Below are 71,359 nucleotides of genomic sequence, written 5' to 3' on the forward strand. Positions count from 1 at the left end.
TTTTTTTGTAATCGTAGATAATAATTACGTATTTTGTTTGTAGTATTTGCCAAGAGGAAGGTTGGATCTGTACCCAGCAGCCTTGCTCAGGTAATTTATTATATTTCAAGCTTTAAGTTACAATAAAAAACACTAGCAATAAAAGCAATATATATAGATAGACAAAGATAGACAAATTATATATAACAATGGCCTTTGATCTTATAATCCTGCAGATCCTTGTTTGTCATCACCTTGCACTAACGATGGTGTTTGTGTGCGGTATGACGACACTTACGAATGCCTTTGCAAAACAGGCTACACTGGACCAAGTTGTGAACTTCAGGGTAAAATATTAATTTTTTTAAACGTTAACACACTATAAGTAAATTAAGAACCAGATATGAACATATAGTTGTACATTACATTATATTAACTCGGTTCTTCGTGAGTGGTTTGCTTTGTAATACACGATTTATAGACAATGCAGTATTTCAGTCAAAAAAAAAATCTACAATGACAAACCAACAACGACAAACCAACAACGAAAAAAAATAGAGAAACAAAAGTAAAAACGTTACTACAAGAGTAGTTTAGTGACCATCAACTCAGCAGAAAAAATAGTTGATATTTTGCGTCTAATAATGTATTCATACAGGAAGCGATATGAACATTCATGTGGTTTTTTTCGTTATAATGTGCAACTTCATTGTCTTTTAAAATAGGATCGTGTTTAGACGGAGAATTGGTAGTTGACGTGTATTGTAATGGGGATTGCGAATGTGTAAATGGTACAGTGTCGTGTGAACCATTCTCAGGATGTCCATCTTTATCATGTGATACCGAGGTGGTTGTGCCCGGTGACTGCTGTCCAACTTGCTGTAAGTTAACTCTTTTTTCTAGTTTGCTCGGCTTAAATAGGCCTGGTCTTTGGGCATACTGCTTAATATGGAGAAAAACAAACAACAAAAGGCATCGAAGTGTTATAAGATCTGTCTACACTATCAAAAAATGTATATGTATGATGTGCCCAAATATGGTAGTGATATGACGTCATCATGTCCATATATGGGCACATCACATTTGTTTGATAATGTACATATACTGCAGTGCAGACAATATACATTTCGTTTCACACTATTACAGGGCCTGAACCAAAAGAAGGGTTCTGTCCCGGAAGTAGCTTCACATCAATTGGGAGCTGTGAGAATACATGTCATGATGATTCAAGTTGCGATGGGATTCAAAAGTGCTGCTTCAACGGCTGCGGGTTATCGTGTGCGGATCCGCAACCAGGTATTTACAGATGTAACAATATATATAACAGTTTGACCTGAATGATTTTATGATCAATAGACAGACTTAATTAATGATGCTATTTCTCGATTATTATTTCTTTTTTAAAATGTTCACTACAGAGGAATCGGGAACATGTAAATTGTCCCCGTGTAAAAATGGCGGGACATGCTTGGACATAATGTCAGTAATTGCCGTCTGCCGATGTTTACCTGGGTTTAGAGGCGACTATTGCGAAATAACAGGTAAATATTAAAGTATTATTTTGTTCTTTTCTAAAAGGGGACCACGGATAGATAGCTAAATCCCAGTATTTCCGTTTTCCTAGTAACTAAACACAGCAGCTTATTAATCGATAAGTAGTCGGTGATTAACCCATATATATAAAATAAAGGTACTATACCGGAATTAGTTAGTAAACTCACATTTCCTTTCATTAATCTACTTTCTAGTTTCCTTTCAAACACCTTAATATGACAGTCCCATATGTTTTGTGACACACAAATATCACTTAAATTTCAAAACAATTGTACGACAAAACTTAAACTTTCCGCCTTCATTTATAACCTATAGTCTTCAGCTCTGTCACCACTATTAAAGATTATGTGACACAAAGAGTGATGTGCCCATATATGGACACGATGATGTCATATCACTACCATATTTGGGCACATCACACTTTTTTTTGTCAAACTAGTTTGATAATTATTCTAATTGTTTAACAGATGGAAAAGGTTGTGTTGTTAATGGTACAGTTTACAGAGACACTGAGTTAGTTGACTTTGAATGTTTAAGTTGGTAAGTAAGATCTTCGTCTAATATCATTTGTAGTGGGTCAATTTAGCAAATTCTTTAAATAGAATTATGTTTGCATTTAAGAATCTCGAAGTACACACACAAAAACAATTACATTTCGTCATATGATTAATACTATAATACGCGATACTAAAATATCGCAGATAATGGATAGCACAAACAACTTTTTTTCGGTTATTTTATCTGTATTTGTTTTTTTTAGTCTTTGTAATGATGGTATACTAGAATGCACCGACAAATGTGGTAAATATAACGACAAGTTTTTGTTTATTTTTTACAATTCGAAATTAAATTTTTTTCAATACATGTTTTTCTATATAATGCGTATGTGGTAAGAACCATTGCTTTATCTTCAATACAAACTTCTCAAACTACTGGTATCCTGCAGTTATTTTATGAAAAAACAGCCCTCTCTTTTCTATATTGTACAGGATTATTTACATTTGAATATTTGCATATCTAACACAGGTGACAAACCAGGAGAATGTCCAACTGTAATAGAAGACTTCAACAACACAACTTGCGCAGTGGATCAAGATTGTACAGGGCAGCGAAAATGCTGCAATCAAACGTGTACTCTGCCTAATTATGGTGAGATTTCACTTTAAATACATCTAAATCATCTCTAGAATGACAGAATACTATCAGGCTTTAGCGATACCTAATTTACCTATGTTCCACTCGCCGGTAGATTACGATAGTTTTTTTGGGAGTTGTACGAAAAGGTGTGCTGTACATAAGGTGTTACAGTACTTCGTTTGTTTGTTTGTTTGTTTGTTTGTTTGTTTGTTTGTTTGTTTGTTTGTTTGTTTGTTTGTATATGCGACTACAATTTTTAAGTTATCATTCTGTAAATATGTATATACTTACAGAACATGCCTATAGAAAATCGGCTTATTAATAAATTCACAAAAAAAAGAAGAAAAAGTTTATTCTTTTAACATGGCCGACATATCAACATGCGCCTTCTGTAGAAATAGTTTGCCAAGTACTTCACTCAGTTTCTGAGTGCTTCCATTTTGAAATGTTAACGCTAATCTATTTCATTTTCATAAAGACTCTTTAGCGTGTACTCATGATGGAAGAATTTTACAACGTGGAGACTCGTATCACGAACGTTGCAACTCGTGGTAAGATATATTCACAATTACTGTAGGCCTACGTGTCTGAAATCTCGATTTCGTTCTGAGTGTGTAGGATGAGAGTGTAGCGATATATTATTTAAAATGAAAAATCAATAGCTATAGCCTTTAGAAATAGATCAAAGAGTAAAAACATTACATATTATTTTCAATCTATTTTTCAGTACATGTAATAGAGGAATTTTAGAATGCAGTCGTCTTTGTCGTAAGTTGTTTGCTATACTTAATATGAAACGCCAAACTATGGAACGCAATACTCGCATAAACAAGCCAAGAGTAAACGAAGTAATTTAGTATAGGCTACATTTGATGAAGACAAGTGGAAAAGGTTATGAGTATTACTTGACGGTACATTTATCCTTAATTAATTTTATAGCTGTTAAAAAAGGAGGTTCGTGTCCTATAAAGTCTTCGGAAACTTTGCATCTGGATTGTAAGCCTAAGTGTCGCGATGACATAGATTGTAATGGAATCGAAAAATGTTGCGGAGATGGTTGTAACGGCGAATGTATGACACCAATTGAAGGTATAATATGTAGAAAAACTACTATTTTAATAATCACTGTTGTAATCAGCAGCACCATTATCACTGTCAATGTCATCCATTTATTGTTGCTTTCTTAGCGAATTCAACATCTTATTGTTTCTTTAATAACCAATGGTACGCGGACAACGACATGTTTTCGTCTGGCTGTCAAAGATGTCAGTGTTTAAATGGATCCGTTCTGTGTCGAGCACCAATCTGTCCACAGCTGCCTTGCTCAGACCCAATACAGTCGAACGGTGCATGTTGTCCTAAATGCCGTAAGTAGTAACTGACATTAACTAAGACAACCGCCACTTTCTTACTCGTGCTTCAGATTAAGTTCTATCGGAGAGTGAATAGTTATTCAAATGTTCACACTTAAACAAAAATTTACATACAAACTTCCTCAGATTGCAGAAAAGTCTACAATAGCAAACTTTAGTTCGGAAAAAACTTAGATTTTGTAAACAAACATTCGGTAAGGTTTTCTAGACTAGACTTTACGATTGAATAAGACATTAACGACTGTCGAAAGTAAGAGGAGATGAATTCAGTGAATTTATCCAACTATCTTAATGACGACAGGTAATTAAATCATGTATTTCAGTCTTAACAAGATTTCTATATACCGTATGATACATGATACATAAATGATTATGTATACTAATTTACATCACAGCTTCCCTGTGTATCGATGATCCTTGTTTAAATAGCGGGATTTGCTCTGAAGTTGCTGACGAGTATGTTTACAATTGTACCTGCGTTGGCGGGTACTCTGGAACGAACTGTGAAGATCCACGTAAGCAAACTTTTTTTGTGTAACCCTTTAATTTGTAATTATTGAAGACTATGAATAAAGTGGTGTCATATGTGATATAAATAAACAGTATGGAAGAAGGTTTATTGACGGTACACACGTGCCTCTACCTAGGTAATAGATGTAATAGAAATATTCATATTTTCGACAGCATCAAACTGTTCTGAGGCAATCTGTTTAAATGGCGGTGTTTGTGTAGAACCGGATTACGACTATAGCAGCAGTGAGCCTCAATGGACATGCCGATGTCCCACTGGATTTGGCGGAGAAATATGTGAAATACAAGGTAAAATAGCTAGTAAATTATTGCATATCATTGAAAACTAATCTTAAAGAAATAGTGCGGCAGATCAGCAGTAATTACTTTTTTAATATATATTTTATCATTATTACTGTTTTTTCAAGATGAACTTTGTAACATGAACAGATGTCAAAATGGAGGAACATGTTATAAAGTATTCGACACGATAACGACATGCGCATGCGTAGATGGGTTTACAGGGCCTTCATGTGAACAACGTAAGTTTATTACATTTTTGTTCTGTTGAAATTGACAAACTGACGACCAACTCAAAAGTTTACTCGAGGATATTAAACATCGATATTTTAAATGAAGGAAAGAACTTTTTATTATTGTTTTTTATTTAAATAACAGAAAATATCTGCCGTAGTCAACCGTGTTTTAATGGTGGAACGTGCATATCTATTTTAAATGCATATTACGAATGCAAATGCCAAGATGATTTCATGGGAGAATATTGTGAGATGAACAGTAAGTTCTTGCTTTTAGATTGAGAAATGGCGAACAGACAATACAATTATTTTATTAACTTCATATCAAACCGTTGGAGCGGTAATTTTTCTTATATTTATACATAGTACAGAAATGGTTATACATTTGCAAAATTTCTGTTATATCTACTTCCATTCCATTGTCTATATTACTCTATTATGAAATAATTCATAATTCTCTTGATTAAAAATGTTTTTTTTAGCTCATAAAAATTGTTCGACTGTGATTTGTGAGAATAACGGTACATGCATAGAAGTTGACTCAGCCAAGGGATGGCAGTGCCAATGCTCTCCATCTTATGTCGGAGAATTCTGCGAGGAAGAAATCGGTAAAAGTTGTGAAAGTGGAAACAATCAAGTGTTTTTAGTGATGATTATAACGATTATGATGATAATAAGTTTAATATTGTGATTGGGCATGATAATGAAAATATGACTTTCTTTCAGAAAATTCTGATTGTTCGACTGTTGTTTGCCAAAATGGCGGTGAATGTATTGAAGTAGACAGTGTCGGTGATCCCGGTTCCTCATGGTACTGCCGCTGCTCTACTGGAACCAGTGGAAATCTATGTGAAATTCAAGGTAATTATAATGACTGCTATAAATTCATCTTCCTAAGAATATAAAATTGCAGATTATCCATGTGTTTCTGGTTATGGCCTTTGTCTTCATCCATTTCTTATTATTTTGAAGCTGAGCTTTGTGACGTAAACAGGTGCCAAAATGGGGGTACGTGTTATTTGGTGAATGGTCAAACTTCAGTGACAACCTGCGCATGCACAGGGGGCTATAGTGGTTCTTCTTGTGATCAATGTGAGTATTGCTATCCAATTTTGTTTCCAATTTAATTCACATCAGATATAATCGCATATTACAATGACAGCAAAGATGGCTAAAGACCATGCACAGATTTGAATTAGAAATATACAAATATAAATTAAAAGAATTAAACTTTTCTTCACTTTTTATTATCTTTATTTATATTATTCAAATTTATATTATTATAAAACAGTGGATATTTGCCTTAGTGAACCCTGTCAAAATGGAGGGACTTGCACTCCAGTGTTTAACATTTTTTACTCATGCGGTTGTCAAGATGGTTTTAGTGGTGTTAATTGTGAAATTGATGGTACGTATTAATTGATTATTTTTAGACAGATATGTTGTCTATGACTTTGCATATATAGGCCTAAGCAAAAATAAACTATTGTTATTAGCATCAGATGTATTAACTTCTTCTTCTTCTTTTAGAAGGACCAGCTAGTTGTTCAGATGTTGTTTGTCAAAATGGTGGTGAATGTATAGAAGCAACTTTCAATTCACCGTTGTATTGTCAATGCACACCCGAATTCACTGGCGAATTATGCGAAGAACGAGGTACTACCGAAGACGTTTTCCAATACACATTTTTGATTGGTTGCCCATAACGTCTCTACATTATCCCAATTAGACGTTTTCCAATACACATTTCTGATTGGTTGCCCATAACGTCTCTACATTATCCCAATTAGACGTTTTCCAATACACATTTCTGATTGGTTGCCCATAACGTCTCTACATTATCCCAATTAGACGTTTTCCAATACACATTTTTGATTGGTTGCCCATAACGTCTCTACATTATCCCAATTAGACGTTTTTCAATACACATTTCTGATTGGTTATATTATCACAAACATAGTCTACTCTTACAAACTTTACCAAATTCAGTTAGAGTTTGGAAACCACAGTGTAGACTTCTCTGTAAACCTGTTTTCTAAACTTTTAAACTAAATATAAACTAAGCAAACTTTTTTAAACATTTCTTGACAACCTTTTTAGTTTGCAAACATTTTGGTAAAGTTTTCCTAGTGTAGAAATCGAAATTATGTCTCATCAAAGTACTGTAAATAGCTATACACAATTCATTTTAAATGTCGGTGTAACACAATTAATTACACATGATTTTGTATTTTAAAGGTAATCTTTGTGACGTCAACAAATGTCAAAATGGTGGAACGTGCTATAAGATTAGCGAAACATGGACTACCTGCTCGTGTGTAGATGGCTTTACCGGACCATTTTGTGACCAACGTTCGTAATAAAAGATTCATTTTATATTACAATGCTTATTATATTACATACCGATGTTCTTCTTCCATTTCATTTTTTGTGTATATTTCGAAAATAAGGAACAAATCTTTTTTTATAAACAGAAAATATCTGTCTTAGTGAACCTTGTCAAAATGGTGGATCGTGTATTAATACTTTTAACCTTTTTTACTCGTGTAAATGTCAAGATGGATTCACCGGGATCAACTGTGAAGTTGGCGGTAAGTTCAGTTTCCATCTGATAAATCTCAATCAAATTCTAAGGTATCTGAATCAAATAACTGCCCTGTGTGAATCAGCTTCATTGAAAGCAAGTGATGTTTGGACATTTTGTAGGCCTAGCCCACTGTGTACGGACATCTCTTTTTTCATTTCTAAAAAAAAATTATAAACAAATAAATAAAATAAAATGAAACTTAAAGTTTGCGTATATCGGAGTAGCTGGAACTCGGTAGTCTATTATATGTTTTTCGTTTTAAGCAGAAGTTCCGATAGACTTGGATTGTTCCATCACGGAATGTCTAAATGGTGGAGAATGCATCAAACCAGATGACTCTGGATCACTTAGTTATCCAGATCTATGGTTCTGCCAATGTCCTGTTGGATTCCGCGGGAATTTCTGCGAAGAACAAGGTGAGCTATTGAGAGTTTTGTAAACGTAAGGAAAGCTCTGTCTACACTATCAAAGTTTATGTGGCTAAAAATGTCATGCGCTCATATATGGACATGATGATGTCATATCACTACCATATTTGGGCAATTCACTACCATTATTTGTGCACATCACAATTGTTTTTGTTAAACTAGTTTGATAGTGTAGTCAGATCTTTTGGCATTCGGATGTACTTTTTCTGTTTAATTAACAAAAGCATGACTTCAAGGCAATGTTATTATCTTTTTATATATTTTCAAGATGAACTTTGTGGCTTTAATAGATGTCAAAATGGCGGCACGTGCTATCTTACTGAAGTATCAGGTGTAACGACGTGCGCATGCGTAGAAGGATTCACTGGCCCTTCGTGTGAACAAAGTAAGTTATCTATCTATATCATTTAATTATTCATTAAAATTATTTCATGATTGTAATGAATTGTTTTATTCTTCATTTTAAAAGATCAAAAGAATTGTTCAATAGTTGGTTGTCTGAACAAAGGCTCTTGTATAATAGACGCAACAGATGATTGGAAGTGCGAATGCCCAAGTTACTTTAGTGGCGAATTCTGTGAAGAATACGGTAAATATTTAGTAGTAACAAATCTGCAAAAATAACACGTTATTAAAATATGATTGTGTTGATAAAGTACGCTATTTCGTTTATACAGAACCTTGCATTGGTCAACCTTGTGAAAATGGTGGCCGGTGCCGACCAATAGAAAACGGATATGAATGCAGTTGCCCCGCCGGAACATCTGGATTTCAGTGCGAAAACACCATTATAGGTAGGGCCTATATCAAATGTTGAATGAATCCGAATATTCGAAAAAGACCTTCTTCCTTGAAGATCTTTGTAACGTAGTGCATTACTGAACTTTTTATTCCGTAGATCCATGTTTCTTCTCTCCTTGTCTCAACGGCGGCCGTTGCTCTGCATTTAAAGGATTACCAGATTGTTCGTGTACAGAAGACTTCACTGGACGATTCTGTGAAATATCAAGTAAGGCAGATGTCACACTCTTATTTCAAATTAAAAGCTTAATAATTTATGTATATCTCGGGTCTATTAAGATGGTGGATATTTAAAAACTGATAATTTATATTTATAGTAAATGAAACGTGTCCAGATGAAGATCAACCCGTTTCTTGTTTGTTCGATCCCTGTCACGTGACCACCTGTCAAGCTTACCCCAACGCTAGATGCAAGTCAAACTACTGCGGAGGATGTAATGCAGAATTCTATGATGAGGATGGAAGTTTAGTGGATTGTTACCCAGAGTGCTTGGCCGGCGTATCTGTTAGATGTGTAATCAATTCGTGTGACGTCACCACTTGTTCTATAAACAATCCGTCTGCGTATTGCTACGACAACAAATGCGATACGAAATGTAAACCAGTGTTTGTGATAGGCAACAATGAGCTTGCAATGTGTAATTTGTGCTCAAACCCACTGCCATGTCCGATTGACCCGTGCAATGCTTGTACGTCGATTCCCAGAGGAGCAGAATGCCGTGTGGACACGTGTACAAGTTGCATAGCAGAACTTTACGATTCCGACGGAACAAAAATAGGAGAGTGTCCGGACACGATGCAACAATGTTCGCCAGGTCTTCCTTATGTTCCATGTTTACACGACCCTTGTCAGGGTATCGTATGTCCTGGTTACACAGAAGCAGTCTGTAAAGCAACCTACTGTGGAAAATGCAATTATGAGTTTGTCGATCCGGCTTCTGGTGATCGTGTAGAATGCAATGCGTGCCCTAATAATGAGCCCGTGTACCGGTGTGCATCAGACCCGTGTGCGACGGCCACGTGTTCTGCGCATCCTGATGCCGTCTGCCAAGTTATTCAGTGCGGATCTTGTTCTGCAGAGTTTCTATTGAGTTCGGGTGAAGTTGCGGACTGTACAGGTAACCTAGCTTAGTCTACAATAGCATAATTCTTCAACATTTTTGTTTGCAAACTCTTTCTTGAGGTGGAAAAACTAAAAACTAAACTACTACTAGATAACCGCAAACTGTTGTAGTTTAGGCCAGTTGATAAACTTCAACAAACTGCAAAAAGTTTCAGAAGTTAGGTCGTTCACTTTAGCTTGACCAACTAGAATAGTGTAGACAGGAATTATTTACAAACTTCTCCAAACTGGTAATCTCGAAGTTTGCAAAAGTTTGGTAAAGTTTGCTAGATCTTAACATTTGCATTTTTCGAAACATGAAATGAAGTTAATGTACTGTATATAATACTCTTCCTTAGATTATTGTAAAGAGAATAAGTGCAGATACGGTTCCAAATGCCACTCTATATCTGCTGGCTACTTCTGTGAATGTCCAGCCTTTAAACGTGGAGAGTTCTGTGAAGAAGATTTCTGTGAACGAAATGGACACACATATACAATTGGAGAAACTTTGGATTCTGATGACGAATGTAATAAATGGTACGTATTTACTTTTCGATAGAGTGGCAACCATGCTGTGTGTATGATTGCAGTTTTTGCTCATAAACTTTTGAACGCTGCTAATGTTTTAAATTAAAATCATGAAACCGACTATCTGCAATGTTTTTTTCTAGTATTTGTGGGAAAGAAGGTGCATGGAAGTGCACAGAAAAACGTTGTGGTGAGTAATATATTAGGCTAACCATTTGAGATATTATCATATTGTGTATGGAAACATGGAAGAGTCGCTCAACCATAAACATCTGACACTATTCTGTCGTTTTCTAGGTTCAACGTGTATAGATCGAGGTCAGACATATTATGCAGGTGATCAACGAGATTCTGAAGACGGTTGTAACACCTGGTAAATTATGTTAATATTATATTATTATATTTTGAATTATGCTAATAGTAATATAACCTTTTTGGTACAATCGTCTATCGATGAAACAGAATGACGGCAATATTTAGAAGGTTTCTGGTTAACATACCGTATATTCAGTAAAGTTTTAGAAGTTTTTAAGCCTACTTAGAGTACATAAACATTTATTTCTATAGTTTTTGTACCGAAGAAGGGGATTGGGGTTGTACAGAAATAGCTTGTAATGGTAATATACATTTATTATATTTTTAAATTTTAACTGCAACATGGCTTGTATAAAAGTGGTACAGCAAGTACTGACAATAAGAAGCCTGAATTTAAATGGTGGTCGTAATATAGTCGCATTCCAGTTCACATGTTAACTGCATTTAATACCGTATTAAATGTGTTATGTTTTTCTGTGATTTTATAGTATATGTTTATATATATATATATATATTTATAACATGCTTTGTTTTTTTTAAATTTCATTTTCGGCTGATCAAACTAGATATGTAAGTATATGATTTTTAAGCTATTAACTATTCAAATTTAGGCCTAAACTAAAAATATATAGAACAAACAAATAGAAGGAAAGATTACAAAATAAAAGGTTAACAATTATACAGCAATTCCACGTCGTCATCATAAACAGGTTTCTCATCTGCTAGTCCAAAATTTGTGTGTGTATGAATTCAAAAATTCAATTAAGACTAAGATGTAACGTATTAATCGATTAAAATGTAATCATTTTTTATTCGTTTTAGAACAATAGTTGAGTTGACATTTCACCTTGATTACAATTTTGCAAATATTGAAGATGATATCGAAACATTCAAACAGTAAGTAAACCTTAAATATAAAAAATCAAATAGAAAGAAATAAATACAATTAAAAATACGGAGACATTAATTAAATGAAATAACCATTAAATTATATTTTTCAGGAGCTTACGGCTGGACTTGGCTAAGCAACTATCTCTTCCAGTAACATCATTAAGAGATTTTCGGGTAGGTACCTTAACTTCGTACTTCGATCGTATTAGTTGAAACAAAGTTTTAGCTATCATGATTCAATTTAAGCTAATGCCGATGTCTCATATATATGTTATCTTGTAGCTATCGCCCGGTAGTATAGTCGTTGAATTCAAACTTGTTAGCAGTGACGAACTAGCGGAAACAGACGTGACACAGGTTGCTGCTGACATCGTGAAACAGGTTGGTTTTTATTGGTTGATTGAACTTGTTTATGCAAATGTTTATATTACAGGTAATACCTTATTGGTTGGTTTGACTTTTTATGCAAATTAGCTGTAATCAATACCGTATCTATTTATTTCACTATTGATTATTTTGATACCTTTTAGCTTGATAACGAATATATTTTCACATTTGACGGACAAGATATTATGGTTATTCCTGACACCGTGACCGTAATATCAGAACCTGAAGCAATCAAGAAAAACAATACGAATTTGGAACTTATTATTGGGGTTACTGCCGGGGCCGTTGGTCTCATTGCTGCTGTTATCATATTTTTAATTGTAAGTTTTTTTTTCTCTCAAAATAGTGGTTCTGTCTCGGGTTATCATAATTAGTATTTTACTTTTTCTTAAGATTTTATTTCGTGATATACATCAAAACTTCACACGATATAAAACATGTTGAAACTGATGATCTCTACACAAACCCACCCATTACTGCGCATGTTCTAACCGGCAAAACATGTATAATCATTACCGTATACTATTGATATATTTAGATTAGAAACAAAAGAAGAAAAGAGTGTAAGTTGCCTACTACATCTAAAAAGGTAAGTCTATAGTTTCCTTTTACTTGTGTTCCTTCAAGGCTGATTTTTCACTACGAAATTGTTCCGCAGGAGTCGCTTATACGCATGCGTAGAGAGGGATTTGGAAGATGGAAACATGAATACGCATTCATTCTTTGATTTCCATGTAAAGAGGATTCACCGCAGCACCAGTCTCCGGCAAATTTTTCAGGAAACTAACAAATAACACTATCAGATATACAAGCAATCAATTGTCTTTTATTAATAATGTAATCACTTTCATTCATGTTCACTCTATTGGTTTCAGACTTCTACGTATCCCAATGCCAATTTTGTACCTGATGCAGTAAACTGAGAAATCAAAGTTGGAGAACATATCCTAATACAGAGAAATTTGAGTGTAGACTGCTTTTTGTTGGAATGTGAAACATTTTATACTGTATACTACTTTGTGTGCTAATTTGTATATTGTGAATAATAATTGTGAATATTAATTATATAATAGTTATTACTATCTTATCGATTTTACTAACTTGTCGGTTATTACTAACTTGTTGGTTATTACTATCTTATCGATATTACTAACTTGTCGGTTATTAGGCCTACTAACTTGTTGGTTATTACTAACTTGTTGGTTATTACTAACTTGGTGGTTATTACTAACTTGGTGGTTATTACTAACTTGTTGGTTATTACTAACTTGTTGGTTATAACTAACTTGTTGGTTATAACTAACTTGTTGGTTATTACTAACTTGTTGGTTATTACTAACTTGTTGGTTATTACTAACTTGTCGGTTATTTCTAACTTGTCGGTTATTACTAACTTGTCGGTTATTACTAACTTGTCGGTTATTACTATCTTATCGATTTTACTAACTTGTCGGTTATTACTAACTTGTTGGTTATTACTATCTTATCGATTTTACTAACTTGTCGGTTATTAGGCCTACTAACTTGTTGGTTATTACTAACTTGTTGGTTATTACTAACTTGGTGGTTATTACTAACTTGGTGGTTATTACTAACTTGTTGGTTATTACTAACTTGTTGGTTATAACTAACTTGTTGGTTATAACTAACTTGTTGGTTATAACTAACTTGTTGGTTATTACTAACTTGTTGGTTATTACTAACTTGTCGGTTATTTCTAACTTGTCGGTTATTACTAACTTGTCGGTTATTACTAACTTGTCGGTTATTACTAACTTGTCGGTTATTACTAACTTGTCGGTTATTACTAACTTGTCGGTTATTACTAACTTGTCGGTTATTACTAACTTGTCGGTTATTACTAACTTGTCGGTTATTACTAACTTGTCGGTTATTACTAACTTGTCGGTTATTACTAACTTGTCGGTTATTACTAACTTGTCGGTTATTACTATCTTGTTGGTTATTACTAACTTGTCGGTATTACTAACTTGTCGGTTATTACTAACTTGTCGGTTATTACTAACTTGTTGGTTATTCGTTGTGGTTAACTTTTACTATTTAAAATAGTGCTGTAAATAGATCAACCGAAATATGAACGAATAGTAAAATAATATACATAATAATGAATATAGAATAATAAATGAATATAGAATAATAATGATAATAAATAATGAATTATATGTAAATTTATTTGGAAATATTGGTTATAAACAAATGCTAAATGGACGAGGTTTGCAGTATCAAATATAATACACTTAATAATACAGTACAGTAAACTTAATACATTATATATAATATAGTACACTATAGGTGCTGCATAGGCGCTGCATAGACAGGATCATGTATAAATATAAAACAGACACATTTCTTGTTTCTGCGTCAAAATAAAATATTTATTGTACGAGTACTTTCGACCATAGGTCATCATCAGGTACTATATATAGTACACTTATAGCCTTATGGTTAAATTATAATAATAAGTAGGTGGACAAACGCCAATATCAACAGAACGTTCATTATAATGGTAATTTTTTCTATTGTAACGATGACAGTTATTATTAAATTATATTTAGAAAACAAAATAAACGTGACGTTATAGTAGGCTACTTAATTGTAAAATCTCACCATGACTCGTTTTTCGAGTTTTTATCGAATTTTCCCGACGTTTCCCGACTTTCCTTTCTTAACTCAGGTTGTTTAATCTACTCATCTATACGGCCTTTTGTTTCTACCCAGTTTCAACAAAGGACAGTCGATCCAGTTATTTTCAGTTTTTGTTGTTCTTTTTTTAGTGTCATCGTGTATTTTTTTCTTTTTCTGTCTATCAAAATATCATTTTTTCAGTGTAATGCGTCCGTTTATGTTTTATGCTTAGGGACTGCAAAGACAAGCCACTTTGGCTTCTGTGTGTCTTGACATAAACAATGTAAACTGTTAATATTGAATAAATGTTATTGTTTATACTGTATAATAATTTATACCATAGAGATATTATATAATATCTCTATGTTTATACTAATATATGCATGTTTTGTACAGGTTGATGTACTTTTTTAAAGATGTATTATTTAATTATAAAGCATTTGCAATCTCATAACGAGACATTGCATGAAGAATAATCGCCATTTTTCCAGATACATTATCTTTAATACTGACTAATATTAGTCCATAAAATCGTCTGGTTTCCAACAATTTATATTTGTATATATAATAAGCCTACAACTGACCTTACGATAGTTTTACAGTGTGGATCACATTTTAATATATTCGTGGAATTATTATTAAAAGTACTAACGTAATTACAGTGTATAATTTGAAACAATTTATTGATAGACATTTGCGTTTGATATGACTTACTGAAATCTGCGGGTTGAAGGACTATTATGTACCATGGATGTTTACAAGCGATTCAAGTGCTTTGTTGTTTCAATACAATAAAGCCATTGATTCGTCGTTTGAAAAAATGAAGTCCTGTATCGGTCAATTGCTTCTTCTTGCCTTTCTTTTACTTTTGTATCTACTGTCCGGCACACTGGTCTTTTCTTTGCTGGAAAAACCGTACGAAATCGAAGTGATTGAAGATTTTAAAGTGTACGTTGATGAATTATATGCGTCCAATAGATGTATTAACCCAAACTCTCTACGCGAGTTATCTGCGATATTCGGTCGCGCTAACCAAGGGCTGTATACCACTATCGATATATCATCGGACAACAACACCTTTTTCTCTAGTTGGGAAGTACCCGATGCGTTATTCTTCAGTTTCTCTGCTATATCAACAATAGGTAAGTTTCAAAGTATGTTGCATTATGACTTTACTGACATTATGACTGAATTATTTCTACTCTACTTGTTTAAATATTAAATTAAATGTTTTAGTTTTTATATCACGGTCGTGTAACCATATTTGTTTTTTTAATTGAAATTACTTTTACTGCCAAGTATTTCAAACATGAACTACAGGCCTGAACGTCGTATTATAATTATTAATCTTTTTTAAAAGATTTATTTCGTAACAAAAGAAATGACAAAATGTATTGAAATTATTTTTACGTCATCATCAATGTATACGGAAATTCTCGTTCCATAATTTATTTAACCCGTTCTTCCATTTTTAGGCTATGGAAACATTGTCCCTCAGACGTCAGGAGGTCGATTATTTTGCATTTTTTACTCTATCTTGGGAATTCCAATCGTCATCGCTGTTGGTAGTTTTGCAGGCTACGGTATTACCACTCTACATCGGAAGTGTGCTTTTCGTCTTGTCGGTAAATTTAAACTTGAAAACAAAAGCATGATTATCTTTTGTAACTGTCTCATCGCTTCTGTAATTATTTTGATCGGTATAGTCCCACCATCAATGGGCTTCGCAAGTTTATACAAATTTGGAACGTTTGAGATGTTTTATTTTACATTTGTCACTATGTCAACTATCGGATTTGGTGATTTTGTTCCCGAAGCGGATCCATCTTGGGATTTTAGCTATAGATTGTTGTTGTGTGTGGCTATGATATCGTGGTGTACTTTGCTTATTGCCGCGTTTACGCTACTTTTCGGATTTGTTGCAGGTCCGCATTCAAATAGAAAAAAAACTCGGAAAAAAAAAGCGAAAAGTAGGTCTACAATTCAAACGATAGCAATAGCGACTGTCCATTCGCCTGTTGAAAGAAATACTGAAAGTTTATTTAATATATAAGACAGACCTGTAAGAAATGTCGTTGATAAATTGTATATACAGTATTTTTATAATAAAACAAAAAAACGTAGAATATGCTGTAGTTTTTGTATTTATAGTACTGTACATCACTTTCGTGATAATAATTATCATTGACAATTTACATACATACGGTACACTTAATCTATCGTAATACACTTTTAAGCCGTAAATTTGTTGGCGACACAATTTTAGACCCCATCGGGAAGTAGCAATGTGTTCTTTTCTGTGTTTGTTTTGTTTGTATAAAGATCCCAGGGAAGAAGTGGAAATAATGGCCTGTTTAGTTTTGGAAGCTCACATCCGCCGTGGTCCCTTTTCTGTTTTGTACAGATCCTATCGGGAAGTGGCAATATGCTCTTTGTTCTATTTTTAGCCTACGTCTTCTAACACGAGACCAGGAATGATAACCAGACACGAATAACACTACAATCCTTCCAGTATAAATGATAGGTGAGGTTAGTCCCGTGTTCTCTGAACGTAGGGGAATGAGCTGTTAGGAGCTCATTGCACTAAGCCTCGGCATTATGTGGTAGGGTGGCCAGTTCCTTTCCACGCCGCCTTTTTTCTCCCTAGTATTTTCAACTAGATACTCATTTATACTGCTGAGTGTACTGGAATTGAACCCGGGTCTTTGTATGACAGTCAAGTGTTCTAACCACTCGGCTATCCAACTCCAATAAAATGATAAAACAGTGCAAATTTTTACATAATTTTTAATATTCTATTTATCATTCAACGTTAGTGTCCACACTATCTTCATTTTCTTCTTTCTTGATATATTGCTCTCGCACTTCTAACAAACGACTGTTGCGTCTTGCTGCTTGTTTTTTATGCGATAGTTTCTTGAGGATAAACCTGGTTTGATCGTGTTGCTTCAGGCCTGTCTCCACTTGATTTCCAATCGTGTACATGTACACCGCATCGATAACACCCAAAGTGATGATTGAAAACGAAATATTGATTAACGTCATCAAAGAATGGCAGGCTAAATCGTTGTTTACACAACTACCCAGAAGCGGGAAATCTCCAAAACCAATTGTTGTAGCTGTAATAAAAACTGCGTATACTGATTCCAAGAAAGTCCAATCGTTGGTGATTTTGAAGTAAATAGCAGGTAGGAATATAATACCTAACAGCACTATTAGAAACATCCAAAATACGAAGATATATTTCATCACTGCAGGAAGTTCTGCTAGGTTAATCTTCTTTTTCCATTTTGATTTCCGGAATCTGTAGAGTCTTTTGACGGTGTTGGTGAAAGCTGCACTGCATTTCACAGTAATGGCCGTTAATAATGGAATTCCAACTATCCCGAATATGACGCAGCTTACTCTACCAGTAATGGTCTTTGGAGTATTATGACCATATCCTGCAGAAAATAAAATATTATTAGGCTTAGTGGTAGATCAGAATAGTTGAATACATGTATTATAATCAACCACGTCATTCTTTTCTAGATTTTACTTGAATGATACCTCTTGGTTTATTATGAAATTTAATCATTTGCAACAACGTTTCGTCAGCAATGAAACAGTAGTACAGAGCTAGTATTGTGGAAACACCCCCCCCCCCCTTTTTTTTTTTTTAATAAAGGTTCTTTTTGTGAAATATAATAGGCCTAATAGGAATTATTTCACGGCACTTCTTCTGCTTCTTCACTTCTGTCGAAAAGAAGGTGGATTTACTATGTTGTTAAAAAAGTTTATGTTTTCTAATAAATTAGAAGAGAGAAACTTTGAGTAACCTTTAGCTTAAGCAAGATGTTCAGAAAAGGGAGAAGGTCGTTGACAATGCATTTGTTCGTTGCAATTTTAAACATGAAGCTACTGAGTAGTACATACCTATTGTTGTTGGAATGGTACTAACAAACGATAGAGCGTTTGGAAAATCCCAAACTGACTCAATCGTTTCGTTGTAAATCACAGAAATGATTCCCTTTCCGCCTTGGTTATAAGCATCACTGACGTCTGAATGAATCTGCAAGACTTCTGCTAAGTCCAAGCAAGGATGCTTGTTCAAGAATATTTCGATGAGTAATTCGAATTCCTCGACAGAATTTTGTTCATTTTCATATTCTAACAACGGGAATACTATGGCTCCAAGCGCTAGATATAGCCAGAAGAATACAACCAGAGCCAGTATCTTCCATTTCACTTTCGTACAATCTGCGTAGCTTTGATCTGCGTCCATCTCTTCAGTAGGCGCCATCTTTTTGACGTTTATAGTTTTGAAGTTAAACCCCTATTTCCGTTTAATATGCGATTTATATTCTTGTTTTGAGAACAAACGTGATATAGGTACCAGTATAATTCATTACAATCACATAATGGTCAGCTTAACAATACACTGTTGTTCTCTAATTTATTTATAAATAATTTCATATTTAAATACCTAACGCTTAATGTTTTATGATATTCCGTGGTTTTCAATCAAAACCAATTTAACTAAAAAAGACATCCACGTAAATTAAACAGCTAATGTTATTATAACATTATTATGTGTTTTTTTTAATTAGGAAGTAAAAATAATATGGGAAAATATTTTCGTTGCCGATGACCTTGATGACATTATGCTTGCCGTGAGTTGAATATCAGCCCTGGGCCGGGATACTAATCTAGCATACAAGGATGGTACTACCATCTAATGGTTTACACAAGACATTTATATGAACATGTTTTAACTCTTAAAAGGTTTTTATTACAGTAAGCCAAAAACAAAACACATAACAAAACACACAAAAAAACAAAGTTATGAAATTAATTTCAAACGCGCATGTGTAAATCAAGGTGATTGTATTGATAATCAAAGTAAACATGGAACCACACGAATAATTTTGTTTGACGCGCGTGTTAAAACGGATGGTAAGGTTACGTGTTTTGTACGCGCGCGTTCAACCTCTGCTTTTTACGCGCGTGTAAACTTCGTGCCTCTAAAGTGGTGCCATTGATTAAATGACTTATCTACAACAATAGTAAATATTGCACATATTAGTTTAAACATACATAATTAATTAGGTCTACGCAATATAATGGGTAAAACAGTAAATTAATCGACAATGTCTAAATCTATTTACAATGGCATACTTTTAACTAATTTTTTTTTAAACTTGTGTTGCATAAAGGAAAACACTTTCCTATTTTTAACCCTAACATTAACAATTACGTTATACTATTAGTTTTGATTACTAAAACTGTAATACTACTCTACAAATGTTGTTAACACGAGGCATGTCACTTTCAGTATAACAAGAATTATGTGGACGTGTCATTAGGCATGCCCGGATCATATGTGTTTTACAATCAATTGTTGAAATGTATTGTTTCTATTGGTACGATACGTTTCAATAGACATTCTAACTGGCATCCACTGTATAGAAACAGGTTGACGTTCCAGTATGCAAATGTCAACATAATTCTGTAGTGACGTTGAATAGCCCACCTGGCGCGACAACCCGATCTGTAGACCTCTAGGCCTAACTCCATGCAAGAAAAGAAAACTTGCGTCGAATTAACAACGGATTATACATCACTCAGAAGTGTACAGGATATCACATTTACGGATTATACAAAGTAAGTAGAAGGCCTACATAATAAAATGTCACGTACTTTGCATCCTGTAAGTTTGTACTTGTTTTACAATAGGTATTCGTTGCCGACATGAAAATTACATGTTCACTCTCTATTTCCCTATCACTATTGGTAGGTGCAGTAAACATAATATAGTTAGTACATTTATAGTTAAGGCAGTTAGTCTATCTAGTATAGTATATTTAGAGTATATTTCGTTACCATTTTTCTAAATAAACTAATAAATAAGAACGGTAGTATTATCGGTATAATACAGTAATATAAATACAGTAAAAACAAGGAGAAGGTGGTGTGAGAGAAAAGGGGGTAGACGGGGGGGGGGGGGGCGATTGGTTATGGAATGGTGCGCGGCAGCAAAACAACAGGCTATGTAATTGGTGGTAACACACATATTTGTAACTTATAATAATTAAAATTGTAGTTTAAAAAAACACGTCAATTACTTCTAATGCTATAAATCTGCTATAAATATCTGTACATAACTTATCAACTAAGCGCTACAAAAATTATTAGCAAATTAAATATTCCTAACAAAAGTATAATACTGTAATAATGAATGTGCATTTTATAGATATTTATATCAATGAATATTAATGTATGTTAATGTAATAAAGATGTAAATAGGCACATAAACAATACATATTGATCAGATGCTTTCGTGGCAGTGTTACATATTTTTTTGGAGCTTTCGATTTCCAGTTACAGGACACTGAGCTTGCCAACATATGAATTCGTAACAGTCTGGCTGCGACAGTGTTACATATTTAAAGGCATGATGGAGCTTTCGATTTGCAGTTACAGGACACTGAGCTCGCCAACATAGGAATTCGTAACAGTCCTTTGATCTTATGTCTGGCTGCGACAAATGTCAACAGTACTGTACTATGTACAAATGTCAACAGTACTGTACAATGCACATATTATCTGTGTCGCAGTCAGAGATAAACACTTTGATCTCCAGAGCTCAGTATCCTTTTGTGAGATTGCCTTGGTTACACATGAGGACGCGTTTCCTCAAAACAGCTTTGGTGGATTCTAGGGTCCGGACAATACACATGCGTTTGTCGTACTCTAGGTCCTATATCGTCGCAAATTGGAAGCTCCCAATTATAGTAAACTTCATATTATACATTCATAACTTGAAACATAATACACTTTTGTCCGAAATGCTTTGAAAATTCATAAAACAGGTTCGTTAAGAATTGCAGTTAAACTAAAAATAAAAATGATTCTACTCAATGCAGCAAACTTATAAAAGTGACTTAAAAACACTGTTTGACATATTTCATTTAAACATTTGTGGTGTCTATTATAATAGATAAATAATTTTATTTAAAAATATAAATATTTTACAATTAAATAGGTCCATATTTTGTGGTAATGTAGTATTTCAACAAGATTGAGGGGACATATTTGGGACACAACAAAGTTTCCTCTTAATAGGGTGTTCTTTCAATTGAATAGGGGTTGGCCGTAATTTTAAAACATTGCTTGTTTCACATAAAAGGTGTCCTCTGAATAAGGGTGTCCTCTGAATAAGGGTGTCCCTTGACTAGGGGTGTCCCTTGACTAGGGGTGTCTTTTGAATAGGGGTGTCTTTTGAATAGGGGTGTCTTTTGAATAGGGGTGTTCCTTGAATTAGGGTGTCCCTTGAATTAGGGTGTCCCTTGAATTAGGGTGTCCCTTGAATAGGAGTGTTCCTTGAAAAGGGGTGTCATGAATAGAGGTGTTCTATTGTACACTCAATATAAATTACTGAAAATAGTGCTTAAAAGTATATTGTATTTTCATAAAATAATAACTTAGGTCGCTCTTCAACCCGGCGCACATCGGTGATGTTGCTGTCTTGTTGTAGCAGTATATGTACGAACCGACGAGCAAAATGAAAACAGTGCACAGGACAAATAGTACCATCATTAATGACGTCATGACAAAATCATCTAGTAATATAAAAAAAATTATATATATTATAGTTAGTACGTATTTAAACTGTGTTTTGTGGCATTGTTTACAGAAATGAAATATATATAGCAACCGTTGCTGCTTTGTACCCCATAGATTTTGGAGGCGTGCCTTTATAACTATGCCTTTTGTTTGTTAACATCTTTGATTGGCTGATTTGTTTTATTATGTAATTTTGTGACTTATATATGTTATCCTTTGTTACAATTCTCTTCACCTGATGATGGGCTATGCCCGAAACATGTCGCAAAAATAAATCTATATTGAGGCAGTTTTAACTTATTTGATCTTGATTTTTTTCTATATCCTGCCTATGCAGCTCTTTGATTGAAATATATATATATATAAACAAAGTTATTAGAGATATTTATTATAAATTTCATTAAAAATTGATATATATTATAGAATTAGTACAGTATATATAATACACTATATATTTAAATTATGTTTGTTGTCTAGCATTGTATACATGAACTATGTCTATCATATTGAGTAAAATTTATCAACAAAACTTAAAACAAAATTTTCTATGAAAAATTTCTTTGTAAAAAAGTTTTTTTAATGGGAAATGTGCATTTTAAAGTTAATATCTTTTTACCGTGGTCATCCTTGATCGGTGTAGGTTCATATTCCTCCTCAAACCGTACTTTTCTTATTCCTTTTTTCTTCCGTTCATCCGCTTTATCTTTACTATCGAAAGATGACCTAAAATCACAGACAGAACTTTCAGTGGTAAATCATTTTTCGATCTATGTCTTTATACGATTATTGATTGTGCATAGAGATAGGTCCTTGGACAAATTAAGTATTGGAAGACTTTATAAAAGCAGCGCCAACCCATAGAGGGCACAATAAAGTTGCAAAATATATCCAATATAGAAGGCGCTATTAAACATCTTTGGGATTTAATCAAAATGGGCCTAGTAAAGTGGAGTATAACTACTTAGAAACTCTTTGGGAGGTCTGCATAGAGACAGTAGATATTCTTTTATTATCTAACATAGTAAGTGACCAAAGCGGGTTAAGACAGTAGAACCGTAATTACACAGCCAAAACAACAGCAAGGCTTCGAGCCTCACTCACTCCATGGTTCTGGTATAAGAACAAGTCTTCTCGGATAAGGACTATAAACCATATAGGTCCAGTGTACATATCTAGCTCATGGGCACTTTAAAGAACCTAGTATATCTTTCAAGATGAGTAGGAGGTTACTCCGGTGTACTAGTACACTCACAGCCACTGATCATAACTGGACCCTCTGGGAGACCATTCTTAGACTGAAGGGGTCGCCGGTGTACTAACTCACAGCCACTGATCATTTTTATAGATTGATTGATATAGTTCTTATCTTGGCCCACTGGGAGGCCAGTCTTTGACTGAAGAGGTCACCAAGCATAAATAAATTATAACAAACCTTTTCTTTAGAGTAGCCTTAGGAGCAATTATATCTCCATCTCCACTTAGCCTAGGTAAGATAGTATGTACAGTTTCACTTGAGTCCTCCTCATTTTGACTACGTTCCATTGCCTCTGTATACAAATAAAAACAGATTTAAATATTGTATAATGCCTTCATTTTCCTTCATGTACAAACTACATACTTGGCTGTATTAAATTTTTTCTATAAACTGTAGTTTTTTTTCTATTCAGTAGGTGTGTCCTATATTTGATTTACATAGGGTTAGTGTATATCACTAGGCCCTAAAGTTAAATTTCATTCACACTTTTCAATCAGTTAAATCTATACTATATATTTGTCTTTAAATATTAATAACTCTTTAACCTTTTAGTTCATGTATTAATTCTTTATTGCACAATTTAGGCACAATATCAGCACACCTTTTCTCTTAAAATTGTTATCTGTATGCGTCATACTACTACTACTACTGTACCTGCGTACTGTTTTTTACCAACATCAGCATATATGATTGTAAATAAATCTAGAGCCTGTTTGGTTGTGGGATGCTCTTCACCATAAAGTGATCGGTACATTTTTGTTGCCTTAAAACAAAACAAATTGATAATTATTTATGTCAATGAATACAAAATAATATAATATTCAGAGTTTGGTTGTTGATTACAGGTGTAAATTTTATCAATCTCATTAATTTCTTGGTTATATTATATTTTAATTGTATTAGTTAGTACAGTATAACAAATGAATCGGTAACTCACTTTCCCGCAATAGTCCAATGCCAGATAAGGGCTGTTGAGTATAATAAAATATAAATAATTTTACATTAAAAATAATGAAAAGGTTCTAAGACATTAGGGCCATCCTAAAATATCTGTTACAATTTATTTTTCAGTAGTAGTAATGTTATAGCTTTGTAGAACGATTTCCCAAATAAATTCAACTTATATCTTGTGTAGTTCATTCATGATGATACAAGTATCTATCCCAGATTTATGTTCATTAGTATTTATACATACTTTCCCTCAGCTTTGCAAAGCCTTGCTAGCTTCTCAAACTGTGTTGCTTTCATTGCTTTCTGACTTGTTTCAGCTGTATCACTTGTAGTCCCGTCTTGTGCATTCTCTGTGAACAACAACAATGATAATTCATCAGTATGAAAATGCAAGCAAGTTTTTTACAGGCACTGCACGAATATGTTTCATTAAAGTCTCCAGTGGCGTAACATAGAGGCCCCTGGTTTAGGAACTCTAAGTGGCCCTCCAACGCTGGAGGTCTCGGGCGTTTTTAGCCTTTTTTCGACATATTATAATGCCTTTTTTTATAATGTTTTTTCCCATGGGCACTGCTCAGGGGCCCCATAAGCTCAAGTGCCCTTCTGGGTTTAGCCAGTGAGCGCTAATAGCCGTTAATACACCGCTGTTAGTCTCATTCATCATGCTCTTAACATTGGCGGCATGAGGATGAATGCAAGACCCACAAACACAAAACACTTACTAAACTGTAGGTGCAATTTCGCAGCATCTATAAGAGCTGTTTCATAGTACATCTTCTCCGCTTGAATAAAATGAACAGCTTTTTCATCTAAAAAAACTAATTGAAGGAAAGTATTTATTCTATTTTAAAACTAAATAATAAACAGGAATACGGTCCACAGATTTGCATAGGATGATCACAATTGGTATTGATGTAGCCACACAAGAATTCAAGATTAATTGATTACAAAAATGGAACAATCCACTGTGCCAACCACAGGGTTGTTAAAAAGTTGTCGGGTTGAAACCTAAACAACTGTACTGGTGGCTACAGTACTGCCCTGGTGGCTACAGTACTGCCCTGATGTTCAAGTTTATTGTTTCACACAATATACAGAACATTTGATAAATTGTGTGAGGAGGACATATTAAGCCACGGCTTTATGTTTTGGTGATGAATTAACCTTTATCGGTACACAAACTTTTTAAAGGATACATTCGTTTTTAGCAAAGTAAATCTGTGAAACTTGATGTAGGCACTGCGGCAGCTCTGGGTACGTGACCTGCTCTTGGATGCCGGTCAAACTCTGAAGGTACAGCTTTAATGCCTCCTCTGGTTTGCCTTCTTTTTCTAGATCTCTACCTTGCGTGAAAAGTTCCGATCTATCAACATCTGTTTTGGTTACAGTAATTTCCTCAACACCGGGTGACGAATCGGAATCTAGAAATTTAAACCACAACAATGTTAAATAACAATATTGTGTATTTCAAAATGATTACTGTATAATAGAGTGTAAAATTATTAGGTTACAGTACGTACCATCTGTTGGAGTAGTAGAATCATCTAGGTTTGTTATCTCATCGTCACCTGTCATGCTAGTACTAGTAGTATCTTCAGCACTTTGTAATTGTAAATCGTTGTGTGCAACATTATTCTCCTGTACCACGTCATGCTTGACTGAATTGTCTATTGTTTTATCACTTGACATATTGATTGCCTTTTATAGGTCCAGCTGTCAAAAATATAAAAAATCATTATTTTTTAAGATATTAATTATTATGCCTAAATGTACTTCAAAGAAAGTAATGTGCTCTATACTTTGATACTACGACTATGCTAACCTACCTAGCCACCCAGATATTTAGTCTGGACCTGGTCCTAGGCTAGGCCTGATTTGTTACCAATCACATTGTCACTACCCGACAGGCCTATTATACCTTACGCTGGTTAGCCTAGCCTAGCCTAGGCCTAGTTCTTTTATTTTTGGATCTGATCGACAACGACAGGCCTAGGATTTATACATTGTATAAATCATCCTACACGAGCTTACCTGATTTTAAATTTTTAACATATGATTAACAATATATTTTATTACGTATGTAGCAATTTTATAGGTGTTGGCACAAAGCATAAACTAAATAATTCTAGAAATATAATCAAATGTTTTCACCCCAAAAAATGACGCTTCGTTTGTTTGTTTACTCCTCTCGATCCATTACAATTTTAATAGCGCCCTCTATATTTTTCAGGTTTCTTTAGTACGGAACATGTGCAAATTTATGTGCTTATTCGTTTATATAGGCCTACAGTCAATTTAATGTTATAGCATAATTCATAATTGTATTATGTAATATCATTATCATGTTTAGTATTTTTGTAGAAGAATATAATTTGTCAAACCTGCAGTGCGGCTGAATAAGAGATAATATAAAATAAGCCACATCGCCCTCTCGTAAATTTGGCGCATGGGATTATTCCATTTTAATACAGGTGGTTACTATTTATATTATATATATTTTAAACTCAATACCGTGTCTTGTTGCTACTTAAAATAGATAGGTCCGAGATTTCCCTCCCCATTAAAAAAGTATTTTCTGTACCAACCCTTGCTATCATATTATTTATGATGAACAAATCTAGTTTAACGTCAAGTAGAATTTTGGCGTCGTAGTGACGGTGGGTGCCGTGGCGGCTTATTCTTGTGCTCAGTATGGCGCGCCCTTAAGGCTAAGTTACATGGTTTTAGTGTAGATGACAGACAGATAATAGAACAAATTAAAGCACTTGACGATTCAATTAAAATAACATGTTATGGAACTAAAATGAGTTTAAATTCATTCCACGATCGACCTTACATTTTAAATAAGTCAAAAGGAAGGCCGGTTTTTAAATATGTTTATATAATAATAATATTTTCAATATTTTGTAATACTGTAGTGGCCTGTCGATTTAACGACACCAAATACCCGAGGACGTAACACAACGCCGCGGAAACATTTGCGTAGCCAAAATGTTTAGTGTACCACCAATTTGAGAATTTGACGTAGTTTCCGGAACTATCAGAATATGTAAGAGTTCGGTATATATAGACCTATTCATACTGCTGCTGCTTAAACCTAGAGCATGTTTTGTTTACACTATTCATATTGTCAAGTATGTGATTGGACGACGTATGAATAGGCCTGCTTCACGGAGGCCTATTCATACGATCACCGAGTGGGCCAATAGACAATTAATAAAGCCAATAACATCATTGTTATAAGATTGATTAGCAGAGATTTACAAGGACAGCAAAATATCCCTGACAACATAACGGTTTAGTTGCTCGTCTTCTAAGGCGAATTCACAACAATTGATGACGTCACAAAGAAACTAATATTGATAGGGCCTTACAATCCACTTCATTAATAATACCCCTCCTTAATTCCATTATTTAAAAGACCTGATAATTGCATGTTTAACATGGTTATTAAAATGTATACATTAGACTGATGCCATTTTACACCACAGGAGCTCAAATCCAAAATCCTATAGTCATACAAGTAGGCCTAGCTTTTAAGCCGTATACAAAAATACAATTTCCTAATAGATTTCCAATATAGAAACGACATAAAAATTACACGCACTTATTACATTTTTTCATGTTAAAGATAATTAGCAAAAAACTATTATTTTATTTTCTCAATTTTGTTGTATTCATAATAATAATTGTGAACATCAAGGCTTAAGCCTCTCTCTACACTATCAAACTAGTTTGACAAAAAAAAGTGTGATGTGCCCAAATATGGTAGTGATATGATTAAATATGGTAGTGATATGGGCACACCGCTTTTTTTTCAAATAAAGTTTAAGATAGTGTAGTGTAGAGCTTTAGTCTAGAATGTCGCGGTTGTTACGAGCTGCCGGTGCACAATCTTCATATACTAACGGATAATTTACAAAATTTATATCAAATTAAAATTATGAATTTAATACTAAATGAAAGAAAACCTTAATTCATAAAGTTGATAACCATTGATGATGGCAATACAAGAATTCAAAAATATTAAATTGGTATTATATTTCCTAGTAGCATACACAATAATTGTGTAATTACATAATGTATATAATGCATCGAGCTAGTTGAGTAATAAAAATGCACATACTGCCTTTATTTAACCACTGGTAATTGTACCAATTTACCAGTAATGATATAGGTCTAGTGTAAACCGATATTAAATTCGTGATTCGGGATACTGCATTATAATACGGTAGCCGCCTTTATGGCAACGAATAGCACTATATCGCTTGCTCTACTTTCAATAAATTAACAACTATTATTTTGCAGGCGTAATTTCATTACGATACACAATGTCATGTTCGACTCTATTAGCTAAAGAAGCCTCGTGGTGGAGTTATCAAGGCAGGTGAGGTTATATTTTGTGAACGTATTGACCAACTATTGTACTATATCGATGTTTGTTTGATAATCAAATTATTTTAACACAGACGGCCTCTGAACAACTAGTATTAATGAGCACAGCCTATAACTGAAGCCAATATTAAATTCAAAAATCAACGCCGTTATTAGATTAGTTGCGAGTCTCTCATTAAGCTCAATAAAGAACCAACTTAATTTATCACGCGGGGTCTTGAAAAATCATAAAACATAGAACTGTATGAAATAGTGTGTTCATTTTAATGAACAATCTTTAATTAGGCCTAACAGTAGTTTGACGAAAATGAATTAGGCGTAAATAAAATAATTACGAAATTAAACAAACGTAATTGCTATTTCTACCCATAAAGGAATAACGTACAGGCCTAATGATATACGAAAATCCTGAAAACAAATTAAACATTTAAAATTTTGAAATTGTGTTGAGTTTTCTTATAATCATTTACAATATGCATGTTACAGTAGAAATAAACAAATTAATTTGGTTTTCAATTTGTTGTTATTTTGCTGTTTTATTATTATTAGCAGGTTTTTAAAGAGTTTAACCTTTTATTTTCTAAAAACAGGACAATATGTAAAACAGGTGCTACATCTTAAAAAAAACTGTATTTTAAATCAAAAATAGTAAAATTGGCTGCCAGCCAATGGATTTTTGGTTAAATGTAATGTTTATTTTGGTGTTTTTTTTTTAAAGTGAAAACATTTTTTTTTTCTACGAAAGTGATTAACTTTAGTAAAACTTCAAAAGTCTATTTTAATTAATCTTCATTTTTCATCTTTAAATAGAAATAAATTAAATAAAGTAGACCTGTCCATGGTTTTATATTCTTCGGGCAGGAGATAGTTTTATATTGCGGAGGTGTTCCTTCTCTGGGGGCGGTAGTAGGTCGTGGCAAATTGAAATCTCCTGTAATTAGACACTACTACCAAAGACCAGGGAAAAGTTAATTTAACTCTTCCCTGCAAAGACAGACGAACATTTGATTTTTACGAAGTCCTACCAGTGTATTATGAAGTCGCCACTAGAAATGTATAGTAATAACATGGAGGTATAGCTCCATGGTAATAATAAACAAAAGTAGCCTAAAACGTAGCAATTACGAATTAAATGTCAATTGATTCGACGGCGACAAAACATTATGATCACTGAAGCGTGAAGGTTAAAACTGTCATGTGACATACGTCAATCAAACGTCTGTCAATTGCCAATCACCTAATTTTGTTTGATAAAGATAAATGTAGCGTAAACGTTATGTCAAATTACACTTTCATAGGCCTAACGGTTAGAAGCCGATTCATCAACAGGCAGGCTAAACCACATTGCATGTTGAGAAGACGGGTAGGCCTAACTCCTCTGTGTATACTCTTTTTATCTCACCAGTTCCTGGGGAGTTATCTCCCAGTTCTATAACACAAACTTAAAAAATCATATATTTGGTACATTTTAAGATGTAATTCTAACCGCTGAGAATACAGTAGAAGAGAAACCCTCTCGACCCCAACATATCCCTTTAATAATATAGGTGCTCCCTGAATTGTTGGTCGTGTTAAATCACACATACGGTATATTTCCCCTCGTTTGTTTTGGGGTGTCGAAAGGAGTGGTTTCTTAATCTTTACCGGTAAATTAGGCTACCAACAAGTTTTTGTTCAAAATGCAAAACAAACAAAAAACCCAAAATGGATCAATGAGGAATCACAGTTAGGACAATTTTTTTAGACCAATTGTGTTGCAGTGATAGGCATGGGTTCGAGGTTATTATCTGTACCATACTAATTGCATCCTTAGGCAAGGTGCTTTACTCTCATTGCCTCGTCCTTCGGATGGGATGTAAAGCCGTTGGACGTTAAAGAACTTGGTACACTATTCGAAAAAAGTAGGGGATCGTCTCCCGGTGTGCTGATCTGGTAGGCGCTGCACTGCTGGCTGCCGTGGGTCCGTGGAGGGCCTAATCCGAATTTCCTCAGTTTCCAGTTAAGCTTGAGGACAAATATGAATACCTTTACCTTTACCTTTAAATAACTTCGTAGGCCCAAGGAAGAGCGTGTAATTTCACTCTTCCCTGGTAGGCTAAAAGACCTTTGATGAACATTGTTGTAGTTGACTTCTAGGCTTAAATATTGCCCATCAAATCTGTTGTTCATGATTCGTTTGTCTAGATTTGTTTAGAAATATCATATTACTTGACATGGTTGTATTCAAGACAACTCGATACATTTAACTAACGAACTAATTCAGTTAAATCTAATTACGACATGTCGCAAATGAAAGCACACATTTGTTTAACAGTGGGAGCTGTAGAGAGAGAATTAGGCCGCCGAAACATGGCTCTTGCAGGCAATAATTGATAATTCATATGGACACAAAGCCTTGTGCAAATAAACCTGCTTGTTCAGACTACTACTGGTCGTTGTTAATTAGCAGTATACACTAATCAGCCTCTAAAATAATTTAATTATGTAGCACTTTGAAGAATTGCATTTTGCTATACACTGAGCGAAAGCAATGATTTTGTGAAAGTATATTTTGAAAACTGGGTCTCTATACGGGTTATCGCAAATAGCTTGATATCGCGCGAGGAATGTCATTGCACAATGCATGGACGTGGGAAGGATTTGGGAGCAAAAAGTAAAGAAACAACAAATACCGTACGTACGCGTACCATCATCATCATCATGGTTTTCATCATCATCATCATCCTTTATCTTCATCTTCATCTTCATCTTTATCTTCATCTTTATCTTCATCTTTATCTTCATCTTTATCATTCTTCATCATCATCATCATCATCATCTTGATCATCATCATCATCATCGTCTTCATCATCATCTTTATCATCATCATCATCATCTTTATCATCATCATCCTTTATCTTCATCGTTATCATTCTTCATCTTCATCATTCTCATCATAATCTTCATCATCATCTTCTTCATCATCTTCGTCATCATCTTCTTCATCATCTTCATCCAGGGGTGGATCTAGGATATTGAAATAATCATCATTATCATCATCTTCATCATCATCTTCATCATCATCTTTATCATCTTCATCCTTTATCTTCATCATTATCACCATTACCACACAGCCACAATCATAACCTGTTTGATTAATTGAAATTGTTTATGGCATGCCGATCTATGTTATATATATATATATATTTTATCTGTATTTTATTGTTAACCGTTTTTGATGTTGTATTGTTTTATGTTTCAAACCTGTTAGTGGCGGTATTTATCGCTGTTGGTTTTGATTGAATAAAATAAAAAAATAAATAAAAAATAAACTACAAAAATTGATTAGGCCTAAAAGCGAGTCCTTACTGGGCATTGGTAGTCAAAACAAGAATGATAAATAACACAATTCTAAGCACTGATATACTGAATTCAGCTTGTTTAATGTGGTATAAAAACGAATAAAGATCTGTCTACACTATGAAACTAGTTTGATAAAAAAAAGTGTGATGTGCCCAGATATTGTAGTGATATGGCCAAATATGGTAGTGATATGGCCAAATATGATAGTGATGACATCATCATGTCCACATTATATTGGCACATCATATTTTTTTTTTGTCACATAAAGTTTGATAGTGTAAACAGAGCTTAATAATTGCACTGAAATAGTAGTTAAAATGCCCTCTACTACCACTAACATTGAATACAATACAACTTAATGTCAATAGTGTATTTTCATTTTAGTGGATAAGGTGTATAATCGCATACATTACTGAACAAAAATATGTTTGGCCTAGAAATGAATATTGTGAATAGAAAACGTGTAAATAAATATGGCGTTTAAAAAAATAGAATTAAAAGTTAGAAACGCTTTTTGTACGGTTTACTGCAAACAGGACCCATGTTATAGGCCTACTAGTTCATTAACATCGATTAATATTAAATTTATTTCAGTTTTATTGATTAATTAAAATCTCTAAATTCGGCCTATCAAGTGTTTAAAATACATTTTACCGATTCCTAATAATTATTATTGAATATGAATATAAAAAGTCTATTTTTTAATATCTTACGATACAACAGTTGAAATGCAACACATATTATATCATTTAAAGTCTATTTACATAAAATCTAAATTCAACTTGAAGAGTAATGAATTCTTAAATAGTATTTACAAACAAAGGAACACATAAACGTAAAGTTTTTAACAATTATTATTTGTGACGTCATCATCCGTATTTATGACGTCAATATTTTCATCTGATGTTATGTCATCCTTTTTCATCGGGTCTAATCTCTTTGATGGTTTGTCATGACTGCTGGTAAAGGTGTCCTTTGCTAGCCTGCATTCGCTAAGCACCTTAGCACTATGTTCTAATGCCTTGGCCCGTAGGGAGGCAATGCTGTGCGATCGTATCGCCTCCGTGTCGTCTCCACCACCGCTCGACGTTTTCGGTTCAATTTCCTTATAAAGTGGTTCCGATTTGGTACCTTCTTCGTCGCTCGCATTTTCACCAACTTCTACTGATTTTTTATGCATACCTTAAGAAAATAAGAAATAACGTACACATTTAATTTGGAATCCTACTGCATTTTATTATGTTACTTATGATCTTTAAGCCGATTTTCCACTAGGCGAATTTGTTCGCGCGAATCGAAAGCGCCAGCTTGTACGCATGTGTATTCATGTTTACATCTTCCACATCCTTCTCTACGCATGCGTATTAGCTGACGCCTTCGATTCGCGCGAACAAATTCGCCTAGTGGAAAATCGGCTTTACACACTACAAACTATTTCGAATGTTTTAAACATTATATGCATCTGTGACTGTTTTAACGACACTCACCAAGTAACCATGGAGCGCATGGTTCACCAGTCTTTTCGGATTTTAATATACTTTCTGGCAACGGTAGCGAATGGCGTACCATAGCGCCATACAGACCGTACTCGGCCATCACGCTGCTTCTACCCCACGTCTTTTCCTTCTTTCTCCATTTGGCACGTCTGTTCTGGAACCACACCTAGAAAATTGAAGTAAATTATTACATTTAATATTTAAATTAAATAATTCAGTAAATTGAAAGCAACGAAATTATTAAGTTTGTATCTAATATAAGGCCTAATGTTGCTTAAGTATACACTCAATGAACCTGAAAATACTAAAATGTATCATTTTTGTTGAAACACTGCGTATTTGTATTTCGATACTTAAAATCAATAATACAAAGTGCAACTTATATTAATGGAGAAGAGTACTAGTTGTGGAGAAAAATATTATACTATATAAAAGATAATTATCAAAAATAAGTACGATATGGAAACTTGTTATTTTGATTACCAAACTTATAAACACTTATTTCCGATAACAAATCGATAGTAATGATTAATTTGGTGGATTTAGTCACTTTTTATCATAAACCGACGAATTTATCTTTAAAACTGATGTTAATCTCATAAATTGCATTTGAACAAGCATTTACAAGAGGTATATTTTACTATAGTTCTACATGTTAGTATATCATAAAGTATTTGTATGGAAAGTGAACAGTGTGTTCTTCATGAGTTCATGTAAATGTGGAGCAAGCCGTTTAATCGCTACTCCACAAGTATTCTTACGCGGCTCGTAACGAACCATCGTCCATGACCTCATACGACACGCACGCTAGCTTGTTCTCCTTATTCTCTCTGTTCTTTTTTCCACATTACCCTTATTTTCACGTCTGTCAAAGTTCTTAACAAGATATTCCTAGCTGTTTAGTAGCTTAATTTTTACAAAATAACACAGAATTCGTTGATTCTGCAAGTCTACACAACATTTGAAGTGGTAAAGCGAAAACACTTCAAAGATATTATTTAATATTAAAGTAAACAAGATCAACGTGTCTGAAGATTTGTTAAGAAGACAACAAATTGTAAACAACGAACTGTTATCCGACAGGAAGGAGACGATTTGTAAAAAGAAACTGCTGTGTGATTGGTCCACTTTGGTTAATACGTAAAATCATCGAAATGCAATTGTTCCACTTTGGTTAGGTATGTAAAAGTATCGAAATGTGATTGGTCCACTTTATTTAGGTGAAAATATCGAAATGTGATTGGTCCACTTTACTTACGTAAAAATATCGAAATATGATTGGTCCACTTTATTTAGGTGAAAATATCGAAATGTGATTGGTTCACTTTATTTACGTGAAAATATCGAAATGTGATTGGTCCACTTTACTTACGTAAAAATATCGAAATATGATTGGTCCACTTTATTTACGTGGAAATATCGAAATGTGATTGGTCCACTTTATTTACGTGGAAATATCGAAATGTGATTGGTCCACTTTATTTAGGTAAAAGTATCGTAACTTTATTAGTCCATTTCAGCATGTCCACATTTACTGGAGAAATCGTTCTAGCGAAGTCATATTCAACGCAAACCATGCTTTAGTATTTAAAAAATCACTGGATTAAAAGTTATGGTTAATTATCAGCACCTGACATCACGAAAATAAAGATGTTTACATTTTCTATCAACAGTAACAATTGTTGTTCAACTCTACATTGTGTAATCGCCACAGGCTTGTTCCACAACAGCTGAAGTTGGAACGAATAATTGGAGAACACTGCTACTGGTACTCTACCAGAGTAATGTATATAGAATAATTATGTAGAAGAAAAATATATAGTAGACTATGAATAATGTGTATTTATTTTGAATATCTTTAAATATGATTTAAGTATGTTTTACATGAATATAAAAATTATTCTGAGTCTTGTTGCCGTAACATTTAATTCAGCAAAACAACTTGCATATTGTAAATGTTTAAGTTAAGGCTTCGCAAATTAATTCACTACACTGTTGATGTTTTATTGTAAGTAGTTATGTTGTTATAATTAAATATATTAATTACTTATATCTTAATCTTTTTCTTGCAAGAGACTCAATACGTTGTGATTTTTACCATTTGTCTCCTATCTTGTCGTAGTATACCATCCATCTACATACACCCATGTCTTTGTCCTCCCAATAATTATAATCAAATTAATTGGATAGAATCAGTATAAGGAGCTGATTTATGATGGTAACATTTTCATTATGGCTAAATTCGTAATTACATCTAATATCCGAATATACATGATTGTTCTGCATGCACGGCGCTTCAGGCGAGATAATTTACAAATCTTCTCACAGATTAAACTTGTAAATATAATCTATTTTTCTTGTGTTCTATCTCGCATTAGACATACTTTATATGAAATTACCCATCCTTTTAGTTGTATTAGTAGTCTTTAAATTATTCAAATGACGAGTTACGAGTAAAGATTAGATCTTGATAACATGCAAATCCGTTACAAAATGATCAGATACAACAAATCAAAATATTTCTCAATCAAGTTTATCGAAAACGTGTCATCTTGATAAAACTAGAATTTATGTAATAATTGATAGAATAAAAATGTGTTTAATCATCGAATGTGAATTATAGGATTTTGTTGTAAAGTTAATAAACTTGATTAGGTTTTAAGAGAGTCGTTGAACCGGATTGTGACTACTTTCTCTGACAAATGCCAATTTTTCAAAACTAACGACTTTAAATTAGTTATTTAAAGGAAATGTTTATGTTTCTACCAATACCAAAACACATCAGACTATAGTTTTATCTTTAAGTTTCTACCAATACCAAAACATATGAGACTATAGTTTTATCTTTAAGTTTCTACCAATACCAAAACATATGAGACTATAGTTTTATCTTTAAGTTTCTACCAATACCAAAACATATGAGACTATAGTTTTATCTTTAAGTTTCTACCAATACCAAAACATATGAGACTATAATTGTTATGATATTAAAGTTTATACCAATACCAAAATATATCAGACTGTAGTTATGATATTAAAGTTTTACCAATACCAAAACATTTAAGCATGATTACAATCTTGCCATATAAACAAATCTCTGCAGCGAACAGGACATTAGGAGTGAAGTCGAGGAAGATATTGGTGCGACTGCAGGAAATACCATGCTATATTTAAATGAGTTGAAAAATTGGTATAAAATAAACTAATTCTGCCATTTAGAAAGAAATAAAGTTTGTTTTGTATTATAGATCTTTTCCTGTTTGATTTGGTTTTTCACTAAACAAATGTTTTTTATTTCACAAAAAAAAATACTAAAAAACAAGGCAATACAAAAACGCTTGGAATTTTTCAACATCTTCATCTTCTCTGTTGATACAACATTTAGGCCTATAAGATTCTCGTATTTAGACTTTATTACGTAATTATTAACATTATTAATTATAATGGTAAGTATCTCATATCCTCACGAACGCCCTTCGCTATTCTATTCATTACAACAAGTGATAAATCTGCAATAATTGATAATGAAGTAATTATTTATCGTCGATGCTTATTTTGGTTTACAATGAGCCCTCGATTAAACTTTAATTAATTTAATCAATTAGCAAGGTTACCAAAAAATAACAACAATAACAAAAAGCCACTATTAAGAGATAGTAAGAAATTGAAAACAATTTAGGCCTATAACTAATTATCAGACAAGCATGTATTGACTATTGAAGGTAGGCTTTTTATGAAGACATTTGAGTTTAACTAGGCTTTGCAATTCATCAAAGCGACAATAGGACTTTGATAGATAGATAGATAGATTTTTTTTACATTGCACAAAAAAAGATGAATTCATATGCTCTTTATCTGTTTTGGATTTACCCACTGAGTGATTTAACTTGAAGGCAGACGAGTAGTTATTCCATAATTTCATACAATATAAGATTGCCTAAAGCCGTATTTTGATTTATTTACGATTAATTTTAAAATCTGTTCATGTTCTATTAATTAGAATAATGTTGCAATGGAATCATTAGGCCTTATTAACACTCATTCTAATGGATCAGATTATCGAAATATGCAATGATAATTCGTTCACGTCTAATGTGTGGTGTCTCGATACCAAATCCTGCTTCACTTAAAGAAAATTAGTTTTCTTGCCAAAAGCGATGTAATAAAAAATAATGATATAAATATCTTTGAAAACTAGCACAGGTTGGGCAATTCGTCATTGACAGCACGCGTACGATTAAAGACGCGCGTGTACGATTAAAGACGCGCGCGTACGATTACAAGCTATCAGTATTTGAACGCGCATTGCTTATTCACGGTTTGGCTGGTCACCCACCCACAATCGAGCATTTTCTATAGCTTACATCATCGTTTATAATCACAGACAGAAGTACATGTTTCGTGGCCTTTAGATTCTCTTTTATATGCTTTAACTGAACTGATTTTGAAAGTAAGATTAACAATCGCCCAAAGAGACGACGACAGAAATAAGAAGTGTTAATTTTACATATGATGTTACTTATTAAAGCACGAAGAAGCTTAACTTAAGCCGATTATATCTTATTTGCTTGCGTCTCCTGTGCAGTAATAATATTATGCCTTAGAAAAAACACTTGCTTCCCTCAATCTGGTAATTGTCTAATTTCTCATCAATGATGTGGCGTAAAGCCTTTTTTGAATTTTAAATAACTTTAATCATGAAATAAGGCAATATAAGCGGATTATTAGCAATTTCGTAAGAATAAACTACGAGAGGATATTAAATGGCAAACTTAGTGTAATACATATATAAAACATTTGTCAATTTAATTACTTAAATCAGGCTGTATAATTAAAGAAATGAAATGGAAATGTATTCATTGAAAATACACCATTAAGCCTCAACTCAGCGTCAATATTATAAAAGTATTATAAAATCGTTGGTTCTTACAGGTGTAAACATGTACAAAGTCACTGATTACACTGATAATGATTATAAAACCGAAGACAATAAAACAAGACTTAATTTGACCATGCGTACGTAAAATGTTTCGACTTCCCGCCATTCAAACTTTATGCAGATTCACATATCAAATAGTAGGCCTATTGTTATTGGACAGACACGAACTTACCCTCTGTCTAAAAAGTGTGATGTGCCCAAATACGGTAGTTATGTGCACAAATATGGTAGTGATAATAATGACATCATCATGTCTATATATGGGCACATCACATTTTTTATCACATAAAGTTTGATAGTGTAGACAGAGCTTTAGACTAATAGGAATGATGTGTAAATAAGAAATAGATTAAACAACTCCATCATTATGCCTAAACCCACCACCAAAAGCAAAGTACCATTTTGGCCTTATTAAGTAGAGAAAATCCTCCTAAATTATTAATACATTATATTTCCTTTCTTTTAAGCCACCTCAAGATTTTTTAATCGTAGCATGGTCAAAGATGTAACCATGTTTTGTATTTTAACCTAGGCCTACCTGAATTCTGTCTTCAGGGAGGTCTGTTTTAAGTGAGAGTACCTCTCGGGCGTAGATGTCCGGATAGTGGGCGTCTCCAAACGCTTTCTCAAGTTCATCAAGCTGGTAACTGGTAAAAATAGTTCTGTAGAAGAACGGATTATCGATATTTTATTCAATTCAATTCAATTCAACTTTTATTTCAGACAATTGTCCATATGGTATAATACATTACACAAAAAACAAGATGAAGGAGAGAGGACCAAATTGGTATATAATGCCTCTCTCCATTTGTAGTACATTTGAATCCATTAACAAATATTTTTATATACAAATTAACATTCTGTTTTCGCTTTTCATTATTCTTGTAAGAAATCGGTAAGTCGAAATCCTCAAATATTCATAAAATGATGGAATATTGTTTTCCACACACACATTCCTCGCACTAACAAATCTGGGTTGTCCCAACAACCTCCGGAAAGCATCATTATAACAAACTTTAATTCGGTTGATATCTTTTTTTAAATGATTAGACCATAAAGGAGAACAGTACATGTTAATACAATATGATCTGAACAAAAAACATTTGATTAATTTGGAGCAGTAGGAAAATTTACTACATAATATTAAATAACATATTAAACAGTGCACTATTTATAACTACTACAAGCTTTTAACATAGAGTACTAAGCATATTATCTTTATCGCTGTTGTAGCTTAAATTCTGTCAAGTTTAGTTTGAGCGACAGTGTATGAAATTTGAGTAAAGTATCTAAGGATGTACACACTTGGTAATTAAGTTTAGTGTTTTTAATTCTAGAATGACAGTTTGAAGAAGTTTCTAAACAAAATTAGGGTAATTACGTAGAAAATATTGAGCAACACTGGAACTTTGAATACAAACTAAACGTTCTAAAATAGAAAGTTCAACAATGTTATACAACTATATACATGAAAATCACAATATTTATAGTAAGTAGCCTTTAGCAGCAGACGGTTGATGACATAACGCCAATCAACATGAACGTAAGGCGCTACTGACTGAGTTTTTTCACATGGAATTTAAGGATCTGAACTAACCAGATTGCCTTCAGGCGAACAAAAAGCGTCAACTTTCTTGTAATCGCGTTGACAAGCATAAACTTTGATGTCCAAACCGGATATCATTAATCTGTCACTCTTTAATTTGTTCAGGTGGAGCATGCGGGCTTATAAAATATTATTTGGATTTCCTGCATGGATAATGAGAACATTAGTTTGGACACACTGACCGACTGACAGCAACGTACCTATGGCGTCTCTTTTTCCTTTTCTTTTTGTTTGTGGCGCTCATCGTTGAGGTTGGACTAACCACTCTCGTGTTTTCGTGTTCTTCATCAGTATCTAAAATTGAAGATTAATTATTTTATTAAGTTCAAACATAGCGACCCAAATCAGCAACCGGGTATTTAAATGTGTTATACAGTATACATATCAAACATGCTTAGCAAAAAATATTAGTTTTGGCTTAAGTCATATTAGTTATAAACAATTATAAATCCATTCCTTAAGATACAACAAATTGGTTTGATAATTAAAGCCTCGGTGCCTCTCACTTTAGTACTTTTTAACAATCTTGCCTGAGCAAAAGGTTTGATAAACGTACCAGCCCAGGCCATGTGAACACATTTCTCGAAATATGCCTACTTAAATCGGTATAAGATTAGTTAAAAGTTTTATGTTCAATTAGCAAAAACATAAAGTTATAGGATTTTTGGCACAAGATTTCCATCTTAGTTTTTAGAATCAGAAAGCTAGATATTTTTGATTGGCAATAACTTCCTAGGTTTGATTTAACCATGTACATAGACACTATTCTATATCCACTACTTATCCTCAAACAGTATTGTTTGATAGGGTCTAGCTTAAGGGGAAGCAGTCGTTCCAAATACACAGGTAACCACTAACATCTCCACGGGTAAATTATACATTCTCCGCACGAACTCTTCAATCTGGTCAACGTTTCATCGGCCTCCTGCCGGCTAAGTACAATGAACAGTGTACGATGGAGTGCAGGTTATTTTACGATGAAAAGAGGCGAGAAAACATAACAAGAGGAATCAGACCGTAATCTGATTGACTTAGTGTAATGATAAAAAGACAGTAAGGAGGGCACTTTGTGCCAAACAATGCCACTTAAATTATGCCATGGTTATTCCAAGACTCGTTCACTCAAAACATTCATGAGATTTCATTTTATTATGACACTTGATATTTTAGTAGCATAGTTGTAATACAGTCTACAGTCTACTTCGTACCGGTATATTACATAAAGGAAACAAACTATACAATATTTTTGAATAAATCATTGTATAAGTATTACGTAACATTCGTAATGTATAATGTCAAGGATTAAGTTAGTTCATATTATTTTTAAAAAAATATTGACCAGTTTGTTCAAAATTATTATTATCAAATATTTTTTTTTATATTATTATATTATTATTATTATTATTCATAGTGAAAATGTTGAACCTAGAAGTTGCTTTTTCCTTTTGAGTAACATGTTCGTATAACGACCTTTACATCTGGAAACATACCGGCTCAAGAAGGGCGGTTAGACATTCGCACTCTTTTCTTCCGTACTGTTTTCTAATATAGATTTTTAAACCTTTGCAGTTGAGCCTACATTAATTTTGGTCATGTTGATAACTCCTAATATTGTTTCGTAGTATAAGAATATTCTTTTGTTTAACAAACAACCATTCCACAACACATCTTTTATACCATTAGTATCTATTCTATCAATGATGATGTAGTAACTAAAAGCAGATTTTTTAACTTTTATAAAAATGACATATTTTCTTTGTCACGCTTTTAACCCGCGTTGCTGATATTATGCCCTTATCTACCATTCAATTACTTAGGCCATGCATTTATAAGTGATAACTTACATTAGGTAGTGATTATTTTATTAATATCTTTGTTATAATTAATTCATCATTTTTATTATGTATATATTTACATTTAAAACAACTTATAATGTAACTAACTAATCAAGAAGTTCTCCAATTAATACAAACAGGATAACAGAGTCATTAAAATGCATTCAATATAAATAATATTATTTGAAATTAATAGAGTTTTTTAATTTCTTTGTATGGTGTATTGTGGTAGCGTTCTGCACGACACACTCCAACACGCGCTGTGTGGAATTGGGGACTTGGGTCGTCTGGTGGCTGAGCTAATCTGACGAGAAGGTAAATATACCATCACACATTTGCTAAAATATCATTGCAGATAATTGAATTGATTTCGATCTACTACTCAACGCTACCGAACGCTACCGATCTGTTACCGAACCGTACTTGTATTACACGATTACGAGCCTTATGACGTGTGTTGTAACACAGATACTGTGGTCGAGTGAACCTATATACAGCAAGTTTCCCGACATATGTTGTCAATCTGTATGTAAAATGCATATCAGCCACAAAGTTAATGAGAAAGAATTTATTTAATGATAAATTGTAATATTTATTAATTAATTATTTATTCGTTTGATCAACAAACAATATAGGCCTATTTACTTAACGATCATATGTTGGCTAATTTTAACTTATTTTAATATATACGTTAAAACCAAGCATTTGTTTTTTTTTTCATTCTCCAAAAATTTAGGAGTGATATATTAAAAATAAATATTGATACTATTGATACATCATTGTAATTAATATAAACTGTCTTGTTGTTTCAGTTGTTTGGCTGATTTTATTTTTTAATTATTTCAACAATATTTAAATAAAAACAAAATAACGACGATTAGCTAAGCTTAACTGAAACATGTCAATGTTAAAAATTGTCGTTTTAAATTCCAAGTCGTTATTTTTAGCAATTTAATATAATTATGATTTATAAAGAAATGGTTTTCGAATAAATAAACGAACTAAATAATTTTGTTACACCATTGAAAAACAAACATTTTGTGATAGTACAGTTTTAATGGTCTTCATTTTAAACCGATTAGGCCTATATCAATATATGGGATATTACGACAGCACATAAGACGGGACTGACATAGGTCTCGAATTCATGTCTCCTCATATCCCAGTCCACCAACGTATCCTTCGTGTCATCGCTTTTCATTCATTGTATCAATAATTTGTACAAAATCGTCTTCTAAAAAAATTTAAATCTAAGACATTGTGTTGATTACAAAGTAGCTATCATAACCAGAGCAAGCCACTCACTGGCACGTATGACTAAGTCGCCGAGAATGCTATTTAGGCAGAAGTAGGCCTAACTATATCTCACGAGTAAGTTCGATACGCGGACGAAAGACAGTAGTGGCCGTTAAGTGACTACAATGATGACGCTAATACGATTTACTTTAAATTACAGGCTTCTCTTGCCCATCTGTACATCAGATTACAATGAAATATATTACAACTGAGTGCTTTACAGTTAATTAACGTTGATGGTTTCTAGCATTTTTTAAAGATTTTCGTAACAAGGAAAAGTTTAATGACCTGGTGTTAATCAGGGAAATGTTTTTGTATACTTCAGATTTTCAAGGTGGCTTCTATTCCTATAGGAATACATGCCATAGTATTAATAACAATAATTGCTTATTGATATCAACGTGTCGACGTTAAACGACGTACGGAATAATTAATTAGAACATCATTGTTAATTAATTTGTAACTAATATTTTGATTTAAGCTATATTAAATTTTGATTTAATATGTTTAATATTGTATCGACTCGATTTTTTTGTTCACTTTTTCTCTAGTAATATTGTTATCAGAGTAGTTACTCGAGCTCTCTCTGTACCTATATTTTTGGGTTTCGATTAACATAATCTTAAATGTCTATTTGTAAGATGTGTCAGAAATTCTTTAATTTTTACTAATTACCCGATACAGATATGATTTTATGGCGATACACTGTGCATAACATTCACTATGCCTCGAAACATAACATTATTTTGGAAAGTTAGATGTGGAGACGAGGGAGAAGTTCCGGCTGTCAGTGCACGGAGGAATTTAGATTGAAGTAGATTTGTATAAGTCTGACCATAAAATGAACTACTGTCCATTCTGCCACTCTTAGTATCCTTGTGTACATCATTGTGTTTGAATTGAATATACATTTGTGCTGTCAGTATTGTATTAAGTAAAATATGAATTGTAGGAAAAGCATAGTTGTCAATAAAGTAGAGTTGTTGAATAGTAGATTTTAAGAAGAGAGGATTCGATCATGTCACATACTTGTACATCAATCTTTATGATATCTAGTACTTTCAACAACTACTTGTAATATTTATGTCATTGTGCGTATATATCACAAATAGATGCACAATTTGACGTGTACAAATGTTGATGAAAATGAACGGATTGTGTATGCGCGCGTATACACCACGTCACTGATTTTTTAAAAAGAAACTTTAAACTATGGAGACTTTAACTATACGCTTATTCGTTTACCATAACATAATTGGTCTATTGCACTCGTTTGTATGACGGCTACCGTAAAAAAAACTTAGTAACATGCGGACAAGAACACAAATCTTGTTTCTTATTGTTTAAAGATATATTGTCCCACAAAAACATGAAAAATAAATATTAATAAAATCAGACTTTAAATAGGCCATTGCACAGTTTTAATAAAGTTATTCACAAAAAATAAATATAGATTTCACTTAGGCCTATAAAAAGACAAACGAAACGTTAATGTTAACCAAAAACCATTCTCTGACAGACAGTATTTTTTGCTTTTTTCAGGCAAATCATTTTTTTGGTCAAAGTGAATAACTATTAATAGAAAAAAAATATTTAGGGGAACAATATATCTTTAATTTATTGTTTAATTTTTTATCTTGTGAAGGCAATATAAAATATTAATATTTATTAAGTATTTTATAAGTACTACTGGTAATGAAAACTGTAGAAAATATTAGGAATATCCGAAAACCACCGGCATAATAATATGATCATTATTAACTTTTACGTAGGCTACTTATTTTTCCACATTGACGGGTTACGAAGTCCCTCAACTGTATCGCAGTTGGATTAGCAGGCAAATTAGCATTTCTCTGAGCAAATTACATGGAATAAATGAATTAATTTGATTTCAGGCTAACACTAAATTCAATCATCGGCTAATCATATTAAACATATGCCATTTTACACGATAATGAAGGAGAAACTGATAAACAAGAAGAATGGCAACCGGGATGACACATCATGAAATAATATTACACTGTGTGCGATTCTAAAACAAAATCACAGCGCGCATTTTTAAAGCCCTATTTGGTGGAAAAGGACGCAAATCTAAGATTGGTTATTATACAATGTGCTTAGTGCAATAGCCAAATTAATTTCGTGCTTTTTTTCCTCAAATTGTTGGGGAGAGGTCAACGAATGAATCGCACTAGAGATATATTTTCATACAATAAAATGGAAGTTTCGTTGATGGGTTATTCGTCCAAACGTAGGTTGCAAAGAAGCACATTCTGTATGTGTTTTCAATCCAAATTCGCAACAAACCAATCCTAATTTCAATATAATCTGATTGCATTTTTATCTATATGTATATAGGATTATTAATTCGTCCAAATGCTTAATTCATTTACACATTCAATAGTTTGTTAACCTTGTTATAGGCCTATAAAGTATTTGTTTTACATCACATCTCAAAATACATTCTAGTTTTACTTTTAGCTAGGATCCTGATCATAATTACTCATTCGTATATGAAATGTTGCAACATCCTCACAAATGAAAATGTGTTGTGGATAAATCCAACTTGTTCATTTTGTTCTTTAAGCTCGTATACTTTGTCATATCTTAACGAGTCTATAGTAATATTTGTCATTTTTATGTATGAAATAATGGTTTATTTTTCTAAGCTAGGCCTAGTAGGTCTACGTATCATAAGCGCTTGGAAGAAATATATCGTTACTGTATTATCTTTGACACAACTCCATCATTTCGTTCAAAACGATGATTATCAATTTTGATGATATATAGAAATAAATGTACATAATAAATAGTAATATAATTTTGTTTTGTTCTTACCAGATGTCCGTGATATAAGTTGTTCATGAGATGGTTGCCTTGCTTGCAATAAACCACTTTGAAAACCTAGCGCAAGAGAAGGAACATACGCAGGCTTTCCAAAATACATAGGCAGAGGAAAATCATGCGGAAAACCGAAAAACGTCGGCGATCTAAGCACAGGTGCCGGCCGAGGACTTTGCTTCTCCGTATCCCCTAGCCCCAAAAGTTCGTGAATCGCAAACGGACATCGCTGAGGTGTTGTCGGGCCGGAGCTACGTGAACTCGGCGACGAAAGTGAACTATTTGTCGAGGGTGATCTCGGATGCATTTTGTCCTGAAACAGAGTGTAAATCTCCCTTTGAAATCGTCCACACATCTGTCATTTGTTTATGTATATTCACATGCAGGTTTCCTAGTTTTATCGAGAATGTTTATTTCTTTTGAAACATGAAGAGCTGTGGAAATCTGTCGTTTAGACAGAGCCTTTTGGTTGTTGTCTGGTTTGAGGAGTTACCAAATTTAATTGCGTGGATGTTTCCCGAAAGTAACAAGATGAGCAGATTTTGTAACGGTGTAAGGTAATGTAGCAAGAAAAGGTAAACATAAATGAGTTAGTTATCCGCAAGTACTATCTAATTAGCTATTGTCTAATCAACATCGACCGCCCACTAATTGACATATCAATGCTAGCAAACGTCAATCAAATACAACGTTTACGAAAGTGGTATAGTAGACATAATATTTCATTCGCTTCGGCTGCTGATGAGTACTGTCCAATGCGCATGCTCATATGATGAGTAATTTGATTGGCTGATTTACTTTCAGATTTCACTATGCTAAATATAGGTAATACATGCTATTGGTCAATTGTTACTGATGGCGCGTGCTACTACGCATGCTCCTCTGAATTGTTACGTACTGATTGGTTGATCAAACTAAGGCGCGCTTAGTACTCGGAACACAAAACGAATGCTATTGGTGAACTATTGTGACATCATCTAATAATGTTTGCAAAACAAGCAATTTAGGTTATGGTTAAAAAATGAAACATTTTCATTTTAATTGCATTGATTAAGTGATTGTGAATTATGATCTAAATTACATTATGATATAAAAAAAACATGATTAAGCTAAGCAGTGGTTTTATATGAATATCAATAATTCATGAATAAAACATGAAGAAAATATTGACGCATTGTTATCATTGATGTTCAGTTCATTAAATTTATCCAAATTATACATTATTCGGTCCTCTAATCTACGAAATTATTGTGAGTTTGACATAATTTATAATTCAAAAATCTACAAAATAACTATTATTTGTCATATGACTATTGATTGCAAATTACAGCAACTGGGGTTTTTATTATATTCAATGCACTTTTGAAAATATGAAACTATTATCCCGAGCCCGTACAGTATATCCAATGCGGTTTATTTATTTGTATTCGTTGACCGTTTGTTGACACCGCTAACAGTATAGCAACACATCATTTTTAATGTCTACGTTATATACGGTACTGTACATACGTTATGAATGTATTGTTATGTGAATATGAAATGTAATTAACTATAACGTATATCAGTAGTGGTCTTTAATTGGAGTCCCTTTACTAAAGGACCAGCTATCTTCAAACTAAGGGTAATATAGTGACGATTTCTATCTACGAAATTCAACAGTAGGCACATGATGACGTCATTACCCTTATTCATGAGAATCAGCTCGAGATATAAATATGGAACCGTGGGTCAACACCACTTATCAACTTGCAGTTAAACGTTCCTCTTGTATCAACTGCAGCTCTGTCTACACTATCAAACTAGTTTGACAATAACAGTGTGGTGTGCCCAAATATGGTAGTGATATGCTTAAATATAGTAGTGATATGACATCATCATTTCTATATATGGGCACATCACATTTTGTTTGATAGTGTAGAAATAGAGCCTTACACGTTTCTCTATTTTATTTGTATCAAACAAGTTAAATGTAGAGGGCGGTTGAAGATCTGACACTAACAATTGTACTTGTCCAGATATCCTGCTCATAATGAACGGTCAACACTTTCTAGTAAATTGATAAAGTTTCTGCCAATGAGGACGCTTGTAACGGGTGACGTAAGTTTTTCCGAATTTCGTTTTGAAGACTCGACCATTTCTGAAAAAGTAAACGTATCCTGGAAGAAAAAATAGTTGATTCTAATTGTTATGTTAACGAACAACAAAGCACATTTAAATCAATATAAATCTCGAGTACACCAGCAGTGAAGTCAACTGATACTATGTATCCGTTAATGACGGCCATGTGTCTTCAGAAAAAGAAGGCTCCAAGAACAGTGATTATTGTATTCCTATGAATTAGATTAGAAGAACCAAATTTGCACAAAGTTGAAATAAATAAATTACCTTTCTGGTGATACGCAGCGTTAACATCTCTTGGTAGCTTCTTCCACATACTAGATATTTTCCTGGGATAGCCACTCTCAATTCTGTATGTCGACACATCTACCTTCCATACGTGTTTATTTTTAAACAGGTATAGGCCTTCTTCATCGGATTCAAAAACAGACAGAGCGGCATCCACTCCTTTAGGCATCTCTTTTTGTAGTGGCCTAGCCTCGAATATCGGGTACTGGTGCGGTCCTCTGTATACGTACAAATATCGCCCTACGGACAGATAGACAATTGTATGTATTAATTTTGTGCTCAATCGGAGGAACTTAAAAGAAACTCGGTATCGTATCTTTTACAAAAGGTACCTGTACTTGAATTAAAGCATAGACACAGCTATATATAGGCCTACCAATAAATGAAGGTAATCATAGGTTAAAGCATAGTGTATACCTTTCACAAAGATTAGGGCCCTGTCTGTATAACGTTCATACACAGCCTCGATGTCAGACGGGAGATTATACCAATACGAAGATGCTAATTCACCATCCTCGCTTGAAATCATTGTTCCGTCTTCCTTCATTCGCCAAATTCGATTGCCCTTCAAAATGTAAAGATATAGTACTTTGTACCTTTTTTCGGTCACACTCTAGAGTATGTCCGACGCGTCTTATATCGACGCGATCCATTTTGTCCTTTCTTAACCATCTTGTTATCTTTCTTTTTTATTTCTTCACACATTTTTGTTTGTGACGTCACAAATTGCGTTCGTAGTCTCGTATTTATACCATCGGTGTAATGTTCACTAGCTTATAGGCCTAGGTCATGTCGTCGATTGCCGCCACTGTCATCAATAGCTAACTAACACGCATGCGTTGCTCTTCCCGACATCATTTTTTGACAAGATCTATTTTCTAATCTATTGTCCTCGTCATCTTCGACGTATATCCGTTTTCAACACTCGTAGACCACCACGAGTTTAACCACCGTCCTCCTATTATCAGTAATCGTTTCCGCCGTCGTCGTTGTCGTTGTCAAAGACGTCATTTTATAATATAGTCCTCACTGTACGTTTCTAGAACGAACGGTTACCTTAAATATCATTATTTCCCCTCTGTACTGTGTAACGCCATCCAAAGACCAATCGCATTTGGTTGTCAGTCGGTTCTTGTTTGAATTTGAGTTTTTAGGCCTATTGATTAAAATATTTTTATTTTTCATATTATGTTTTTTATTCGTTGACTTTTGACTTTTGCTGACCGGTACTATCCTCCCAGTCTTAGCTCCTTCTGTTTTACGTCTTTTGTGTTTGCCTGGAAAAGAGAATAATTTAAATGTTAAGCTCTCTATACACTATCAAACTTTATGTGACAAAAAATGTGATGTGCCCATATATGGAATGTTGATATCATATCACTACATATCATATCTTTAGGCATATCACTGCCATATTTGGGCACATCACACCTTTTTTGTCGAACTAGTTTGATAGTGTATAGACAAAGCCTTACATTTATTATTGTTGGTCCTTAAGCTTAACTGGAAACTGAGGAAATTTGGATTAGGTCCACACCCGGACCCACGGCGGCCAGCAGTGCAGCACCTACCAAGCTAAAGAATGTATAGGCCTAAGAACACGGGGTCGGGAAATTCTATTTTGTTTTAACTCACCATATATGTGTTGAATTCCCTTGACGTCATCTTCCGATAATGTGTACCCATCTTTAAATTCTTGGTAATTTTCCCACATTAGTGACGTGGGCACTTTTGAATGGGCTAACCCAATCACGTGACCCATTTCATGAGCAGCAACTATAAATAGGTTCATTTTCTTCATCATACCTTTTTCGAAAAAAATTATACAATTACAAATAATAATACGGATCCCAATATAATATCCTAATACAGTAATGGTGTAGACTATGGGGCGCCATACGCAAAAAAAGTATCATGCTAAAATACAAAATTTTACAATAAATGCGATGTATATTGTCGCGCCCGGTAGCATACTTTCGTAGATACACAGACGTCACTCCTATTCAATAAGGTAGCGAAATATAAAAAATGAATAATTGTTTTGCATCGCTTACCTACGAAAATTAGCGCCCGATAATTTGTAAAAAAAAATCTCCGTTTAAATGAATGAATACGGGGCGCATTGTGTGGCATTAATATTTAGTTTTTTTTTTATTCAGAGGGCGCTATTACCTTTATTGGATTTCCATGTCCAATATTCGTCATCATCAAAGTGAATGTCCCCATTCAACTCTCCATAACCACCCATTAAGTGGTACGCATGTGCAAGAGTGCCTCGAGGCCCATCGAACTCAACCTTGTCTCCATGAGCACGTTTTTTGAAGTTGATATTAGTGTTCGCTAATTCATTTTTGCCAACTTCTCTGAAAACTAACGGAGAAACGTCGCTCCAAAGTTGAAATGCTTCTTTAAATAATTGTGGAATGTCTTGTCTACAGATATCTGTTTTACTAGGCCAGTTATCAATTCTGTAAACACAAACATAATTTTGTTTTAAATTAATAATTATAACATAATTTCAATCATTTCAAACAGTTTGTGTTGGCGACCAAGAAACCAAATGAACAATTTAAAAAATACTTCCGTCGTTCTGGTCCTCCTCCGTGCCCTGAACAATTCTACCTGTGTCTATTATGTGTTGAAACCTCACCAAACCTCTGTGTTAGATTAACAAATTATTAGGCCTATAAAATATCATTTAGTTAGTGTTTCTTTACTAATTCTAGAAGGAAAAAGTTTGTGTTGGCCGTCAAAAAAATCAAATGAACAATTTTAAAATACTGCCGGTATTCTGGTCCTACTGGCCCTAAACAATTCTACCTGTGTTTAAAATGTGTTGAAACATCATCAAACCGCTAGTGTTATCTCTCATCATCAAAAGGAAAGCACCATGCAGGTTAACGGCATTTTAGGAAACCATTGTAGTGAACTTAGTAATCTTCGTGTTAATAAAATTGATAATTTACAGAATTAGTCACTATACTCAGAAGGCTGCAATTGGCATTCATGTTGTGAAGAAGTTCACAACGTACTAGATGTGCCAATGGCTAGCACTATCATGAATGTTACCAATTAGACCTACGACCCAGATTTGTAATAGAACTCTGTCTCCCTTCTCTTCTATTCACACTTAAATTCTAATTTAATAATTAATAAACCATGTGGAGATTTTGTTTTTATCAGTGTTGCAGTACACCACGAGTTCTGAAAAGAACTGTTGAGTTTCTCAACGTTTCGATCTATATACCTTGATCGTCCTCAGGAGTGAGAATGCAGAAGGTCCAGGAAATTAGGAATAAAGTGTTATTGTTATTCACCTGTATGTAATTTCTCTTTTAGGCCACTTCTTCGTATAGAATTCAAAGCGTTTACATCTCTTCTTCGTACATAGCATTTCCTCTTCATGGAACCCGCATTTCAACACCTTCGTTGTATTGGAAACGGGCTGTTAATACAAACAAACATACATATTGTAACCAACAATGCATTGTTGAACAAAGAGTGAAATGTGTTCTAAACCTAGGTTGACAAAAAAAATGTGATGTGCCCAATTATTGTAGTGATATGACGTTCCATGGGCACATCACATTTGTTTTCTCATAAAGTTTGATAGTGTAGACAGAGCTTAAGATGTTCCACAAAATTTACTACATATACAGACAATGATTGTTAGATATATTGAAAATGACATTGTTTGTAATTTCCTCCTACGATGTTTTGTAGAGATACTTGTCATATTTGTTGTGTTTACTGTAATGGTCTCATTTTAAAACGTGTAATGTTTTTATTTATAGATCTTAATATAAATACCAACTGTATTGAGCTAACATGGAATGTAAACATCATAATATGTCGATTATATAATATGTCCATTGTTTTCATTTTCTGTTTTTGGAAACAACGACCCAACACATGTGAAAGGACACGTACGCCTACTGCGCTCAGATTCCAATGGTAAACGCATATCAAAGTCTCGATAAAACTAACTTATGTTTTTCATAGGCCTAATTGAATTTTCACAATGTTATTGGACTGTCTAAACTATCACAGTAGGTATGTAAACGTATATTCTGTGCTAAATTAACTTAAGGGTTTAGAAATTGCTTCCATAGTTTTGTGAGAGAAAGCATCCCTCAATTCATCGGTACGTAAACCAAACAAATATTGATTTTTGTGAACTTAAATTTCTTCAAATATTTCGCGCTCTTTTTTCTCAATAAAAACACGATTCATTTTAATTTGCTTTTCGCGCTTTTTTATTCGCGCTTTCCTAATTTAATTTGTATGCTTTTCTAATTCCTGATGTACCTTTCCTAAAGAATGAGGGACCAAATTAGAAGTATAACCAAACTAAAACTATTAATTAAGAGTATAATGCCGATATTTACCTCTTCCTTGGATATCTTCCCATCTATTGCCGACAAACCAGTCACCATAGTAACGTAAAGCGTAATAACCAAATTCATACTTTTCCCATTGAACATCTTAAATTCAACTGAAAGATATGTAATGTAGATTATTGAGAGACAAATGAGGAATGACCATCTGGGCAATCTGTCCGTGTCAAACCCCAACTAGCATCTCGTGCATAACAAAATATACTGCGCCGAGTCGTATTATTGATCCAATACACGCTCAAATGTAATCCTAATCTGCTCTATTTATACTCCTAAATTTTTTTAAGTAACTATATACATTCCGAAGTAGCCACATTATCTCTGCACAGAGGGACACCTAGAGTATAGAACCGATACAGCGATGGTCCCTCGTGATATTTCCCATAAGAAGTGTTTGGGGTATTTCGGGAACGCTTCCCCTCGGGGGATAGCGCTGTTTGCTATTGAATCATAATACTAAAAATTAAAAAGAATTTTGCTGTAAGATTCGAAAATAACATTAGGTCATATGATATGAAATTCTATTTATAGGTGTTTGGTAATTGTCACAGTTGGGAAACGTGGGATGCTAAATGGTCTGAATGTAGACCCAATTATGATGATGTAATTTTTGTAATTTAATTCAAAATCAGGCGCGTAAAAAGTGCGTTCATATTAAGTCTTGTCTAACACTATCAAACTTTATGTGAAAACAAAATGTGAAGTGACCATAATGGATATGATGATGTCATATCACTACCATGGCATATCACTAACATGATTTTGGCACATCACACGTTTTTTGCCAAACTAGTTTGATAGTGTAGACAGGGCTTTACCTTCTACAATAACCATGATCACATGATTAGAAATGAATAGAAGCAAAGTACAATATGGGGTGAATGAGGGAGTGTGGATGATTATTGTAATCGCAGTATCGGCTGTTTTATGCAAATCAAAGAAACAAAATCACAACTAAATTATCTATCACCCGTGAAGGAAAAACACGGTTTCAAATTGTTCTCATTGTTACTATTAGAAGAAGGCAAATATAAATATATCTTTTAACAAAGACCAAGTAACCTATTTACTTCAAAGGTTACGTGAACATTTTCTTCTGTTCTCACGAATATTTTTTAGAACTTGTTGCTATTAATTGGACTTTTTGCTTCAAAGGTTTCCCCATCCAGGTCTTGTATATTTCTATTGATGTTGTTAAGGTCTGTCTACACTATCAAACTATTTTGACAACAAGTGTGATGTATTCACATATGGTAGTGATATGACATTATCATATCCATATATATGGGAACATTTTTTTGTCACATAAAGTGTGATAGTGTAGACACAGAACTTTAGGCCTACTCTAGATCTGTCTTGGTATCTAGTTTAACTGGGTTTGAGTTCAGTGCCTTGGCATGACTCTACCAAACCAATATTTCACAGAAAGAAAAACATTTTTTTTTTAAAGCACATGATTCAATCTTTCTTCCTTTTTGGACTTTTTTTGTGGAATACACTTTTATTTTGACATATCCAGTACACAAATTTAGGCCTATAATTAAACACATGATTTAATCTTTTATAACTTCTTGCTTTTTGGACTTTTTTTTGTGGAATACACTTTTACGTTGACATACACAATTTTAGGCCTATATCAAAATTATTGCATTACGTGTAATTAAGTAATATTCTAGTTTCTTTTTAACCCGTATGTTGACAATACATAACTATTATTGGTAAATGAACTCGTGTTTAAACATGACATTCATATGCTTATCACGACTAATTAAAATTAAATATTTCAGTTGAATCCGGAAGAAAGTGAAAACAGTCGTTTAGCTCAGAATAATAACAATCAAACTATAAATGTGTTTTTGATAATCGATTTGCAACTTTAGGCCTAAGATGTCAGTTATGTTATGTGATTTCATGTTTCAGTTTTTTTAAGTTCAATAACTTTAAGTAAGTCTAGTTAAATTACTGGTTATCATCAATATTAGAGAATTCAACTTCAACTTTATTAACTTATCTTTTGTTAATTTTGTAGACCCGTTTGAATATACTTTGAAAAATAAATTGATTTATTTAATATTATATAATATTATTATATAATCTATTCTGTATTACATATAATTAATAATAGGCCTGATATACATATATGAACTGGTATGCTTCTACCATAATACACAGTATTGATTGCCTATAATTTTACAACTCAACCAAATCTTTATTAGATTTGATATTGAATCTACTAAGTAATAAGTTAAATAACAGCATGTTAATCGTTGATAACTGCTGTTCAACGTATATTAAATAAGATTTTAATGTGTCAATAGGATTAGAGATAAATATGAATTAATTCGACTGATTTCCAGCCTATTGCTAAACTGATCAAGTACCAAGGGTGTAAACGACCTCGATACCGTTAGTACCAACTTAACAAAAAACATAGGAAGTGCTCAATAAGGGATTTCTCTGGGGAGATCTATAGACCTTTAACTCACTGGCAAATGTTATAACACGAACCAAAAACATGCTGATTTTCTTAATTATGTTAGAATAAGATATAAGTAACTGTTTATAAAACTCATCATGTGGACATTTTCCACATTAATTTAAAAAAAAAGAAATCATATATCCGGCAATTCCAAACTTATAAATACAAGAAAAAGACTCGCGTATAAAACAAAAAAGTGTGATGTATATGGTAGTAATATGCTTAAATATGGTAGTGATATGACATCATCACGTCCATATATGGGCACATCACATTTTGTTGTCACATAAAGTTTAATAGTGTAGACGGGGCTTTAGATCATTATGTTTGCAGACTCAAATACTTCGCTTACTTAAGTTTACGCGTAAACGTACTGTCGAGTATGGCGTACCGAATGTGACATACATTTTTTGCAAACATCATTTGAATCATTATGAAATCCTCGTTATACCAAATCTGTCGATAAAAGATAAAGTAAAGGACTTACTCACTGACGAAATTGTGTCCCATGGGATCAAATGTTTCCTTATTATTCTAACACATATTTATATTAATATGTTTATTTGAAACATTCGTTGAGAAATCAATCTAAGTGGGTGGACAATATATAGATCGGACAAAAATTGCATGAATTCAAGAAAGTAAAAAACGATAATATAAGATTTAATTAATTATGATCCATGATCATACTAATTGGTGACATTTTTAATTTCACTGTCACTAAAAAATAACTTGAATAATTTTAGTTTCCATAAATTTTATGCATTACTACTGCAAGTGCGTCAAAATATTCCACCCGATTTTCTGTATCATAGACAATGTGTAATGCAGTGTTGCATACTGTATGTATCACATGTGATACCTGTATTATGTTAAGCTCTATGATACGTTGTCAATTGTTGCACATATGTGACACTGTATCACAGTACAGTACATCGTCAACCTTTATATTGTATTGGGGGTTGTTATGGAAATTTTCTTTGTTAGCCTCATAACGTCCCTTTGCAGTCGAACTCTTCTGCCATTTATTGAAATGCTCGGTTACAGTCTGTTATACTGTACACATTATAGATACAGTAGAGAGAATCCGGTAAATATGTCAACACTGTTTTACAACAGAGAACGAAATTTATATGATATACGTATGACTATAAAACTAAAAACAAGAATGATATTCCTTATGCATATTTCGAATATGAATATTGGTTGCACGCGAAGAAATTGAAATTAGTTTGAAATGTAGTCCCATAACCAATACCACTCAAAAATAAATTAATTATGTCAATATTATTAATAATAAATTATTCGTTAGAAAGAAAATGACAGAATTGACAATATCATGAGACTGGTGGTGGAGAGGCAGACCAGCACCAAAAGTATATTATCATTATAATGATGCATATTGCAACGTAATAACAACTTAAATCAAAATTAATTTACATTGAATGCATTACAGCTGCATGCTATACATGTCAAACGTGATTTAAGGACAGACCGCTGGACTGACAGTCATGGCTGTGTCTAAAACGTTTTTACACTAAAAAATATTGATGCGTAAAAAATAAAATTTACAAATCTGTACCGATATTCATTCGGTTATGGATGAATACAAGTTTAAAAAGCAATCCTAACTATGAACAAATTATTTTAACTTCAAAAGTAACTTCCCTACCAGATAATTTGGAACAAATATGTGTTCCTCTTCTCGTTTATCGGTTGCGTGCGCCTCTTCATCGATGAAGTTCTCCTCTCTCACTAGACTTTAGCCACACTTAACCATCCAATAAACTTTCTAATTCAAGATTGTAACATATTCTATGAATTCCTGGTTCAGTAGAACTTTTCTTTCCCCTGGTTTTACACGCTTCAGCAATCAGCAGTCAGGAAGTTAAAATATGTAATTAATAATATTCTTAGAAAGTAACTAACAACATTTTTTGAGCAGTGGATTGCAACGAATGAAATTCACAGTTGAATGCATTTCTAGTAGGTGCGGTAATAACCAATAGACCATCATGATTTGTCTGATTCTATTTATACTAAAAACATCATTATGATATACAGTAGCTTCACAAGATCGTTAAACTCCAATTGAATAATGATCATGACATTTGCATTTGTACAAAAGTTTAAAAGCAAACATTTTCGGAAAGTTTTTTATGTGAATTAGGAATGTTAAAGCTCTGTCTTTACACTATCAAATTTTATGCAAAACAAAAAGTGATGTTGCCATATATGAACATGATGATATCATATCACTACCAAATTTAGGCATTATCACTACCATATTTGGGCACGTTACACTTTCTTTACTTTTTGCTTTTCACGATCATATTGAAAGAAAGCTATAAAATTATATACAGATACAGATCTTTTATTGTCATACAAACCAAGATAGTACAGTATGAAATTTGTCTTCTTGTTGCGAAAAAGTATAATATGCGAAAAAGTATATATATATAATTTATCTGTATTTTATTGTTAACCGTTTTTGATGTTGTATTGTTTTATGTTTCAAACCTGTTAGTGGCGGTATTTATCGCTGTTGGTTTTGATTGAATAAAATAAAATAAAAATAAAATAAACGCAATTAGTAGAAAAAAATTTACAACACTTGCAAAATTCCAAAATTGTCCCAACAATATATAACAATATAGAAATTAGTTTAAAGTAATAAAAACTAACGAAAAAATAATCTGCATGGAATGCATGGCCTACACTATTGCACGCTAATTTAATACATGTTCAACCTGATTTTGACCGGAGACATTTTGTCCGTTCACAGAATCTTTCTTTTCTATATGATATATCTTAGTTTTGGAGATCTCGATATCTTGTCTATTTTCACGTGTCAATTTGTAAAATGTACCTAGTATATGTAAGTATATTTTATCATTTTTTGAATTAAATTAAATATGATTTTTATGTCAAAGCAATTTAACTGGCTGTCAAAGATTATGATATAAGTCTACTCATTTTCTAATCTAGAATTAGTAATTTATGATTCAACTTTATTTAACCCAATTTCCACAAAGAATGTACAGAGATAAAATAGGGATATAAAACATGTTCAACATAATCACTATCCTGAAATAATATTAAGATCATAAAGTCCTATATGTGGGAAGATTCTGTTTATTTTCTTATACATATACAGGTGGATCACGTGTTATTCAGTAATTCACGGTGTATACATTACGCCCCCTCTTAGAACAATGGAATCGTCTGTTGAAGATTCAACCAATCAGAACACAGATAGTTTTGCAGATAATTATTTGTCAAATTCATCAAGCGGACATAGGCTTGTCCTGCTAGGCCTAGATGATTTTATTGATTATTTTAATAAAGTATTGTTTATGTAAGAACCTCAAACAGGTTACAACCAGGCAATCAATTACTGTCTGGTCACAGAAAGTATGTTTATACATTTAGGCCTAGTCCCCACGCTTATTAAGTACATCCCTTTCAGGCATAAATGTGACGATTACTACTAGGCCTAGTCAAATTGATCTATCTGAGCCTACCTACCTGGATTAAATAAAGGGACATAGGCCTACTTATGAATACAAGAAAGAGTGTATGGGGTAAAATATGATAGTATTGTTAGTCCTCAGCCAATTAATTTTACCAAGGTATGGGAGTTTGGTAGTGGTAGTACTATACTGTGTTCAAATCCCTGGTCAGTCTCTTTCGATCTGCCCATTCTGTGACTAGTGATTCAATTTGATTTGTGCTGAACATCTTGTAACGAAACAGAAATATCATTTGAAAAATAACTGATTATACTTTTATTTTGTCATTATACTTGAAGAGTGTTGTTCAAATCAAACATTATATTAATTTAATTATTATAAAAAATAAGTAAAATTCAACTTTTCTTGTTATAACACTGGCCAAAAATTGAGATTAAAAATAAATGTTTTTTTTATAGCACCAATTCTAACTAAGTATGAATAGCTATGACAATCTAGTTGTAATGGCTCTTTGCTATCGTTATTAAGTATTGTTGATATGGGTAACAACCAGGGAAGAGTTAAATTGTAATTTAACTCTTCCCTGGTAACAACTGTATTGTTATGCTAGAAGTACTGTACCCATATTCTTTTTATTTTTTCTACCATTTATCAACTGAAGTTAATATTACCTTACAGTAATTAACGCGCTACCTAGTACCTCTCATAATTGTAACATTATTGTGAGTGTTAATTTCAAACAACAGTATTGTAAACATTATATTTTTTTTATTATTTAGTATTTGTGACAAGACATATTAATAAGTGTTACATTTAAAGACTGTTTATTGCTTGCTGGTAAGAAGATCACATGATTTCGGCGATCATCTAGTGTGATTTGTTGTCTTATAAGAATTTCACAAAATGTTCATTAAAAGATGTCTTCTTAGAATGTTCAACAAGGAGTCTAAAAAACAAAAAAATATAAAGGATTAGGTTTTTTTTACACCTTACTAGGGGGACAAATGAAGTCCCAATCGGGAATGACTCGGGCACACCTGGGACTGACTCAGGGTTCAATTAGACAGAACACTGATAACTGACGAGGGTGTATCCTAATAATAATGCATTGGTAATATGTAATAAGCTTAATTTGGAATTTTATTTGTTTTTAGTCACTTACTTGATCACTGTTTGTTGTAAGCTATTAAATTTAGACGAGCACCCTGTAATATTTAAACTTGGCAGTTCTTTTCCATTAACAAATATTATAACGTATAGTTTAATCAGCTCTCCTCTTTTCATCTTATCAGATATTATTTGATCTGCTGGAGTTAACCTGTTCAAAAAGAGATATGAAGAACAACGGAAGTTAAGTAAAAGTTACTTGGAATAATTGGTAGAAAAATATAAGAAAAATAGAAGAAAGATTGGATACTTACACGTTAACTGGCACCGTTTCTAAGTTAAGTTTACCCTGTAAGTCCATTAAAGCACATTGGGCTAATTTAGAGCCTAGTTTAGCTGTAAATACAAAGATATTAATATTAGGTATATTCAACTGGGATGTTTTGAGCAGATAATCAGCAGAGATATATCTCTTCAAATTCTTTGCTATAAATGTGAGCATTAGAGGTGACCTGTACGCCTACTCTATTGTAGTTTTATATATGTATTTAGGTGCAGGTTTCATTGGCACATTTTGATTTGATGTGTAGTTAATATTGGTACATAGGGGACTCTTTTATAATGGTAGCTCCTTTATACACCACCCCATGAAGGTCAGAGGTTATAGGAATCCTTAGTTATGTAATACTATAGTGTCAACTTCCTTACTTTTCATCGTTAGTCGAGTTAATGTGTTCGCAATTTCCTGAGAACATAAAAATAAAATTATTTTAACCAATTAATAACAAATTACACCAAGAATAAAACAATTATTTGTTTCTATATATATTCTATATATTTGTTTTGATAGCTATTAATTGGAAAGACAGTTTAAATAAAAGATATAATACAGCTTAAGGTTCAATTTCAGTATTCAAGTAAAATCTCACCTCTGTACTTAACACTTGTAGGTTATAGAGGGCACTGTTTGCAACAGTAACCCAATCGGTTACCTCTACCGAATCTAGATGAATTGCATTTTCTTTACAAAATTCAACAACTTTTAATTTCTGGGGAAATTCAGTGTCTGCTGTATCTATGGTTGATCCATTCTACGGAAAAACAAAATTTAAGATTATTCAATTTATTTAAATCTTAGATAAATTTTAATTTTTAAATAATTACATTATTATTATTATTATTTACATTTATTTACCCAGGGTAGCCCAAACAGTTAAGAACTGGTTTCCATTGGGGCCCTGCATTTTACGTACAAAAGCAATAGCACAAAGTTAATGATGTTTGTATTACAATAAAAATATGGAAAAAAAAAAATATTTAAAAAATCAATAAATATACAACAATAACTTCGGATAGAATTACAATTTGAGGGCAACGTAGCTCCTCTCATTTTGAACACAGTAAGGTCTTAATTGTACTTAATGCATTGAATCATACAAATTAGATTTTAAAACATTTACAGACATATATTTGCCCCACTTACACAAAAACTCGTGAGGTAACTTTCCTTTTTCGCAAAAGTGACCTTCAACTTCATAGTTGTTGACTGCCTCGTTTCACGAGTTTGAGGTAATGGAGTGAATAGGTTTGTCATGCCTGGGGGTGCCAAATTGTTGAGACATTTAAAAACCAGTATGGCTTTTTTATATGTGACTCTTTCGGAAAATGGGAGCCAGTTCAATTTTGAATACATATCAGATGATGGGGTAAGAAAATCACCTTTTAATATTATTCTAGCTGCTCTTTTCATACATACATACGGTATGACATCTTTAATGAAGGAATAATGTTATGATATTTTGACGACTTAAGTCGTTTATGGGTGTTCTATAGTAACTCCAGTATTTGTCTCACCTGAAAAGCCAAATAGGCATCTTCAAAGTTTCTTAAACACAAGTGTGACATACCTTTCCAATAATATCCTTTGAACAAATTAGAAACATTAAAAAAAAATGGTGGACTTTTTACATCTGTCTACACTATCAAACTTTGTGACAAAAAAGTGATGTGCCCATATATATGGACATATGATGATGATGTCATAAATCAATACCATATTTGGGCACATCACACTTTTTTTGTCAAAATAGTTTGATAGTGTAGACAGAGCTTAAGAGAGTGAAACTGTAAAAACATAGCTTTTGTACAATGAAAATGTTGGTAATAGATGAATGAATCTATTGATGTACCCTTTTTCCATTGTGAATCCATATCTATTGCAAATTTTGAACATTCTAACGCCTCATTATACTCTTTCAGTTTTGTGTGAACATTTGCCAAGTTACTATAAATAGCAGCAGCAGGTTGACCTTTGACACTGTTTAAGAAAAAAGTTAAAAAAAATTATTATTGATACAATCATAGTCAATATAGTTACTCAACGAGTAAAATGAATAGTTTAAAATGTTGCGGCCTCTATTTTACAGTGGTGTTTGTTCGTTTTTAGCATGAATCCAATCAATAACCTACCCAAGTTTGAGCGCTTTTGTGTAGTACTCTACCGCCTTTCCGTATTCTTTCATTTTGAAGGCTTCATTGCCTGCTTTTTTACATTCAAGCACCTTGTCTACATTATTATTGTCTGCTGATGTCATTTTTCTTTTAATCTGGAAATATATGAAATAAAAAGAATTTATTACTTTTTTTAAACATTTTATTTTTAGTTGAATGTAGGCATTATTATACAACTCAAAATGGTCAGTCTGAGTATTGGTGGGACCCTGGGGCCCTGTGCAGATGACGGACCTACCACCCATGCTAGCCTCTAGATAGGGCCTTCCTAGCAAGTGCCAAGGCCTACTACTTCAGAATAGGGCTAGGCAGGATGGACGGCAGGCTATCTAGATAGGCCTACCTAGGCCTAGGCCTAGCTAGGCCCTAGGTATATTAAAAATAAAATAGACTGGCCTGCTGCTAGCTAGCTAAAGTAAGTAGAATGGGCTAGATAGGACGTCTCTAGCAGAGGCTGTGCCTAGTAAGATAAATCCTTAATTACGTACAAATTGTATTAAGAAAAGAACATTCTTACATTATTAAAAAAAACGCAAAACAAATCTGATAATTTTTTTTTTTCTTCAGAACAGCTGAGTTCTCCAATGTTATTGTCTATTCAACCAACTACCGTACCCAGATAACCATTATTTTGTAAATTATTACATAGCCTCTATATGTACGGGGCAGTGCAAATATCTTTAAGGTTTATTAACTGATAGAGGGCGTCAAACACTTGGAGTAAACAAAAAAAATAAAAACAAGGGGCTGGGTCGCAAAATCTCTTTCCTGGAAGTTGTAAATTTAATTTATAGTAGGCCTAGCCTAGTGAAGAAAACGGTGGTAAATGACTTCATGAACAATGTATTCGGAATGGGCTTCTTTGCAGGCTACCATTGAAAACGAATCAAATTATAAAAGTGTTTTACACAGCTACTCAGCAGGCGTAGGCCGAGATGTTGCCGTGTCCGTTGTACGACAGCTCGCCGATCGACTGTCTATCAATGCGGCTTCGAAGCATGACCCCCTGCCTAGCAATCTTGAAACCGAAAAACAAATTGAATGGACGATGGAGGTAAGTTTTTCTGTTATACTTGTGACAGTTTAATGAAACATGTAGTTGCAGGCCTTAATAATAATAGGCTAGATTTAATTAAATATAAAATATTACAATTTATTGTATATATTATTTATTATTATTAATATTAATATTATATATTCACAGGTGCCTAGTATTACTATTTGTAATTGATGAGTAATTGATTAATTTTGTTTACCAACAGGTTATTTGTTTCGGGCTCAGCCTTCCTCTCATTGAAAATGAAACAATCCGAGACTGCGTGAACATTTACGTTGAATGGCTCACTGCCCTCACAGTCCCAAAACCCTCCGTGCCACCCTGTATTGTAAACGATCCAAACCCATATGTGCAAAAGATCTTTCGACATTTTGTTAATCTTTTTAAACCGCGCGACAGAGGTAAGTCTAGAATTATATTGGAAATATTCTTTTTTTCAAACCAATAATTAGAAAACTAACCTTGACAGTTTCGCTGTCCTGATCGGACAGCTTCTTCAGAAATAATGACTGTCAAGGTTAGTTTTCTAATTATTGGTTTGAAAAAAAGAATATTTCCAATATACTTATACCTACAAACCAGATGAACATTTTCAATTAAGTCTAGAATTGTTTAACAAATTCCCAATTTAATTTTAATACTAAATAGTGCTCTAAACAAAATAAAATGTGATTCTTTTCATTTTTACCATACTGAAACTGTGCCTGTGTTTTTAAACACAGCCAAAGATTATGTAAAGGTTGATACCATTATTCTTTAGGGGATTCCAGCAAGCAGATTGTGTTGTGTCATCGAGTTTTAAGGACTGTTCAAACAACTGCAAAACAGAGTGGAAAATTCACAAGACAAACGTGGGAAATTCTGCTACAATTTCTACTCACTGTCAACGAGACGATACTGTCGCCACCGATAGTAGCAGGTAGGAACGTTGGAGTCATTTTCATGCGAAGTGATCCATGAAGATACTCTATAGGTCAGCCAATTCACCAAAACTTGAACAAACTTTGTACAAAATATTAATAATAAAATACTTTGTTTTTATAGGAAGTTTATCCGAGCAATTGTGTGATCGTCTACTTAGTGTTCTATTTGAGCTCTGGCTTTTGGCGTGTACAAGATGTTTCCCGTCACCATCTCTCTGGCGTACCTTCCGTGAATACTGCGTAGCATGGCGTCATCACACTGCATTAGTGGAGCAGTGGAACCGGGTCAACCAAGTATTAACATCGCATTTGCTAAAAATACTTTATGGTCCAAACTTCCCAGAACTTAAAATTAGTAAGAATTCTATTATTTTTTTAAACAATAATTTTATTACTGTAGTTTATAAGAGATAATTAGAGATATGGATATAAATGATAAAGGTATTTAAAGCCCCATTCCCTACGTTTTTTAGATCTAATTTAAGATCACAAACTATATTTAATGTAAAAATAATACTATATGGTCCTATTGCGATAACTTTTTCGTCTTTAAACGGTTAAAAATGTGAAAAATAAATTGATTCTAATAATTATAGCGGCCCGCTATAAATCCCAAAATGCATTCCGCGCGGATTGATATTTTTGTTTTTCACCTGTAATTCGCCCACTTTTCGATCGATCGTGAAGCCAAAACAAATGGAAGACTCCTAACTTTTCAGCGAAAATACCGGGTTTTCCCCAATTTGTATCAACGGAGTCTGGCAAAAATAGAAAGACAATTAATGCAGCAACTATACAACGTCAGGCTAGGTATATAGCTAGCGTACGATGTTCGTACGTTATCGATGTTTACCAGCTAGGCCTACAAAATTAAGCCTAGCTAGGCTAGGCCTAAGACCGTCCACGAGAGGTCGATTGCCGCGAGCTAGTGCATTGTTTCTCACTTTTTATCATAATTTACCATAAAACGTACATTTAAGACAAGGAATGACATGGTTTAATGTTTTTAAAGTGATATATATGTATTATTTTCCGAAAAACGTCCAAAATTGCAGGGAAGGGGTCTTTAATCTAGTCCTCAAGCTTAACCAGATCACAACCATGTCCAACAATGCTTAACATCGGTAATCTAATGAAAGGCGGTGTTTCAGCTCTGTATGGTTAGTAAATGGCATTCTGTCTTTAATAAAAAGTGAAGCCCTCAATCATTTCAGATGAGGAAGATGCTTTGATAGTACCAACAGACATGGACAACGCTTGCATCGCTCAGACTTGGTTCAGATTTCTGCACATCTTATCCAATCCAGTCGACCTTTGCAAGCCTAAAGTGGTTAGCCAAACACCTATGTTTATCCAAGCAGCATTTAACAGTGAGGAGGTTATTGATCCAAATCAACACCCGTGTCTAAGTGCTTTGCCGAAAAACTTTCTGCTCGCAATGAGAGGCATTGCAAATCTTTCCGATGCTTTTATTGGTGAGACCTAATAACTTCATTACTTTTTTAAACATTTAGTAAAACTTTAAAAAAAAATGTTATACTGTACAAAATATTTAAAGATTGGTAAAACTATAATTGTATTTTTGTATGTATTTTATTCTATTTAAAAAAAATGATATTTCTCTTTTGGATAAATAGATTAATGAAAATGAAAAATGTGTATGACCCAGGGAAGAACAACCATGAGTTGATCGTGGCCCCATGGATAAATAAAGTTGGATTTTATTGTATTCATAATAATACTTCATAACTTTAAATGTGTATATGACTGTAAGTTGTTGTTTTGGTATTTCATAGGTGAGGCTGATAGAGGTGTACCTGGGGATATGAACTCACAGAACAAGACCCCACCTCCGACATCAAAAGCATCCAAAATAAACCACTCCACTTCAGTGTACCATAAACCCAGCAAATCAGTTACCCCTTCTCCACAGCTAACCCCCACCCCCGAAGGAGCAAATTTGACCCAATTACTACAGATGGAAAAGCGGTCACAGTGTAATAGTTTACTACACTTGTTTGGTGCATGGCTGTTTGAGGGTGCCGTTTCTGGATGTAAGTTTCACTCGGTTAAGCATGGTGAAGGGAGTATTGGGGGTAGTAAACCTCGCCGCGTCCATTTTGCTGTCTCATCATCTGAATCACCCCATGGTATGTATTTTCACAAATTATATAATCTACTAATCATTATAATAATCATAATTAATTAATAAATAGATTCTGAAGTATAATAATAATACATGGTTCCCAAAAATAAAAAAATAATAAAAAAAGATTAATGCTAGCTAAATTAATCCAGGTTATAGGTTAATTTAATGTGTGTATGTCATAACAAATTAATTTTTACAATTAATAATATTGTATTTATAGCTTTCAATATAACCAATGCTTTCCTCCTTGTTGCCTCTTCTGTTAACCATTTTGAGATTGAGGTTTATGAATATATATTTAAAAAATATCTGTTATGCTTACTCATTCAAAAACAAAGAGTTCAACTACTAATGCTACAACCCCTACTGTCAATGTATACGGTGCACGGTACCACCGCTCAAATTTGTTACCGCTTTTTCTTACCTAACCTTTTCAGGTCTCATGGCCCTTAAGGCTGCAGTGGTAACTGCATTTGAATCAGTGTAAAATTACTTCATTCCTCAGCAGTTTTTAAATACAGGGATACCTGAATAAATCTATGCAAAATACCCTTTTACGTTCTGCCTAAAACACAGTACAAAACTCTAAAAATAATTGGATCATTTTTTACTGATTTTTATTACAATGTTTTCCTGTTACAGAATCCTATTGGCATGGGGAAGAACAGATATATATGAAAGGAAAAAGTTTATATTTTGTTAAATAATAATTTTGTTTAGAAAACAGCAGCATGAGACAGTGCATGTAATTGCATTACCCCCTTTGTTATTTCTGTTTTATGTTTATTTTAATCCTTTAATTGCATTTACTCCCTCTGTTTTGTTGATTTTGTTGAGTTGAATCCTTCTCTTTGATTTTGTCTTGATATTTTCTCCTATATTTCTTTGTTTTCCTTAAAATAGTTGTAGAACATGAATAATTAACAAAATTAACTTCATTATGTAATAATGATTAATATTTGCTGTTTCCATTTGGGACATTCTTAATGTAAACGGCAGACTATTATTACAGAATAGAGGAGACAAATTTTCATAGTTGTCAAGTTTTTAGTTTAAAACCATGTTCTTGCACACATCTGCTTTCTAATCCAATCTGAACAATAAATCCTGTGTAGTACTGTGGCAAAACCCTACTTCAAAACACACACGCTTTTTCGTAAAATCCAAAACCGTGCCTGATTAAATAAGCCTCTAGACACCTAGAGTGAGTCGCGCTAGGGAAGTGGGGTGAAGGGCTCTTATTGGTGAAAGTGTTCTTTTACTTTTGAGTGTGCTTATCCAAGCTAAGGATTCTTATTTAAGTAGAACTCCTATTCAAACGAGTATGGTTTGTTTTGTGTTTCTGTGCACTGTTTTTATGCTAGTACTATAAACATACCTGTATACAGTACTAACTAATTTTTTCACTCTGTAAGAAAATTGTCTAAGAATCAATTTTGTAATGATATGTCTGCCTTTTGAAACAAATGTCCCAATACAACATAAATAAAGATAATTACATTTTATCAATAATTATATATTATAATATTAAGTAATTTTAAAATAAACTAATTTCGATCGCTCTTGATTTTGTAATTTAATTTTAAAAACTAACACCCCTAATATTGAACATTTTTAACAAACTTTTAAAAAAATGTAGACAAATTACTTGAGGCCAAATTCTTAATTTTATAAAATTTCATTTATCATTTAACACTAAATTTTAATACATTTTGGTTTTTGCTAATTGATCATTGTGCTTTATCATTTTGATTTTATTAGCTTAATTTTCAATCATATCAGTTTAATATTTGTTTAATAAAATCTCAATTTTATTTTTTATCAATTCATTTTTTGTTAATCCAAGTGAATTTTCATTAAACATGATAATCAATATCTATTAATAATTAATATCATTAATATTACATTTTTTTCTGCTTCTGTTCTTCAGCATCTATGGGTGAGTTTAATTCTTTTCCAATCAATACTATTTTTGGTTTTTTAATTTTATCCAAGTCATTCAAAAAGTTTTAATTTGCCTTCATCTAGATAATGATTACTTTCATGTTTATTTGTTCCATTTTCATTACTCCACTGTATCTAGTTTTTAGGTTAAACATTTTAAAGAATAATTAAAGAATTTTGGCACACAAACATGTGTGGATGTATACTAATTTCCATATCTATATCTATACTGTATCTGAAGACGTCTAGGGATAGATTGTAAATGTGGATGAGAAAAAAAAAACTAAATTATGGGTATCCTTCCTTGGGTGAATGATGTGTTGATATGAGGCTGTGAAGAAGGTTTTAAATTAAGCTGTAAAGTTTGGGGGAAGTAAGTATTTGAGGGTGGGTGTCCCTGTCAACCTCTTCTCTTTAGTTTCATGTGTAGATTTGCTTTTTATTAAAATACTGGAAGTTATTATTTAATATTTTCATTGTCATGTGCATGTACTTATTGCTTAATTTAAATATTTAATGCATGTAGCAGCTATTATAACTATTACTATTAACAGCTATAATTAATGTTGTTGTTTGGTGTAGTTTGTCGCCAGATATGCAGTTGGCAATTTACTATCTTACATATGAACATGTGCTTGTGTTCTAATTTTTAATTAAAGCTGACACAAATCTGATATTATTTTTAGCAATCATTCAAGTGATTTATTTATATTAGAAGATGTTAAAACAAGATATAAAATAATGCCCATGTAAATTTCCCAGGGTAACCTTATTCCGCAGGTTAAGCCTATTGTCCAGGGTAAGCTTATTTCCCAGGGTAAGCTTATTCCGCAGGTTAAGCCTATTGTCCAGGGTAAGCTTATTTCCCAGGGTAAGCTTATTACTCAGGGTAAGCTTATTGCCCAGGTAAGCTTATTGCCCAGGTTAAGCTTATTGCCCAGGGTAAACCTATTGCCCAGGGTAAACCTATTGCCCAGGGTAAGCTTATTGCCCAGGGTAAGCTTATTGCCCAGGGTAAGCTTATTACCCAGGGTAAGCTTATTGCCCAGGGTAAGCTTATTGCCCAGGGTAAGCTTATTGCCAGGGTAAGCTTATTACCCAGGGTAAGCTTATTTCCCAGGGTAAGCTTATTACCCAGGGTAAGCTTATTGCCCAGGGTAAGCTTATTGCCCAGGTTAAGCTTATTGCCCAGGGTAAACCTATTTCCCAGGGTAAGCTTATTGCCCAGGGTAAGCTTATTACCCAGGGTAAGCTTATTTCCCAGGGTAAGCTTATTTCCCAGGGTAAGCTTATTTGCCAGGGTCAGATTATTTCCCTGCATGGGCTTTCCTCCAGAGTTTTCCCAGGGTGAGTTATTCCTCAGTGTATTTACCCATATTAGTACGGTAATAATTTTTTTTATTCAACTTTATTAGGTCGTTTGGCAAAGGAGCGTCATTCAATTGCGACACCCGATTCCCATCGTATGAGTGGGCGACGTGCAGCTCAAGCTGCTGAAATCCGCAAAGCATCAGAAATATTACCTTCTGACATAACTGCTATCTTGTCACCGTACAAACGACATGACATATCAGAATCGCCGAATAATTACGAAGCGGGGAGAGCAGAGGCTTGTGGTGCTCTGTGTCGTATATTCAGTAATTACAACCAAGGAGAAAGCATACTGCCTGTGTATTTGTCACGATTTTATCTGACTTTGAGTCAAGGATTAAAAATAGATGAGGTATCTCTTTCAGTATTGTTTTTCTATTTTATTGAATTCTGTTTTTTGAAGCAACAATGTGGCACTACTTCCAAGATACCATAACTTTCAAAGTAACAACATAGTTCAAGCAAGGCAATCTAACAACAGGACACTGAGCTCGCTTTGCCAAGATAGGAACTTGTAACAGTCCTTTGATCTTATGTCTGGCTGCGACAATAGTACTGTACTATCTACATATTCTCCGCGACCTGCCGTGTTTGTTAAGGGGAAACTGATGGTGTCGCAGCCACAGATAAACCTTTGATCTCCGGAGCTCAGCATCCTGTTGTTAAATTGCTTTGGTTCAAGTAGTAACATGCTCCAAGTAAGAGTCTGTCTGCCACACCCCTAAAAAGGGGATGGTTTATTACCCTAAAATTGAACATTTCTTTTATCTTTTTTTTTTAGACGGTCAGCGGTTTGGTAATGTCCAGTATACTGTACAATTCACAAGATCTGTTTCGAATCGATTTGAAGGGTGTGTCACTTGTTCTTCCTCATTTCATCTCAGCCCTTGAAATGGTGCTTCCGGAAAAGGAACTGAAATTTAAGTGAGTTCTTATCTTTATTCATAAAAATGTATTACATTTTATACTAGATCACTGAAAACTGTTTGGATTATGTACGGCTGCTTAATGTGTCCCTGATTGTTTAATTAGGTTCCTCTGGTTCCCAGAACAAAACATAATTATTATGTAGAATTTCATCATTTTTATTTTTCAGGTCGATCGTTTCTCAGCAACAGCTACGACAAGCGTCAATCCATCTCCTTCTATCTATGTTATGTATACCACATCATTTTAACACACTGTCTATGATGGGTAAGTTCTT

General features: G+C 33.4%; 8 protein-coding genes across 13 annotated transcripts in view; 4 read left to right on the plus strand and 4 right to left on the minus strand.

Annotated features, from left to right (window-relative positions):
• The first annotated feature begins 5,774 nt into the window (after positions 1-5,774).
• On the plus strand, positions 5,775-9,199 carry LOC140060916 (protein lin-12-like). The gene is made up of 9 exons (XM_072107286.1): positions 5,775-6,181; positions 6,381-6,497; positions 6,620-6,745; positions 7,328-7,441; positions 7,564-7,680; positions 7,940-8,092; positions 8,373-8,489; positions 8,574-8,693; positions 9,003-9,199. Exons 1-9 carry the CDS (start codon positions 6,010-6,012, stop codon positions 9,197-9,199), a joined length of 1,233 nt encoding a protein of 410 aa, XP_071963387.1. The 5' UTR covers positions 5,775-6,009.
• On the plus strand, positions 8,938-13,170 carry LOC140060917 (uncharacterized). The gene is made up of 12 exons (XM_072107287.1): positions 8,938-9,113; positions 9,223-10,023; positions 10,367-10,547; positions 10,682-10,728; positions 10,836-10,911; positions 11,212-11,259; positions 11,676-11,750; positions 11,855-11,918; positions 12,027-12,125; positions 12,275-12,451; positions 12,670-12,720; positions 13,007-13,170. Exons 2-12 carry the CDS (start codon positions 9,540-9,542, stop codon positions 13,052-13,054), a joined length of 1,350 nt encoding a protein of 449 aa, XP_071963388.1. The 5' UTR covers positions 8,938-9,113; positions 9,223-9,539; the 3' UTR covers positions 13,055-13,170.
• A 2,374-nt stretch (positions 13,171-15,544) lies between these two features.
• On the plus strand, positions 15,545-16,830 carry LOC140060918 (potassium channel, subfamily K, member 16-like). Its single transcript, XM_072107288.1, has 2 exons — positions 15,545-15,919; positions 16,253-16,830. The coding sequence occupies exons 1-2, from the start codon at positions 15,598-15,600 to the stop codon at positions 16,828-16,830; spliced, it is 900 nt and encodes a 299-aa protein (XP_071963389.1). The 5' UTR covers positions 15,545-15,597.
• A 4,117-nt stretch (positions 16,831-20,947) lies between these two features.
• Positions 20,948-26,760, minus strand: LOC140060843 (uncharacterized). 2 transcript variants are annotated; one of them, XM_072107201.1, is made up of 10 exons: positions 26,740-26,760; positions 26,109-26,301; positions 25,785-26,009; positions 25,311-25,397; positions 24,833-24,938; positions 24,575-24,605; positions 24,292-24,400; positions 23,815-23,929; positions 22,999-23,105; positions 20,948-22,378 (listed from the first exon to the last, which is right to left on the minus strand). In XM_072107201.1, the coding sequence occupies exons 2-10, from the start codon at positions 26,275-26,277 to the stop codon at positions 22,191-22,193; spliced, it is 1,137 nt and encodes a 378-aa protein (XP_071963302.1). In that variant the 5' UTR covers positions 26,278-26,301; positions 26,740-26,760; the 3' UTR covers positions 20,948-22,190. The 2 variants fall into 2 exon arrangements, with proteins under 2 accessions (XP_071963302.1, XP_071963301.1); XM_072107200.1 differs by lacking the exon at positions 26,740-26,760 and adding an exon at positions 26,620-26,702.
• A 5,744-nt stretch (positions 26,761-32,504) lies between these two features.
• LOC140060536 (visual system homeobox 2-like) lies at positions 32,505-46,978 on the minus strand. The gene is made up of 5 exons (XM_072106795.1): positions 46,336-46,978; positions 40,567-40,660; positions 39,299-39,422; positions 33,813-33,987; positions 32,505-33,507 (listed from the first exon to the last, which is right to left on the minus strand). The coding sequence occupies exons 1-5, from the start codon at positions 46,691-46,693 to the stop codon at positions 33,170-33,172; spliced, it is 1,089 nt and encodes a 362-aa protein (XP_071962896.1). The 5' UTR covers positions 46,694-46,978; the 3' UTR covers positions 32,505-33,169.
• A 464-nt stretch (positions 46,979-47,442) lies between these two features.
• LOC140060723 (collagenase 3-like) lies at positions 47,443-52,188 on the minus strand. Its single transcript, XM_072107054.1, has 7 exons — positions 52,062-52,188; positions 50,917-51,212; positions 50,380-50,550; positions 49,801-50,021; positions 49,162-49,309; positions 48,724-48,984; positions 47,443-48,494 (listed from the first exon to the last, which is right to left on the minus strand). Exons 1-7 carry the CDS (start codon positions 52,136-52,138, stop codon positions 48,376-48,378), a joined length of 1,293 nt encoding a protein of 430 aa, XP_071963155.1. The 5' UTR covers positions 52,139-52,188; the 3' UTR covers positions 47,443-48,375.
• Positions 52,189-59,420: 7,232 nt separating this feature from the next.
• Positions 59,421-63,301, minus strand: LOC140060586 (uncharacterized). The gene is made up of 9 exons (XM_072106865.1): positions 63,229-63,301; positions 62,670-62,806; positions 62,390-62,517; positions 62,055-62,122; positions 61,130-61,291; positions 60,909-60,945; positions 60,515-60,596; positions 60,256-60,411; positions 59,421-60,039 (listed from the first exon to the last, which is right to left on the minus strand). Exons 2-9 carry the CDS (start codon positions 62,792-62,794, stop codon positions 59,979-59,981), a joined length of 819 nt encoding a protein of 272 aa, XP_071962966.1. The 5' UTR covers positions 62,795-62,806; positions 63,229-63,301; the 3' UTR covers positions 59,421-59,978.
• A 150-nt stretch (positions 63,302-63,451) lies between these two features.
• The window catches only part of LOC140060192 (ral GTPase-activating protein subunit beta-like), a 19,480-nt gene continuing 11,572 nt past the window's right edge, over positions 63,452-71,359 (plus strand). For 4 of the 5 annotated variants that reach the window (XM_072106293.1, XM_072106294.1, XM_072106296.1 and 1 more), the window contains exons 1-9: positions 63,452-63,765; positions 63,974-64,169; positions 64,529-64,687; positions 64,813-65,046; positions 65,906-66,166; positions 66,488-66,841; positions 70,200-70,507; positions 70,937-71,079; positions 71,252-71,349. In XM_072106293.1, the coding sequence (XP_071962394.1) occupies positions 63,553-63,765; positions 63,974-64,169; positions 64,529-64,687; positions 64,813-65,046; positions 65,906-66,166; positions 66,488-66,841; positions 70,200-70,507; positions 70,937-71,079; positions 71,252-71,349 (1,966 nt within the window). In that variant the 5' untranslated portion in view covers positions 63,452-63,552. The remainder of the gene's footprint in view (positions 63,766-63,973; positions 64,170-64,528; positions 64,688-64,812; positions 65,047-65,905; positions 66,167-66,487; positions 66,842-70,199; positions 70,508-70,936; positions 71,080-71,251; positions 71,350-71,359) is intronic. The other variant, XM_072106295.1, reaches the window with a different exon arrangement.

This window comes from Antedon mediterranea, chromosome 10 (assembly GCF_964355755.1).
Source record: "Antedon mediterranea chromosome 10, ecAntMedi1.1, whole genome shotgun sequence".
Classification (NCBI taxonomy): Eukaryota; Metazoa; Echinodermata; class Crinoidea; order Comatulida; family Antedonidae; genus Antedon; species Antedon mediterranea.

Excerpts from the sequence above, each read along its gene's own strand:
- LOC140060916 (XM_072107286.1), top strand. The coding sequence starts at position 6,010 with ATGTGTTTCTGGTTATGGCCTTTGTCTTCATCCATTTCTTATTATTTT. Across the intron at positions 7,681-7,939 it reads GATCAACTGTGAAGTTGGCG|CAGAAGTTCCGATAGACTTG; the intron begins GTAAGTTCAGTT and ends TTTCGTTTTAAG. Across the intron at positions 8,093-8,372 it reads GAATTTCTGCGAAGAACAAG|ATGAACTTTGTGGCTTTAAT; the intron begins GTGAGCTATTGA and ends TATATTTTCAAG.
- LOC140060918 (XM_072107288.1), top strand. The coding sequence starts at position 15,598 with ATGAAGTCCTGTATCGGTCAATTGCTTCTTCTTGCCTTTCTTTTACTT. Across the intron at positions 15,920-16,252 it reads CTCTGCTATATCAACAATAG|GCTATGGAAACATTGTCCCT; the intron begins GTAAGTTTCAAA and ends TTCCATTTTTAG.
- LOC140060586 (XM_072106865.1), bottom strand. The coding sequence starts at position 62,794 with ATGACATCAGCAGACAATAATAATGTAGACAAGGTGCTTGAATGTAAA. Across the intron at positions 62,518-62,669 it reads ACAAAAGCGCTCAAACTTGG|TGTCAAAGGTCAACCTGCTG; the intron begins GTAGGTTATTGA and ends TTTCTTAAACAG. Across the intron at positions 60,597-60,908 it reads AACTCGACTAACGATGAAAA|CTAAACTAGGCTCTAAATTA; the intron begins GTAAGGAAGTTG and ends TTGTATTTACAG.
- LOC140060843 (XM_072107201.1), bottom strand. The coding sequence starts at position 26,277 with ATGTCAAGTGATAAAACAATAGACAATTCAGTCAAGCATGACGTGGTA. Across the intron at positions 26,010-26,108 it reads TTCTACTACTCCAACAGATG|ATTCCGATTCGTCACCCGGT; the intron begins GTACGTACTGTA and ends TTAAATTTCTAG. Across the intron at positions 23,106-23,814 it reads AAGGCTACTCTAAAGAAAAG|GTCATCTTTCGATAGTAAAG; the intron begins GTTTGTTATAAT and ends CTGTGATTTTAG.
- LOC140060917 (XM_072107287.1), top strand. The coding sequence starts at position 9,540 with ATGTGTAATTTGTGCTCAAACCCACTGCCATGTCCGATTGACCCGTGC. Across the intron at positions 11,751-11,854 it reads GATATCGAAACATTCAAACA|GAGCTTACGGCTGGACTTGG; the intron begins GTAAGTAAACCT and ends TATATTTTTCAG. Across the intron at positions 12,721-13,006 it reads TGCCTACTACATCTAAAAAG|ACTTCTACGTATCCCAATGC; the intron begins GTAAGTCTATAG and ends TATTGGTTTCAG.
- LOC140060536 (XM_072106795.1), bottom strand. The coding sequence starts at position 46,693 with ATGTGTGGACGATTTCAAAGGGAGATTTACACTCTGTTTCAGGACAAA. Across the intron at positions 40,661-46,335 it reads ACTTATATCACGGACATCTG|ATACTGATGAAGAACACGAA; the intron begins GTAAGAACAAAA and ends CTTCAATTTTAG. Across the intron at positions 39,423-40,566 it reads AGGAAAAAGAGACGCCATAG|AACTATTTTTACCAGTTACC; the intron begins GTACGTTGCTGT and ends GTTCTTCTACAG.
- LOC140060723 (XM_072107054.1), bottom strand. The coding sequence starts at position 52,138 with ATGCTATGTACGAAGAAGAGATGTAAACGCTTTGAATTCTATACGAAG. Across the intron at positions 49,310-49,800 it reads GGGAAATAATGATATTTAAG|GGCAATCGAATTTGGCGAAT; the intron begins GTAACCGTTCGT and ends TACATTTTGAAG. Across the intron at positions 48,985-49,161 it reads GGCCCTAATCTTTGTGAAAG|GGCGATATTTGTACGTATAC; the intron begins GTATACACTATG and ends ATCTGTCCGTAG.